General features: G+C 38.7%; 2 protein-coding genes across 2 annotated transcripts; one reads left to right on the forward strand and one right to left on the reverse strand.

Moving 5' to 3' along the window:
* Positions 1 to 221: 221 nt before the first annotated feature.
* On the forward strand, positions 222 to 52936 carry LOC120533980 (ADP-ribosylation factor-like protein 8B-A). The gene is made up of 7 exons (XM_039761156.1): positions 222 to 504; positions 19165 to 19245; positions 24961 to 25034; positions 25587 to 25680; positions 40227 to 40294; positions 40637 to 40707; positions 50521 to 52936. Exons 1-7 carry the CDS (start codon positions 283 to 285, stop codon positions 50568 to 50570), a joined length of 660 nt encoding a protein of 219 aa, XP_039617090.1. The 5' UTR covers positions 222 to 282; the 3' UTR covers positions 50571 to 52936.
* Positions 52937 to 55423: 2487 nt separating this feature from the next.
* Positions 55424 to 60956, reverse strand: LOC120533981 (transmembrane protein 229A). The gene has a single exon (XM_039761157.1). It carries the CDS (start codon positions 59781 to 59783, stop codon positions 58746 to 58748), a length of 1038 nt encoding a protein of 345 aa, XP_039617091.1. The 5' UTR covers positions 59784 to 60956; the 3' UTR covers positions 55424 to 58745.
* Between the last annotated feature and the right edge of the window lie 11133 nt (positions 60957 to 72089).

Below are 72089 nucleotides of genomic sequence, written 5' to 3' on the forward strand. Positions count from 1 at the left end.
TTCGTTTGCTTCTCGGTCTCTCTTGTGGATTTTATTTTTGCCCACTAGACTAACTTTGGGTACTCCTTCTCCAGGCGCTAGCAAAAATAAATGATCGTTTACTCATGCTGTTAGAAAAAATGCACTGCGTCATTGCATAAAGCATCATCAGATCGTATGTAATAAGGTTTTCTGCCCCGATTCGCTAAGAAACAGAGTGAGCGAGAGAGTGAGAGAGAGACGGAGAGAGAGGGAGGGAGAGGAGTCAGCCGTGACGTTTGTCTTGTCATATGATTGTGGTTCATGTTAGGATCACGCCGCCGCTTTCATCCACGCTCAGTCGGGAATACAGGAAGAAACAGATTGAGAGCAACATCTACACTCAAAGGAAATCGCCGCATCATGCTAGCGCTCATCAACAAACTGCTAGAATGGTTCAAGTCCTTGTTTTGGAAAGAAGAAATGGAGCTGACTTTGGTCGGGCTACAATATTCAGGGAAGACGACCTTTGTAAATGTCATAGCGGTAGTGTATCGAACCTTCCTATATTATTTTAAAGTGTACTTGACATTTACATATTTATTGTATTTTCCAGCAAATAAGTAAGCTAGGTAAATATAATCGTAGCAACGAGAAAGAGGCCTATCTATTAGAATGGCAGTAACCAGCAAGAGCTGGAGGCTTTAGGATGCTACAGTGCGCGTCCACGAGAGCAGGGCGACTGACTGGGTAGCTGCAGGGTTTATCTAAAGCGCGTGCTCGCCGGGAAGGGCTCGTGGTTTGATGTTGCGCAAGTTCTGGCAATAACACCGGCTAGTCTCGTGTGATGACCGAAACTGCGCCACATGCTGTGTGCTGTAGAAACAAATTCTGTGACATGGGTTAGACGAAAAAAAGGAAGCCGCCTGCGTCTCGCGAAAACGAGTAAGGTTCGGTAGCTTCCGTGGTACAGGATTTCTAGGTTATTGTATTTTAAACATCTGCATAAATCCCAGGATAAAGCATACATAGGAAAAGTAATTTTGGTCGCACGCCGACACCTGTTACTGTTACGGCCGCCAGCTAAAACAATCAGGAAACTGTAAATAGCAAAATGAAGTGTTTGTTGATTTGTTTTCCTTCCTTGACACATTTTTGAAGCAACTTCTTAGAACGCCAGCTTTGGAAAACAATATGTAATTTGTTCGAACCGTGTTCGTGTCTGTAGAAAGCTTAGTAGAGCTTCTGCTTCCCGCTCTAAGGTGTCTTAGGTTGAGCAGAGAACAATAGCACCGATGCAGGGAGATCAGAAGAGGCTTCAGAATGGTGTTAGAATGACCACTCTTCCACCAACTCGGGGGCTAACTAATACTAAAACTGAAATAGTCAAACACTTGAGGGAAACATACTTTGTATAGGGGTTTCGGAGCTTTTGTAGACTTCCTCGGTTAGTATTGATCATGTATTTGGTTTGCACCGACTAGGTTAATCCAAAGCACGCCTCTCTATTTTAACATCAGGAAAGCTACCCTGTAAAAAATGCTTTAAATATTATGATTTAGTTATTTGGCTGAAGTCTTTATCCTAGGCTACTTAAATGTGATACATTTGGCTACATTTGTTTTTTCAGTTGGGGCACAGGTAGGTGAAGTGGCTTAAGGTGTCATTGAGGTTTGAACCCATAGTGTTTGAAGTCCAAAGCCATATTTAGAAGTATGGATATTTGAAGTAAGCAGGTATAGAACAGATGAAATAGATGAAAAAATGAATACAACTTTTATCTTTGATGTATATTGTAACACCAACACTTTTTATTTGATGACTTTTTGATTTTGTATATAATGTAGAACAAGCAGCATTGTAGCTGGATAGCATTCAGCTGGTATTTCATACCCAAAACACTTACACTCAGCAGCACTTTCAAATAGTTGTGCTTTATACTGCTGACAAAGAATCCCTTGAGGATCTGTAAGTAAAGTGTCAGTTACCTTTTTGTATGATGTCTAGACGATGTCATTATAATTTGATGTCATTAATGTATATATTAGCTAGACTCCATATTTAGTAGAACCATTTACTAAAGTAATTAGTTTTGTTTTATTTTTTTAGGTCAGTTTTTTGTATTGTGTTCTGAGTACAGGCTCAACACTTGGTCATATTTACTGCCTTATAGTGTTAACAGTAAATTACAAAATATACAACATACTTTTTATTAATAAATTACATTATACATACATTAAACAGAGCAATTTCAGTAATTAAAATAAACAATGGAATTTGGTGTGCTGAGTGTGTGCAATTATCTCAAATATTTAATATTTAGTTCAACTTGCTTTTATGAATTAATAAATTCTATTAAAAGAAATTCTGCTTAGTTTATTTTTAACTTGCTTTGATGTAAGATCAATGTATAAGTGGCATTTCTGTAAAACAAAAAAGAATTTTAAGAATGTGTTTTTACTTTTTGCAGTGTAGTAACAAAGCAGTACATCTATAATGTCACAGATTGTTGTGAGATAATATTTCATTTTAAGCACTGAACAATTTTATTTCAAAATGCAGAACTTAAATGATGTTTTCTGTTCAGCCTGAATTATTAATTATTACTTTGTTTGTTTCCATCCATTTATCCATCCATTCTTCTTCTAAACATGCTTATTCTGGGCAAGGTTGTGGGGCAGCCAAAGCCCATGGCTATGAATTTAAGAAGTAATAAAGAAAACAGTTGAAATGAATTAGGTGACACGCTCAATTGATCAATCAGTGACATTATTTAAAAACCGTTTCATTTGTGTTCAAAATCATATAAACCTTTAATGTCTCAAATTATTTTAATTCACTGCCCTTACTATGTGTTAATTGGTTAGTAAATTTATAAATAAATTTAGTTTCATGTACAAAATACTGTTCCACAGTAAATATACTATATTCAGATGTTTTAAGTATATTGAAGAACTTGATGAGTAGATTTGCCATATGTTGTCTTAAAATACTATCTTTAATAGGAAAAAAATGTGTCTGACAACTTCACTAGTAAATACATATGCTGGACAAAGTGGGAGTGTTGTTCTTGGTTTATAGAATAAGATGTGTCTAGCATTATAAAAAGGTTGTTGCTGCAGATGTTTCTGCATTGATCTGTAAGAGCAGACACATGACAGCCGCAAGGCAGGTTCAGGCCTGTGTATCATAGCCGTCTGCGGCCTCATAAACATGTCAGAAGTAGGATGTTTTATTTTACTTAGTCCAGAAGAACAGGAGTAGCCATACAGTTTTACCAATTTTATTAGTGGCATAATTTCACAGAGCTGTCATAGACTGTACCCTTCCTAAAATTAGTGTCATTCAGTTATAATTAGTCAAATTAATTTCTCACTTAACTTCTTCAAAAATGTTAACTTGTCTATACATATATACTCTATACTATATATATCTAAGTTTTTTTTTTTAGGATATAATGCAGCATTGACATGGGAAACACAACACAAGAGATGACTTAAATAACCCATGGTAACATAACCATATTAAGAGTCATTTTGCCACTCTAGAACCCTTACAGTTTGAAACTGGATGCTGAGCTTTTTCAATTTAAAAAACTGAGCTGGTGCAGCAACCCTATAAAAATTGCACTTTAAACTGAAAAAATGTGCCAGATGAGCCATTTTGTATTTAGTTTAAGATATACTGTAGTGACTAATCAGTTCCCAGAATATTGTTACTGTAAGATGTTTCATAATGTTTCCTTGTATTATTCTCTTTTATAAAAATTAACAGCTGTAATTTATTTCTGCAGAGTATGCATTGTTAACATGCATGGAGTGTAGTGAGAAGGCATTAAATCTACTAAAAGTGTCAACTCACTTTACTTGTATATTTTAAATAAGAGTTACTGGTAATTTTACTCAGAAGTTAGCAGAAACGATTTGTAAATAGACATAGATGGGCAGCAATGTACAAACAATACAATATTACTTTTTATACATCATCATGTTACACATTGTCATATTACGCGCCCACCTGTAATCCATCTATCCCTCCATCCATCCACTATATAAATTGCTAAATTCAGTTCAAGGTTGTGGAGCATATATAAAAAGGAAGACATAAATCACATAAACATTCAATAATTGCATACATAAAAATATATAAATAGTTAAATGTTTTTGATAACAAGTTGCGTAAAAACATGAAATCAATATTCTACAGTTCGATAGGGCAAATGTGGAATCTATAATTGTTCTTTAATGTGTAACCAGTACTGTATCTGTAATGTGATGTGTAAAGTTACCAGTTAGACAGACATCACTTTCCATTGTCACAAAAAAACTGTATTTTGTTGTTATATGAACAATCAAATTAGCAGTTTTTAAAAGAATAATAGTAATGAGCTCTCAGTCTGGATTTTAATACAGTAATATGGTATCCCTTTCACTTGCATTTAGATTATTCTTTAGTTTGTTTGAAGGCTGTGCTTCCAATAATTTTTTTTTTTTTAGGAAAGGGGATGAGATTAATTTAAAGTTTTATACATTTGAAGGAGGATGTTGCAAGTGATTCTAAAGATAACTACTAGACAATTTAGAGATTATAGTTTAGAAAGCTATACATTTATACCTTAGGAATGATTCCTATACCAGAGTTTTGAATAAACTGCAGACTTGTGGAAGAATGATTTGACCAAGGCTGTGAAAAAGCATTGTATTTAACTCACATTAAAGTCAATGAATGAATTAACTTTCTTGTATCCTGCATTGTGAGAAAGGCCTTTCCTTTATTGTTTGCTGTAAAAAGTAGGTCTTGTGGCATCCCCATAATGAGATTACTAAATTATACTTTACAGTCAGGCATAACACCATAGTTGCTTAGTGATTCAGCAAAACTATAGTGACTTTTCATCAGGCAGTGAGTTACACTGAGACAGTATATTGTTTTTGTCTGCAGTATTTCTCCCATCAAGGGAAATTTAAAATGCACATTTGTGTTACACATCTAATGTTTTAACATAATCTAGTTATGGATTCAAGAAATAATAGGTTTGATTAATAAACATAGCTCAGTGTATATAGTGTCTGAGTGAAACTAAATACATTGAATAGAATATATATATATATATATATATATATATATATATATATATATATATATATATATATATATATATATATATATACACACACACACACACAGTTAGGTCCATAAATATTTGGACAGAGACAACTTTTTTTCTAATTTTGGTTCTGTATATTACCATAATGAATTTTAAATGAAACAACTCAGATGCAGTTGAAGTGCAGACTTTCAGCTTTGATTCAGTGGGTTGAACAAAAAGATTGCATAAAAATGTGAGGGAACTAAAGTATTTTTTTAACACAATCCCTTTATTTCAGGGGATTAAACATTAAACATGTGAACATTACTTAAATTGGAATTCTGCTATAGTAAGAAAAAAATGCTGTGTTTGTATACAAAATAAAAGCAGATAATAAAATCTTAAATTATATTAATGTAAGTTTAAGAAGTTAATGTAAACACAACCTGATAGCTCTGTTGTATATGTACATATGTATGTAAACACATTAAATGTAACAGAGTAAATATATGGCAAATATATTTAGCCACCTCAAGAAGTATTTAGATAGTAACAAATTGTTTACAGACACATATCAGTCATAGTTGTATAGAGTGTTGCTTGTTTCAGATCCATTTTAATGGATGTCAAAATTTGGAATAAGTAAAGGCAGTGTAACTTCAGAAGAAAATTGCTGGAGAGAATAACTTACCTTACCCTGAGTGTTGATTATTTTTTAAGTCTTCATTCTGCACAGTCTTATCTGGAGCCTTGTCTTTTGATAAATAAAACCTGATGAATACTGTTATCTGATAGCCTGCTGCATATGGATATGTGTTACAGCATAATGGTTTTCTGTTTTATGGACCTAACATTACCGGGACTTAGTGCTGGTTGCTTAGCTTCCATGTGTTTTTCATACTAAACTACCTGGTTAAATTTTAAATGGCTTTATAAACGCTTACATGCAATGGTTAAACAGTTTGCATAGTACACTTCTGAAAACAAAATATTTACAAATTATGGACCATTCTGTTCATTTTGATACCTAAAAACCTAAAGTGGGTTAATTCAACATTAATACAGTGGGACCTCGGGTCACACACATCTCTGAACACATACAAAACTTTTGCATCTGTTCACGACCACACACTCAGGTGACATACAAGCCAGTTTCCCTTCCGGTTCATGAGCACAAAGATTTCTGCACGTCTTCAGTCGCTCCCTGTGCATTCGCTGTGAACTCTTTGTGCTCTATTTCGTTTCCCTTCCGGTTTGTATGCACCGGAGATTTACGCACGTGTTCAGTCTCTCCCTTGGTCAGACATGCATCGCGCAGAGGAACTTTACCTCAAAACTGTAATCTCCTCTCCACCCAGTTCCTCCTCACTTCCTTCATGCCAGAAATCGACTCATGCAAGGTTAGTTTTCTTGGTTGTTTATGGTTAGTTTATGTATAAATTAGAGATTTTTCAAATGTTCATTTTTTTCCCTGTGCTTAAAACTCTTTAAAAAAAGTGTTTACAGCGAGCGGTTCGTAAGGCTATAGCGTGAACTCTTGCAATGTTAGTTTTCTCTGTTCATGGTTTTCTCAGTGTTATTCATTGTTTTTTTACATTTAGTTTATTATTACACTGTGCATTCTATGGTATAATTAACTATTTTTGTGCTTAAAAATCTTTAAAAAAAATATATTTAAATACAGCTCGTACGGTCCGGAATGGATTAATTGTATTTACATACAATCCTATGAAGGGAAATTACTTCGGATCCACTGTAATTCTTTTTAATTTTTCTAGAAGCTACTGTAAACAGAAAAGAAATATGTTCACACTTTAAGAAAAGATTTTGTTTGGGATCAGACTCCTAAAAATGCATTCAACAGGTAGTTAGTGCTACGATATAAGTACCTCTGATTCTCTGATTTTCTGAATGTGTCTGTGCTTGATTACAAAATCCATTTGATGTGTAGAGCATTCTGTAACTGGGAAAGCTCTATCTTCGAGAGAACACAAGTACTGGAATACAGTAATCATCACTTTCCACAATTAGAATGTCAAGGCAGACATGACATCATTATAATTGCAATTTATATACTATTAATTGTCCGGCCCTATTATCAGTCCATGCTATTTTTAAGACCAATCATTTAGCTGTTACTTCATTTTTGTTTAAAGAGTGCATGTGCTGCTGACATACTAATCTAAGATAGTGTGTGGTAGTGTGTGATAGTGTGGTGTGTGTTAAACCACACCATTTGCTACTTTTTTTCTGAGAGGAACTAATATATCTAAAACCCCTTGCAGACAGAAACTTTAAGTCAATGTTAGTCATTTGAACTTTATTGTTTTAGGAACAAGTTTAAAACTCCTCACTGTAACAATGCATGTTGATAGTATATAGTAATCTAGATGTCACTGTCCTCTGCTATAATTTATTGCCAAGGCCAGTAGCCGATTAAATATAAAGGAAGATTATTTTAACCTAAAAAGCTTGTTTCATCCAATTCAGGGTTCTAATTGAAGATAGCACCTATCATAACAACCTTGAGCAAATGGCAGAATTCATCCTCACACAGGGTAAAAATCAATTGTTTTGCACACTTAACCAATTTACAATCATCAGTTAACACTAAAATCCCTGAAGCACCTCTCCATTAGCGTCTTTTAATTTATAAATGTGTCGATCAGCACAAGTCGCAAGCAGACTGCTATCCCATCTCCCCCCACTGCTGCTCGGACAAAAATACACTAGTGTTTAGATCTGGCAGCTCCATGCTGACACTTCACTATGCTAGTAATAGTACCAGGGCACATAAACCGTCAGATCTAAACACTAGTAAATAAAAAAAGTAAATAAATATAGGTAAACAACATTAGATGTGGTTTATATATATCTCTCTATTATAAAAAGAATCTTGGAAGGAGACGATACGTGATTTTCTCTGAGACACTTTAACATTCAATGAGACAAGGCAGTGACACAAAAGGACAGCTGCTGTACAGGCTTTTAAATGATCGACACACAGCGCGACAAGCAGAAAATGCAGCTCGGCAGCAACAGTAACAAGCCAGCAGCTGATCCACCACATCTCCTTAGCTTGTGTTCAAGTCCCCCCCCCCCCAACAACACAAGTTTGTATTGCAGCCGTTATGGGCAAGCAAAGCCCCCTAGTAAGTAACATATACATTTTTTTCATATAAAGACCATCAAGAAACATAATCACAAACAGAACTTTGCATGATACCTTGGCGAGCTCTGTAAGCCCTGCTGTTTCATTGAAGGACATGCGTGTGGCAGAATCACTTGCAGGATGATTCCACAACTGTTGCTGAATCCAAAAGGTGCCATCTTTCACCTTTGAACCTAGTGCAGCTGCATTGTTCGTATGTATGACTGGATGTTTCTCTGTGCGGAGGGCTTCTGTTCTCTTTCTCATTGTAGAACCCTCATCCTAATCTGAGTTCACCTCTGTTATAGCACATCTTTATTTGAAAACAGCAGTGTCAGATATGGAGGAGTGTGAACGTGACAGAGAGAATAAAACTGAATAAAAAAAAATGCTAACCTTTACATGTACCATAAATTTACACTGGCTGTTACACAATTAAATCAAAAGTATGTTTTTATTCTATAATAGTAACAAAAAGAGCAGGCACTACTCAAAACGGTAAATGTAGGAAGTGCCCGGAATTGACTCCACAACCTCTTGATTATGAGTCAGCAGTTCTTACTTCTGCACCAATGAAGCATTCATGTCAGTGTTGTACCCTAATCCGGTTTCTTTTTCTTTGGTTATATTCTTGAATAAAAGCATATTTGTTTTGTTATACTTGTACCTTTAGTGAAAGTGTTTATTTGATATTTGGACTTCAGTCTTCACACATTATACACTTCATGTAAAAATTTTGTCATTGGTACTATAATATAAAGTTTCTGTTTAAGATATGTGTTCAACATTTCTTGTCATCCTACATTTACCCAGATCATTGTAGACATGGAACACACATGAAATGCATGTGTTTCAAATAACAATATATTATTTACAATATACAACTCCAGGCAGCTCACACCCAGATAAAGATAATTGAGCTGGGAGAACTTTTTGTCCGAGTTGAGTTGCAGCGATGGGTAGATGGGATACATGCATACAGTGGGATGCAAAAGTTTGGGCAACCTTGTTAATAGTCATTATTTTCCTGTATAAATCGTTGGTTGTTACGATAAAAAATGTCAGTTAAATATATCATATAGGAGACACACACAGTGATATTTGAGAAGTGAAATGAAGTTTATTGGATTTACAGAAAGTGTGCAATAATTGTTCAAACAAAATCAGGCAGGTGCATAAATTTGGGCACCACAAAAAAGAAATGAAATCAATATTTAGTAGATCCGCCTTTTGCAGAAATTACAGCCTCTAAACGCTTCCTGTAGGTTCCAATGAGAGTGTGGATTGTGGTTGAAGGTATTTTGGACCATTCCTCTTTACAAAACATCTCTAGTTCATTCAGGTTTGATGGCTTCCGAGCATGGACAGCTCTGTTTAACTCACACCACAGATTTTCAATTATATTCAGGTCTGGGGACTGAGATGGCCATTCCAGAACGTTGTACTTGTTCCTCTGCATGAATGCCTTAGTGGATTTTGAGCAGTGTTTCGGTCGTTGTCTTGTTGAAAGATCCAGCCCCGGTGCAGCTTCAGCTTTGTCACTGATTCCTGGACATTGGTCTCCAGAATCTGCTGATACTGAGTGGAATCCATGCGTCCCTCAACTTTGACAAGATTCCCAGTCCCTGCACTGGCCACACAGCCCCACAGCATGATGGAACCACCACCATATTTTACTGTAGGTAGCAGGTGTTTTTCTTGGAATGCTGTGTTCTTTTTCCTCCATGCATAATGCCCCTTGTTAGGCCCAAATAACTCAATTTTAGTTTCATCAGTCCACAGCACCTTATTCCAAATGAAGCTGGCTTGTCCAAATGTGCTTGAGCATACCTCAAGCGGCTCTGTTTGTGCTGTGGGTGGAGAAAAGGCTTCCTCTGCATCACTCTTGCATACAGCATCTCCTTGTGTAAAGTGCGCCGAATGGTTGAACGATGCACAGTGACTCCATCTGCTGCAAGATGATGTTGTAGGTCTTTGGTGCTGGTCTGTGGGTTGACTCTGACTGTTCTCACCATTCGTCGCTTCTGTCTATCCGAAATCTTTCTTGGTCTGCCACTTCGAGCCTTAACTTGAACTGAGCCTGTGGTCTTCCATTTCCTCAATATGTTCCTAACTGTGGAAAAAGCTTAAATCTCTGGGACAGCTTTCTGTATCCTTCCCCTAAACCATGATGGTGAACAATCTTTGTCTTCAGGTCGTTTGAGAGTTGTTTTGTGACCCCCATGTTGCTACTCTTCAGAGAAAATTAAAGGAGGAGGGAAAATTACAATTGACCCCCTTAAATACTCTTTCTCATTATAGGATTCACCTGTGTATGTAGGTCAGGGGTCACTGAGCTTACCAAGCCAATTTGAGTTCCAATAATTAGTTCTAAAAGTTTTAGAATCAATAAAATGACAATGGTGCCCAAATTTATGCACCTGCCTGATTTTGTTTGAACAATTATTGCACACTTTCTGTAAATCCAATAAACTTCATTTCACTTCTCAAATATCACTGTGTGTGTCTCCTATATGATATATTTAACTGACATTTTTTATCGTAACAACCAACGATTGTTACAGGAAAATAATGACTATTAACAAGGTTGCCCAAACTTTTGCATCCCATTGTATATATATTTCTATATATATCTCTATCATAATAAAAAATCTTGGGAAGAGAGACCAGACGTGACTTTCTCAGACAGAGACTTTCACATCCTGCGAGACAAGACTTTGTGCAAAGAGATTTAACCACGCCCGGGGCCGGAAATAAAAAACAAAGAGTACATGACAAAGTAGAATGTAAGGAATTCAAAAACGTTGGCGTGATACACATGCAGAGCAGGTTAGAGATAATGGAAGTAAGAAAATTCAAAAGTCTCAAAAAAATTATAGTAAAGATCACATTTGCTCAAACAAACGGAAATTATTACTCGGTGAAATAACGAAACAGTGAAAATAGATTGAATATATTGTTCAGATTTAAATTTTATGTCGGAGACTTGCAGATTGTCTAATTTGTATTGCCATCAAGGAAAAGTACTGTTTCTTTCCAATGAGAGGCCTATCCGCAAAAAGTTTTGTTGTTTGGTGAAAGTGAAATCCACATATGCGAGTGGCAGAGACATGAAGTTCCTGGTGCGTAGTGCAGGCAGGGGGGTTGGCGAGCAGGGAGCAAAGCCCCCTAGTGTGTGTGTGTGTATATATATATATATATATATATATATATATATATATATGTACACTGGTACCTCGGTATACGTCCTTAATCCTTGGACTTATACCAAACAGGTTATTTTTCCCATAAGAAGTAAAGGGAAAATGATTACAGTGAACCCTTGTTTATCACGGTTAATCCGTTCCAGACTCAACCGTGATAATTGAATTTTCACGAAGTAGGATTCTTTATTTATAAATCGAATATTTTTGCAGGGGTGGCATGGTGGTGCAGTGGTAGCGCTGCTGCCTCACAGTTAGGAGACCTGGGTTCGCTTCCCGGGTCCTCCCTGCGTGGAGTTTGCATGTTCTCCCCGTGTCTGTGTGGGTTTCCTCCCACAGTCCAAAGCCATGCAGGTTAGGTGGATTGGTGATTCTAAATTGGCCGTGGTGGGTGTGTTTGTGTGTGTCCTACGGTGGGTTGGCGCCCTGCCCAGGATTGGTTCCTGCCTTGTGCCCTGGGATTGGCTCCAGCAGACCCCTGTGTTTGGATTCAGCGGGTTGGATAATGGATGGATATTTTTGCAGTTAGAGTATAGAAAACCTGTTTACGACCTTCTAAATACGTTTTTTTAACATTATTAGAGCCCTCTAGACATGAAATAACACCCTTTAGTCACCATTACACTCGTATTACCCAATATATTAGACAAAATAAGAGAAAATAAGACATATTAGACGTTACAAATATCATATTACTAGGTGCACTCACCTTTTAAGGCGACCGACTTTTATCCTCAATTTTTGTGCGCTCCATGTGTACATCAGGCATGTAAGTGTAGGGAATAAGAACATCAAAGTGCCCATTCATAACATCTCCGAAAACCTAAGTTTTTATCCCCTCAAGTGCCTGTCCAAAGTCGTACAATGTCAGCCCAAATCTGTACCGCTAAAGACGGAGTTTCATGCACTAAATAAGCTATAGATGAGAATAAGCAAGCACCATCTCCCCTGATATTTACTACGCGGTGAGGCATTTGTACTCCATCAACATTAATTATTTCCAGAGACATAATTTTGTCTATTTTTCCAGTGCATCGTGCACAAAAGCAAGGGAACGGTGACAGCACCAGAACTCTGCTCACATCGCGTCGCTTCGCACCTCAAGCCACAAGTAGTAAGTCTGTAATAAGCGGAATACCGCTACGCTTTGCACTCACGGGACGGAAGGACAATCCCGAACGCTTTTATCTAGTAGATTATTGTACTGTACATTTAATTGCACACAACCACTAACCTATGAAGGCACGACCTCAGTAGGAGAGTCTTCAGAGGTGGTGAAGTATCTTCAGCAGGTGCGTTGTTGTCTTCAGTGAAGAAGTACTAGGAGTAGGCAGTGTGTGTGTGGGTGCGCGGCTGAAGAACATCTTGATAGGCAGTTGCTGGCGCTGTCTTTTCAAATGCGTGAGGAGGCTTTTGTATGGTATTGCCATCTTTAATCATATCCAAGAGTTTCACCTTCTCCTGGATAGTAAGCATCTTCCTCCGGCGCTTAGTTTTATTGTCAGAAGGCTTAGAAAAAGCAGCACGTTTAGGAGCCATCGTAGGGCTTAGATAAAAGTTCTCAGAAAGCGCATGCGTAGTGACGTAAGCGTGTATGAGAAAAAAATCGCGATAGAGTGAAGCCGCGAAAGTCGCGTGATATAGCGAGGGATCACTGTAATCCGTTCCCATGAAAAAAAATCTTATTGTTATTGGCGTATTATACATTGATGGGGTTGTATAAAATAATTTAAACACTGCTTAATACTAACATACATAGATACAAAAGCAATTAGATGAAATAAATGAAAATTTAACCTCACTGTGCCTTTTAATAATGTTTTTGTTTTTCACAATCATAGATACCGTCATTCTCAGCATATGGTACACAGCAGCCAAGTCCCAGAAATGCATGCCACCTTCATACTTTTAAACAATCAATTCAAATTTACATGAAAAAACACAAAATCACGTGAAAATTCACAGAGAGTTATAGCGTGGGTTGTTCACTGAATGCTAGCAACTGGCATACTGACGCTCGTGGGCAGTCATGGCTTGTTCTTGAGAGAGGTAAACAAGGATAGGGCGCAGGTTGTTCACTGAATGCTAGCAACTGGCGTACTGACGCCCGTGGGCAGTCATGGCTTTGTCTCGAGAGAGGTAAACAAGGGTAGCGCGTGGGTTGTTCACTGAATGCTAACAACTGGTGTACTGATGCTATTGGGCAGACATGGCTTTTGTCTGAAGAGAGATAAACAAGTGTAGTGCGTGGTGTTCTAGCACGCGAGTCTGGTGTGTGTGTGTGTCTCTCTTGCGCCGGTGTGTGTATGTCTCTCTCTGTCGCGCGCCTGTGTGTCGCGCTTTCTCTGCACAGGGGATGCACAGGGAGAGACTGAACATGTACAAACCAAAAGGGAAACTGGCTTGTTCGTATACCGAGTGTGTGGTCTTGAACAGATGCAAAAGTTTGGCAAACTTTTTGGTCGTAAACCAATTTATATGTGTTCCGAGACGTTTGTGAACTGAGGTTCCACTGTGTATATATATATATATATATATACACACAGTACTGGTCTGAAGTAGTACAAATAAACAATGGCAAATAAAAAACATAAGTCAAGGAATCGTTAGGTGTACAAAATTTTTTTTTTTGATTTATCAAAGTAGCCACCTGTTGCTGATATAACAATCAAACTGTGGTAACCCTTTCAATTCAAAATGCCAGTCACTCTGTCCAAGTCACTAACTCTGCCTCCAACAAAAGAACCCCAGGTCATCACACTTCCGCCTCCATGTTTGACTCTTGGTGTCACACACTGAGGTACTATGCATTCACCAACTTTATGGTGTACAAACACCCTGTATGATGACCTGAAGGCGAATTGAAGATTTTAAATTTTGATTCATCAATCCATAAGACTTTCGTACTGTCTGCAATAGTCCACAGCCAGTATTTCAAGGCAGTATTTTTTCGTTTAACACTAGAATTACCAGAGCCTACGAAAAAACTTGTAAATCTGTCCCACCATAAATCGCTTCTTAAAATCGTTCACAGCTCTCCACCAGCATCTTTTGTCATCTAAATGTGCTGATAAAATCAGGCTGCAAGCAGCCGGCTATTCCATCCCCCCACTGACTTAGAATGTGCACAAACTTCTCTCAGCTCATGCTTTGATTGATTTGGGAGTGACGTGGAGTTTTAGAGTGGAAATAATAGATTGTTGTTTGGAACTCACGCATTTCATGTCTGTTCCATTTCTACGGTAATCTGTGTAAACACATTGTTAAAACAAACGTTTTTTATATTCTAGTAGTAGATGACAAAATGTAGGCATGAACTAAATAATGTATGAAGCCTGAAGTCCAAGTATCAAAGAAATACTTTCACAAAAGCTACAACTCTAACACAACAATTGTGCTTTTATTCAAAAATATAACTGTAGAAACAAAAAGCCGCCTTAACATGCAACATTGACATCTGTTTATTATGACTGCCTCTGTGGTGCAATAGACTCAGCTCCCGACTGGGAATCAAAAGTTCGAGCCTGCACCTCTCCGTTTTGAGAAGTAAACTGCTCTTAGTCTTACTATTTTAGAATAAAAACAAACATTTGATTTCAGTCTAATTGGTGTAATTTATGATACTTGTAAAGGTTAGGTTTTTTTTTTTTTTTACTCAGTTATATTATCTCAGCTGCGTTCACGAGCCCAAATACACCACCGCATCTGAATCATTTTATGACACGATTTACCTTTATTTATTTAGTTACTTCCTAAAGCCTAAAGTCACAAGTAGTGTGCAGAGGGCATGCTCAAAAATGTGTGTAATGCCATGAAAAGTGCCTGCTGACACTTTAGTATGCAAGCAATGGTATGTGCATTGTTGCTCCGATGTAGAAGGGAGCTGAGTTTACCTCTGTTATAGTCTATGTGAAAACAGCAGTGTCAGATGCGGGGGTGGGGTGTGTTTGGGCTCGTGAACGCGGCTGAGATAATAAAACTGACTAAAAAAAAAAAGCTAACCTTTACAAGTATCATAAATTACACCGGCTGTTACAGACTGAAATCAAATGTATGTTTTTATTCTAAAGTAGTAAGACTCTCAAAATGGAGAGGTGCAGGATCGAACTTGCGACCTTTTGATACCCAGTCAGCAGCTGATTCTATCGCGCCACAGAGGCAGTCATAGTAAACAGGTGTCAATGTCATGTTAAGGGCTTTTGTTTCTGCAGTTATATTTTTGAATAAAAGCGCAATTGTTGTGTTAGAGTTGTAGCTTTTGTGAAAGTATTTCTTTGATACTTGGACTTCAGGCTTCATACATTATTTAGTTTATGACTACATTTTGTCATCTACTAGCAGAATATAAAAACGTTTCTGTTTTAACAATGTGTTTACACAGATTACTGTAGAAACGGGACAGACATGAAATGCGTGTGTTCCAAACAACGATCTTTTATTTCCACTCTAAAACTCCACTTCACTCCCAGAAAATCAATCAAAGCATGAGCTGAGAGAAGTTTGTGCACGTTCTAAATCAGTGGGGGGATGGAATAGCCGGCTGCGTGCAGCCTGATTTTATCAGCACATTTAGATGCTTTCTTGCTTTCTTCAACCATTGCTAAGCTGTGCTTGAAGCTGTTGTGCTGGTGACTCTCTGAAACTTGTCTTCTGATTGGGTTATGACTTTGGGTCGATCAGATTTCTTCCTATCAAAGTTTCTTCCAGTTTCCAATTGCCTTTCGATTGTGTAGAACATCATACTCAGTGATTCTTTGATTTTGTTTGCAGTTTCTCTAAATGAAAGTCTTACACTTCTAAGGGTGACAACACTGTGCCTCATTTAATTTATTAATTGCTTTTCTTGCTATTATCATTGGAATTTACAACTTTCTACAGCGTAATTGCACTTTTTACAAGTACTGGTTCAGAGGGTGTGGTAGCACAGTCTGTTCCAACTATGAAAAACATAACAGTAATAGCTTTTTTACAGATCATTAAGACCGAATGAAAGTTGGTACCACATTCGTGTATGACTAGTAAATTAATTACTTTCAAAGGCACACTAATATGTGAGAAAAATATGAGGAAAAAAGTATATACGAAAATGTCTCACAGCAGTGTTACTACAGCGCAGCATTAACACATGTCAAAAGCAGAAAACATGTCTGGAAATCCATTGTGTTTGAGACAGTGCACAATTACAGGAACTGTGTTTATTATTTAAAAATAAATAAATAAAGCCAAAACACAGAAAGATGGACTTTTTTTATTGCCACTATTATTTCATTATGGAGTTCACAAAAAGATTTGTGCATTGTTTGAGAGTGTGGTCCAGAGGCGAGTTGTAATTGTCTGACTTGTAGTGTCAGTTTCTAAGAACAGATGAATGATACCGATATTAATCACACAGTACCAATAAGGAAATGGTAATGTCCTATTAAATGTCCTTATTGTAATGAGAACATCAATGGATGACCATCCAAGTATAGCCATCATTTTCTAATTGGTTTATACAGTTAAGGGTCATGGGGAACACATGGCATGCATCCACAGTTGCACATATGGGACTGTGTGTTGTGGGAGGAAACCGGGCACTGACATTACTAACAGTGACAATTGAGGGATGTTTCAGTCAGAGTAGTTATTTGGTTCGTTTACACCAATGAAATATGTTGCTCATTTTATTAATACCAAAGTAAAATTCATTTAGTGTTTCCATGAAGAACAAACCATATACCCTTATTAACACAGCAAAACAACATACATCATTTCTGAATAAAAACATGCAAATGCTAAATTTCAGTCATTTCTTTGATTTTTCTTGTGTTTCACACATTAAGCTTTAAAGTTTTAAAAAAAATGTAAAAAGCAAAATCAGAGGACATTTAAAGTATCAGGAGTATGTGACTTTAAAAATTTGACTCAGTTTGACTCATCCATTAAATATTACTCTTTAGTAAGTTTTTGAGGTTTTTTCTAGTTAAAAGTTTTCCATTACTAATTTTCATATGTGTCTTTTTATATTTTTAGCATAAAGACATAACTTTTAAAATATGTTTAATGTCTTACCATCTCTAATTATAATAATAAAAAATATACTACTCTTATAATTAAAAATGGCAGAATTTCCACACTGTTTAGATCCTTGTTTGTGTGGAGTTTGCAGGTTTCCTAGGTTCTTATGTTTCACTTCACTTCTCAAAGATATACAGGTAGTCCCCAGGTTACGGACATTCGACCTACGACATATGAATGGGGCCGCAGCTGCGATGCATGCGCTTCAGTAACTGCCGCTCCATCTTCAGCCTGGGGAAGCTGCAAGTGGTGGCTGGACGGAGGCTGGAGTGGGGCAATTTCACTGCTTGTGCAGTGTAGCGTCCCTCGGGCGACTCCCGGCAGCAAGTGGTTTCACTGCCTGCCCACCAAACACGGCTGTCTGTTCATTCTCGGTGGGCGGCTGGTAATGCTGTAAGCGGTGACCCGGTTGTGGCTGAATGGAGGCCATTAAGGGTGAACGTGGCGGTGGGGGGTAGCATTGTAGTGTGCCTCGGATGGCTGCATGTTGAATGCAGTGCAGGCAGCATACTGTAGTGGAGGTGACTGTGAGGTGGGCTGGTCATGAACCAGCCCTCGCTGCCCCCATTCATTCTCAATAGCAAGTCTGCTTGTACTGTTACGCACATAGCAGAAAGTTGTCTCTTGTCAGTACAGGGTGGTCTAGATCTAATTATGCAGATCCAGATCGTCTGGATGACTTTGAGTTATGCGGGGACGATTCCAGTTTGGCGCAAAGATGATTCTTCATGTTGTCAGTTCGCACACTCCTCGATGGTCCAGGATTTTTCGGGTTATTTTCTATGTAATAAACTGAATAAGTTATAGTGTAATGAAAATTGCATGATTAGATTTGGTCCACCCTATACATCAGACGTGTTGATGTCTGGTGCCTTCCTGCTGTGATAACGTGTACAGTGCTGTGCAGAAGAGCACATCTTAACCTTTTGTCTTCACCTTTAAAGAATGTCTCTGAAACACAAATCTGATGCAAGTGCTGGTGATATAGTAAAGAAGAGAAAAGCCATCACCATTGAAAATAAAGTAGAAATAATAAAAAGGTCAGAAAGAGGTGAAACTCCATCATTCATTTGCAGAGCACTTGTTTACAGTCGGTCAACAATAGCATTTATTAAAATAATGTACATGTTCCGACTTACATACAAATTCAACTTAAGTACAAGCCTACAGTCCCTATCTTGTACGTAACCCGGGGATAGTCTGTATATTCTATGTTATTTCAATTAGCTACTCCTAACTGGCCTGGTGTGGTTGTGTGCTTGAATGTGTCTTACAGTGGGCTGCTATCCTTTTACACATTAGACTTACCTAGCCAGTTGGCAAAATGGATAGATATGCAGATGTTTGTGGGGAAATAATATAATTAGCTGTGGTTGCCTGTGTGTCCTGAGTGAAATGTTGAGACACTGAATTTAAATATTCTACTTGTCGTGAAGAGTCCTTCAAGGAAGCAATTTCCAGCCTGGGCACCTATTTATTCAGTTAAGTGGAAAAATTTTTAAAGAGTAAGATACTTGTAATTACACATGCCTCTATGCTGAGAAAATATTTAGATAAACATGATAGCATTTAACATAATGAAAGCAAAAAAAGATTATTTAAAGTGTTTTGCTGTTGTATTTTAAAGTTTCTTTTCAGTGCTAGACTTATTCTATAGGCTGTTGTGTACCTCAATACTATTTCAATATTTTGTTTCTTGTTTTCAGTCTGGGCAGTTTACTGAAGACATGATTCCAACTGTGGGCTTTAATATGAGAAAAATTACAAAAGGGAATGTTACAATAAAAGTGAGTAAAGGTGTTTTTAATTTCTAGTAGTATGCTTTAATATATAAAAAAAAACACTTTATAATGTACTTCCTGTGTTATCCAGCATAACTGGAATATTATTTCAAAACTTCAATGTAAATTTTACTTCACACTTGTCTGATTAGATTAAACAAAACTGGAGTGCTCTGCACCGGATTAAAAGTATGTGTGGTTTTTCACTAAGTAATAGTCTGAAGTGGACAGGTCAATTTGGCTCATGTACTGTATTTCATCAGTAATGTGTCTGAAGTTTGGTCCAAAAATTTGAAGTTCAGATATTTACATTTTTGTAGCATAACACCTCAGTTGTATTGAATGTATATGAGATTTTAGTCAAAATCTGCAATTTTTGTCATTTTATACATATATAATTTGTCAGTATTTAGTTCTTTCAAAACCGGGCCCTTCACTGAATCTTAGTTTGTTACTCATATGAGAAAAGGACAACCCAGCTAATGTATGATACAGATAAGTAAAAAGAAAAAAGTGTATTAAACATTTTTAAGGTTAAATTATATAACTGTGCTGGTACCCTGATACCTAGTAAGAATTGATTGGGGTTTGTGTCCTTGGTGCTCCCTGTATAAAGTTTGCATGTTCTCCCCATGTTCATGTTGATTTCCTCTGGTTGCTGCAGTTTCCTCCCACAGTCCAAGGATATGCAGGTTACATGGATTGGCATTGCTAAATTGAGTGTGTTGACCCTGCGATGAACTGGCACCCTGTCAAGGGATTGTTCCTGCTTTGCACCTGATGCTTGTTGGGTTAGACTACAGCTTCACTGTGACCCTGCTCAGGATAAGCAGGTTAGGAAAGTGACTTAATGAACGAATTAATGAATTATATATTAAATTTATGACCCAAAATGCCTAACATAAATACTATGGCGTTTCATGATTGTATTCAAATGAATACATTAGAAAATGTTATAAGGATGTAGTCATTATAATGCTTTTAAATTTGACATAGGTATAAATAAACTAATTCCTGCTGCTGACCCTTTAGCAAGCCACACACACTTACCCATTAGAGTAAAGCATTTTGACCAGATATCTGTGCTTTCTAATCACAGAATCTGACCCTGTGCCTTTTTTTATTAACATAGCAAAATAAAGAGTCACAGGGATCTGCAGCTGTTTGAAAAGGAATCTGTAGTTTTAATCTTTAGATATATTTCCCTTTTTAGTGTTTGATGTTTACTTTTTTTTTTAACTTTCTATGGAGAAACACATTTTGATATTTTAAGAGCATATTTTGAGCATTTTTTGGAAAGATATTTGCCCATATGTGAGTCTGTTGTAATGTATTTGTGAACCCTGTAACCAATGTTCCCTTTAAGGTGTATACATAGCTTTTTATGCTTCAACATGCAACATTTTCTAGTAATGATGTCTGGAGATCCAATAGGAGAATTCTTGGAAAACTCGAAATTGTGCCCAGAAATTGTGCCCAGTTAAGTGAATGAATACAGTAGATCCAGGCCGTTACTTCAGAATGAGTTAGGAATATGGAGACACAATTGGAAACTTGTTAGCACTAGAATCCCTGAAACATATGAAAAAACTCGTAACCCCAGGCCTCCTTAAATTCCTTTGTAACTCTCCTCATCACAGGCGTCTTTTGTTTTGCAAATGTGTCCGTCAGCACAAGCAGCAAGCTGCCTGTTATCCCATCCCCCTGCAGACAGACAGAGCTGAAGACAGTCACAAACTGCTCCCAGCTCAAGTCTCTTTATCGTGGTGTGAGGTGCCTGGAGTTGTATATATGTAAATAATACATCGTTATTTGGAATAGATTCATTTCATGTGTGTTTCTTGTCTATAAAAATCTGTGTAATTGTAGGATGAAAGGAAATGCAAGACAAGAAATGCTAAACACATACCTAAAGCAGAAACTTTTTCCATGTTATACTAATGATGACGTGAAGTGTATAATGTGTAAAGACTTTAGTCCAAATATCTAATAAACGTGCGCTTTTATTCAAGAATATAACCAAAGTAAAAATAAAAATCATTCAATTTACATGTTGCTATTGAGTTACAAACCCAAGCTTAAATTCAATCGACAGAAAGTTGATATGTATTCTTGGATGGTGCAGAGGTAAGAACTGCTGCCTTATAACCAAAAGGTTTCCGGGTTTCAGTCCGGGCACTCCGCATTTTGAGCTGCTATTGTTATTACTATAATGCAATAAAAACATACATTTAATTTGAGTCTGTAACACCCTGCTTGGTGCCAAGCAGAGTTGTGTTATGGTGCTACAGTCTATTAGCACTGTAAAACCACTGTGAAGAAGCTTTCTGTTGTTAGGGTTCTGCCTTTGTGCAGTCTGATAGCAGTCACGGGACATCTTATCTTTGATTGCCTGTACAACAAATAGTTCTGAGTAGTCATCATCCAGAAAAGAATGGAGATAAACATCATCAACTCAGAGAGGGAGAGGAAAGGGTGTTGTACCACGTGAATGACACTGACAGAATAAAACTTAATATTAAAAAAATATGGTAACTTTTACAAGTAGGCAAAATTTACACCGGGTGTTGCAGACTCAAATCAAATGTATGTTTTTAATATATTATAGTAATAACAATAGTAGCTCACTACTCAAAACATGGAGCACCCGGAACCTTTTGGTTATAAGGCAGCAGTTCTTACCTCTGCACCAACTAAGAATACATATCAACTTTCTGTCGATTGACATTTGAGCTTGGGTTTGTAACTCATTGACAACAATATGTAAATTGAATGATTTTTTTTTTACTTTGGTTATATTCTTGATTTAAATTGCACATGTTTATTTGATATTTGGACCAAATTCTTCACACATAATACACTTAATACAAATGATACGTCATTATTAGTATAACATGGAAAAAGTTTCTGCTTTAGGTATGTGTTCAGCATTTCTTGCCTTGCATCTCCTTTAATCTTACACTTACACAGATCGTTGCAGACACAGAACACACATTCAATGCATGTGTTCCAAATAACAATATATTACTTACCCTATACAAGTCCAAGCATCTCATACTATGATAAAGAGACTTGAGCTGGGAGAAGTTTGCAACTGACTTCAGCTCTGTCTGGTTAGGTGTTGTGGGGATGGGATAACAGGCAGCTTGCTGCTTGTGCTGATTGAAACATTTACAAAACAAAAGATGCTGATGAGGAGAGGGGCGAAGGAATTTAAGGTGGTCTGGGATTAGTTTTTTCGTAGGCTTCAGGGAATCTAGTTTTAAGAATAACTTTTGCACAAATGTTACAGAATTTTTCTTCACATAGAGAACCATGAACGCATGTTATTTTTGGGAAATTAGGTGGATAAGACTGGCAAGCTTTGTTGGGCTGAATGGATTTTTCTTGTAAAAAACATCTTTTTTCTAAATAGTTTATCTTATAACCACTCCTTATGAACATTATTCACTCAGAAGTAAGGCTATCAAATTCGTCAAAACTACTCATATTACTCATATAAAATAAGTACAGTATTTATTCAAATATATTCAAACATAAGGTAAATGTTCTGGTTGATATTCATGTGTTTGTTCTGTATATGCTTAATTAATCTATCTCTCCATCCATCCATTCATTTTTTAAATCCTCTTATCCAGAGCAGGGTCATGAGGAAGTTAGAGCCTATCCCAACAAGCATTGGGTGCAATGCAGGAACAACCCGTGGACAGGATGCCAGTCAATCGCTTGGTGAATTCTTTCACACACAAACACACAATTGGGCCAATTTAGCATTGACAATACACCTAACCTGCCTGTCTTCGTACTGGAGTGTCTGGAGGAAATCCATCAGATACAGAGAGAACATTCAAAATCCAAACAGGGAGCAACCAAAACTTGGACCCTAGTCTCCTTGGTGTGAGGCAGCAGCACTTACCACTATGCCACCAATTTCTTATCTCATATTTTTTATTATTATTGTTAATATTTTTACTTTATTTTTTCATGGCTTGTCCGCAAAGCATGAAGTGTGTATGACTTGTGCACAGCTGCATTAAAAAAGCAAGTGAAAACTCAACTGCACTCTTCACAAGAATATAACACTTGAAAACACAGCCCTTCATGGAAACATTCCCTGGGACGTGATCAAAAAAGGGGGTACAGTTCAGACTGAGTCCCTGAAATGCATTTGAAAATTCCAGATTAAATTGATGATTCCATAAAACTGTTCAATGCAGTCATTAATCCTTTCTTCTTATTATTTATACCTAGTTAAAAAAATAGAAGTATTTGTTTTGCTATAATGGGCTCTCAGTCACAGATATACTGCTATTTGTCAGCAAGTCACAACTTTGACCAAACTTTAAGGAAAAGGCTTTTAAAGCCATGCTTCCCAGAAAAGTAGAGGGACAGAGAATCTGTCAAATAGCTCAAGTTAATCTTCAGTGTAGCGTTTCCATCAGCTACAGCCACATTTAACAAAAATAAAAATGCATTTTCTCCCTACATGGAACAATCAAGTTGATGGAGAAGACAAAAGCATCATGTAGAGCAGTGGCTACAGAAGGATGGTAGGAGTGACAATTCTAAATTACCCCCAAGATAATGTAATTATAGATGTGTAGATGAGTGGGCCCTGTGATAGACTGGCACTCTGTTCTGGAAGAGTTGCTCCCTTATAGCCAAAGTTTCAAAGATAGCTCTTGCTTCCTGCAACAAAGAATTGAATTAACTTTCTTGGTGTTAATCCCATGTGGGATTTGGGCTTAGACTTCTGTGTAATTATGTTTAAGCGTGAGTCAAACTCTGGATGACGTGTAATGATCTGCTTTACAGTGTTACGCCAGAATAACTCTGAGGACTTTATTCTGCTGCTGTCCGGTGGATAAAATAAAATTTTGCTGCAAAAAATATTTTTTTTTGCCACCCTATGATAACTCATTAGTATTTATGAGTGAGTTGAAGTCTTCAAACAAAACACAATGGCATGTAAACAAGAAGCTGCAAAGTCAGTTTTAGAATAAACTGAAACTGAACCAGATGCGTGGCAAAAAAGCAAAATGATTGCAATTAAGTTGAAAGACAAGAATCATATTAGCTCCCTAGGCACTGTTCACAGTGCAGTAACTGTCTTTTGTGTCAGGGGAAATGTGTAAGCCATTAAGCCATGCGCTGTGGTAGTCTACAATAACATAAGAGGTGCGTCAATTGTGTGGTTGTGGCACTCATTCTACCCTATCAAGCTCAAGCAAAAGAAAAAATATTTTATAGCCATTTCCTACCTTGTGACAAATGTTCCCCCACAAGTCTGCAGGTTTTAGAAGCGTTTTAACATTTCATTTTGTTATGTTATGTTATTTCATGGCTTATGAAAAGTGCACATTGAAGCAGACTTGTACATTGGTCAGTAGTAATATCATTAGCAGTAACATCTGGGGTGGGACTCTTGATCTTGGGAAGAACTCTTCTAGGTGCTACTGACAGTAAAATGAGGAATTACACATTATCAGAAATCAAAAATAATGTAATACACTGTGAAACAACAATACAGGAAGTCCAGCAAAGTAAAGCTTTTTGCAACGGTACATAGATAAAGCAAAGGCAGTGTAAGGATAGAAAGTTTCTGGATATTCTTGAAAAATAAAGTTGATATAGGCTTATAAAAAAGAAGCAATTTAAGAGAATGGCTGTTGTAGACAGTGTTGGTTTCATGTCACAGTTACATTTTTTTTTAATTTACAGATATGGGACATTGGAGGACAGCCACGATTTCGTAGTATGTGGGAAAGATACTGCAGAGGGGTAAATGCAATAGTGTAAGTGACTGGATTCATAATAAAAGTTATTCTTTTGCAGTACATTTTAAAACAAACCATTATTATTGTAGATACATGTAACAAGCCAGTTGCTACACCAGTTCCAGTGTGATCAGTGTAATGCCATCCATTCATCTATTTTTGAATACTACTTTTTCAAAATTATGAGCTTGTCCTAAAACAATTATTCATAAAAGATGGACAAACCCTAAATGGAACATTAGTTAATTTTATAACATATTTCCATGTTTTGAGCCATTTTAAACTGTCACCTATTAACATTTCATGTTGGTCTTTGGATGATGATGATGGTGGAAACTTAATTCCTACACAAAGTCTATACAACTGGGGACAGCATGTAAACTCTATCCACATAGTGTATAGGAATTAAGCGTGGTTTCTTAGAGGTTTTAGTAAGCAGCAGCAAACAATATGCTAACAAGTATATAGTATAATAGGTTATGGTAGCAATTTTATGTCAACTTGCATAATCTGGCTGTGTAGTTAATTAAATGACTATTTGATTTACCACCTTAATTTTTTGGTTTCCAGATATATGGTTGATGCAGCAGACTTAGAAAAAGTTGAAGCTTCAAAAAATGAATTGCATAATTTGTTAGATAAACCTCAATTACATGGAATACCAGTAAGTATTTGTCAATATGGTTACAATATTATTAGCTTCCAACACTTTAATCTTTTATTACAAATCCATGTGCAAAAGTTGATTGCATACTTTTCCATTCCATTTTTCAATTAAGGTGCTTGTCTTTTATATTTATGCTTTTAGATGTGTCTTTCGAGTATAAGTTAACTGCAAAATATGCTTTAATGCTTTCAGGTAAAAGCAATTCTTGCAGTAACATTAGTATTTTGTTGTACTCATTTATTCTTTGACTATGTTTAATATTCTGTACTAACATCTTTAGGCACTCCTAACCTTCTTATAGTGTTAAGAATTCTTTATACATAAAATATAATCTTTTGTTTTATTGAAATAATTTTTTATTCATTCACTTCTTTTTAACTGAAGGAAAAAACAGATGCAACATTTGTCAGCTGCATTACTGTATAATATTGAAGGATATCATTCTTCAGTTGGCAGAATTACAGTCATAAAGCTTTTGGAACATAATGCTAAAAGGCATTCTTCATATTGCCAGACCTGTCATATCATGGATGTGTGAGTGCTTTTGTACTCTTTAGAGTCAAGAGCATTTACTTATACTTGAAACTAAAATGTACCATCAGTAAATTATTAAACCATACATAAACACACAGTGATAGAAAATGGATATCAATGATTAATGTAGATAAATCATAAGAAAATAAAGTTCTATTAACATTACTGTTAATACCGTGGTTCTACAGTTATTAATGCTGAACAAAAGTCACATATTTAATACCACAATACAATTATATACTCACACCCACCTGAACATTCTACACATCATAAACAAATGCCAAAAAGTACAATCAAAAACAGACTGAATCCTGTTGAATCCTAAGGCACCCAATAGCTCTAGTATGTTTTAAAGGCTGATATTTTGCCTTGAAAAGGTTTCTGCCAAGCACTGAATACTGGCAGTGGTGCTAAGAAAAACAGTAAAATGTTATAAAAAGTCAGTATCCCTATGCAGGAATGCTATATTTTATGGATCTGTTTTTGTACATCATTTCCACAATTAGCCTTAAACAGGTTATTTCACAATGCATTTTAGGACAGATTTTTATTAGAAGTTTTTTTTTTATCTTATTGCTCTGTTCTTAAATTTATAATTATATTAACAACAACCCTTGAACCTGAGATTCTTGACTTAATGCTGCTTTATGATAGTTCTGTTAAGCATCCACTACAATAACCAGAAGATGGTTTCCTGTGTCATTAATGACAACTGAAAAGTATTTCTTTTATTTTATTATCATAACAGCATCATCTTCTGACCTCCAGGAGCAAATAGAAGGACAACTGACAAAAACCAATGTGTTCGAACAGTCACAAACAATTTCATTTTGTTTTTTTATATGGATTAGAAGCAGTGCAGTGGTCTACAGTTCAGGTTTTCTTTGGTCGTGTCATTTTCTGCACACTAAGAACCCTTATATATATATTGTAAAAGAAGCCTGGACACAGACTGAGAGATGTCCAGAATGCACACTCAATTTATTTCATTTCTCACTGCACAGTTCTTTGCACCTCACACACAGTACACAACCCACTAGCACTAATTCTCACAGACCTTTCTTCTCTCTCTATTGCTGCTAGTCCTTCTTCTTCCTCCCGACTCTGGCTCCCTGAATGGAGTGAGGCGGCCCCTTTTATAGTGCACCCAGAAGTGCTCCAGGTGCTTCCTGATTAACCTCCTTCAGCACTTCTGGGTGTGGTGGAAGTGCTGCTTTTGAATCCAGAGCTGTCCAGGCACCCCCGGCGGTGGCCACAGAGCACAATAGGTTGGAGCTTCTAAGCCCCAAGCCCGTGGCCCCTATGCAACCCAGGGGGGGGCTGCCGTCTCATGTTCCGGGGTATAAATTGCCCTCCTCCAGGTCTCCCGGTATGGCATGATCCCCGGCCATCCATCACAATAAATACTGTATATATATATATATGTATATATATATCTTGTAATAACTGGAGACCAGAGGCGTGAAAAGGTTTGGGGCAGCCACCCGTTTAATGCGGTTTCCCGGCTGCAATAGAATTTGAGACATATCAAAACAGTTGTTTACACAACAGAGTCCAAGACAGAACTGCCTGCCTAAGCAAGGCAGTGAGCTTTATAGCTCAGAGGGCGGAAATGATGTCGTCCTCTGGGCCGGAACTGGAAGTGACATCACCCTTGGGGCGGAACCGAAGTGACCTCATTCTTGGGGCGGAACCGGAGGTGGTGTGTCCTTCCTGGAAATGGCGGCTCCTGGTTGGATTTCCCGGGTAAGACCTGCAGAGAACTCAGAAAGAGCGTCAGCGTACCCGCCCTGGGCAGATGTATAAACAGTATTGTCTAAGCCCTTCAGCTGCTTCCCATGCACACGTGTGTGACAAGCCTCCCCTCAGCCCCGACCCGTCGGGTCGGTCGACCTGCACCGAGAGGTCGTGGGCCCGGGAGAGGGCATCGGCGTTGGCATGAAGGGACCCCTGTCATGAGCGAGCGTATATTTGTACTGCTGCAGGTCAAGAAACCACCTCGTGACCCGCGGATTCGACTCCCTGTGAAGGGCCATCCACTTTAAAGGCGCATGATCCGTCACCAGAGTGAACACGCGACCCAAGAGGTAGTACCGCAGCTGCGTCACCGCCCATTTGATCGCCAAAGCCTCCTTCTCCACCGCCGCGTACCTGGTCTCGGGTCCAACAGTTTCCGCTCAGGTACATAACGGGTGTTCAACACCGTCGGCGCTTTGGCTCAACACGGCTCCCAAGCCTGTGTCCGAAGCGTCCGTCTGGAGGACAAAGGGAGAGAAGTTAGGGGAGATTAAGATAGGTGCTGAAGTCAGAGCCCTTTTAAGTCACTGAATGCAGCCCCGCTTTATCAGACCATACCACCGTATTAGGAGCTCTTTTCTTTGTCAAGTCGGTCAAGGCGCGCTCTCTCGAGAAGCGAGGCACAAACCGGCGGTAGTACCCGCCAAACCGAGAAAGGATTGGACTTGCCGCTTGGTTTGGGACGGGCCAGGCCATTATGGCTTGCAACTTGGAACACTGTGGCCTCACAGTACCCCGCCCACTAGGTAGCCCAAATATTTGGCTTCTCTCAACCCAAGTAACATTTCTTGGGGTTGATGCGAGCCCGCCTCCCAATGTCCGTAATACTGCTGTGACCTGCTGTATGTGCTCCTTCCAGGTGCTGGAATAGATGACAACGTCATCCAGATAGGCAGCACAGAGCGAGTTATGGGGCGGAGCACTTTGTCCACCAGGCGCTGAAAAGTCGCAGGCCCGTGTAACCCTAATGGAAGGACACGATACTGCCAGTGTCCGCTAGGAGTGCTAAACGCGTTTTTCCTTGCGGACTCCGTTAAAGGAACCTGCCAGTACCCCTTTGTCATGTCAAGTGTAGTCAAGAATTTGGCTGGTCCCAGTCTCGAGGAGGTCGCCCACGCGAGGCATGGGATAAGCATCAAATCGGAAACTTGGTTGAGCCGACGGAAGTCATTGCAAAACCTCCAACTGCCGTCAGGCTTAGCAATCAAGGCGATGGGGCTGGACCAGGGACTACTACTTTCCTCGATCACTCCTAGTGCCAGCATTCGCTTGATTTCCAGTTCCACTTCTACTTTCTTTGCCTCCGGGAGTCTGTAGGGTCGCTCACGGACGATCACCCCGGGTCAGTCACTATGTCATGCGCAATCAGAGAGGTCCGACCTGGCTGTTCACTTACCACCTCTGGGACCGGCGGATAGCTGCTTGAGCTCCTGTCTCTGTCTGGGAGATAGCTGTTCGCGAAATTAAGGGCACTTACTTCGCGAAGAGAGCAGGGCTGTCGGAGGAGGGATCGGGATCCCTCTCCTTCCACGGTTTCAGCAGGTTTACATGATATATTCGCTCAGCTGGTCGGCGATTGGGCTGTTTCACCAAATAGTCGACCAATCCCTTCCTCTCCTTAATTTCGTAGGGGCCTAGCCAATGTGCGAGCAGTTTAGAGTGTGAAGTAGGAACCAATACCATGACGCGATCCCCCGGTTGGAACTCCCGGAGAGTCGTACACGGTCATACAGGCGGGCCTGTGCTGATTGTGCCTCCTCGATATGACTTTTAGTATAGGTCTTATTACATCAAATCTATCGCGCAACTGGGCGATATACTCCAAAATGTTAGTGGAGGGCTGTGCCTCCCCTTCCCAGCCCTCTTTTAAAATATCTAATAAGCCCCGGGCTGTCTTCCGTATAGTAATTCAAAGGGAGAGAACCCGTAGAGGCTTGAGGACTTCCGTAGGCAAAGAGGACAAGGGGGAGGAGTTGGTCCCAATTCCTCCCATCCTTGCTGACTACCTTACGTAGCATTTGCTTGAGAGTTTGATTGAATCTCTCCACTAGCCCATCGGTTTGAGGATGATACACGAGGTTTTAAATGCTTTATTTTCAGTAACTTGGCAGTCTCCTTGAGCGTTTCCGAGGTGAAAGGCGTTCCTTGGTCCGTCAGGACTTCTCTAGGAATGCCCACGCGTGAAAAGACTCCTACTAGTTCCGTGCAATATTTTTAGTGGTAGCCGCGCAATGGAACGGCTTCAGGGAATCGGGTTGCATAATCCACGAGGACGAGTATATATTTATATCCTCGGGCTGAGGGCTCCAGGGTCCTACTATATCCACCCCAATCCTGTCAAAGGAACGTCAATAAGGGGAAGGGGAATCAGAGGAGCACGGTCCTTCCTAGGAATTTGCCGCAGTTGACACTCCGGCAGGAAATGCAAAAGCGCGAACCTCCTCATTAATCCCGGCCAAAAAACGGAGCTTAATGCGCTCTAATGTTTTATCGGAGCCGAGATGGCCTCCAAGAAGGTGAGAGTGGGCTAACTTCGCAAACCTGCCGCCGGTAGGTCCGCGGGACTAGCAACAACTTCCGGACCTTCCCTCATGTTCAGCAACCCGATACAATAATTCATTATCCATGACAAAGTGAGGTCCCTGTGGCATGGGCAAATGCGTCGTTGGCGTTAACGAGAACCACTGCATTCTTTATGTGCTTCAGAGAGTCGTCATTCCACTGTTCTCTCTTGAAAGAAGCCGGAGTCGCTCTAAACTGAAAGTGCAACTCAGAGAGCGGGTCGGTCTGACCTCAAGGGGCGGAGAATCCTCCTCGCTGCCGGGGCGCTAGTGGATGACGTAGTAGCCCGCGACGGTCCGGGAGTATCTTCGTCACTCTCTTGGCCTACCGCCCCACTCCCTGTCGGCTGATTACACGGTGTGGAAGCAGCTTGAGATGAGTCTTTATCATCTATAACGAGGCCAAAAGCTTTTCGGGGAATGCTTTCTAAACTACGCGTTACTGTCAGACCAGTCCCGCCCGAGGATTACGGAAGCGGAGGATCCGGTGTACCGCTCGTAAGCCGAAGGGTTCCTCCGAGACATACGTAACACCGGGCGGTATTGTACGGCGGATATCTCCGTGTATACATTTTAGACTGGTCTTTTTAATCCATTGTTGCGGTAGAACAAAACGGCGAGCAACGACAGACACGCTACTGCCGGAATCAAACAGCGCTGTTACCATATGTCCATTAATAATAAGCTCTCCCGTATGTTCATCCGCCAGGGGATTGCTAAGGGCACACAAACAACCCCGCCATTGTCCCCTACGGTCCGCCTTGTTCCCCGACAGGTCGCAAGCCAGACGGCCCGGCGACTTCGGAACAGGCTCTGGATTGCGTGGAAGGGACTGCTTTGTAGGACATAACTCCGGGTAGTCCACAGAGCGGCTGGTCTGCCCTCCCGGTTTCACAGCCGGCCTCTGGGTTGCAGGAGCTGTAGCAGCTCGTCCAGAATGGAATTCTCCCCAGGCCGGCTGGGCAAATTCCTGGGGTATTCGCTGTAGCAGCAAAAAACAGGCCACTTGCTGCACTATTTGCAAGGGGGTCAAATCAAATGGCCGTAGCCACTCACCCACCTGTTGCCAGAGAGCCATAGCCTGCTCTGACAGCCCTTTCGTTGGGTTAAACTCCCAGTCTATTATATTCTTTACCTGCCGGCCTGGGGACAGCCCATCGTTAACAGGGACCTTGGTCCCGATGGGCGGCTCGGCTTTCCTACCCAGAAGAGCATACTGAGCCACTCGTGTGTTTTCCCAGAAGCCAGCCCACGCCTGTGGGTCCCCTCTACCTTCTCCACGAGATGGGTTGGTAGCCCCGGGTTATGCTCGTGGAGCAGAGCCTGCACCGCGTCCTTCCTGACCCTCCGGCGCACTCCCTGCCCCGAAACTCGGCCCCGGTACTCACCCACCTGGTTCCTTGAAGGTCCGTGTCCCGGTTCTTCGGGGACACCATCCTGCCGACTACGCCACTGTAATAACTGGAGACCAGAGGCGTGAAAAGGTTTGGGGCAGCCACCCGTTTAATGCGGTTTCCCGGCTGCAATAGAATTTGAGGCATATCAAAACAGTTGTTTACACAACAGAGTCCAAGACAGAACTGCCTGCCTAAGCAAGGCAGTGAGCTTTATAGCTCAGAGGGCGGAAATGATGTCGTCCTCTGGGCCGGAACTGGAAGTGACATCACCCTTGGGGCCGGAACCGGAAGTGACCTCATTCTTGGGGCCGGAACCGGAGGTGGTGTGTCCTTCCTGGAAATGGCGGCTCCTGGTGGGATTTCCCGGGTAAGACCTGCAGAGAACTCAGAAAGAGCGTCAGCGTACCCCGCCCCCCCCGGGCAGATGTATAAACAGTATTGTCTAAGCCCTTCAGCTGCTTCCCATGCACACGTGTGTGACAATATATATATATATATATTTCATGTATTAAGCTTACACGTATCATACTGTTACTGTATTTGTAAAGAAGGGTTAAAAGGGAAAGAGATTTGTGCCACCCTATAAAATTCAGCTGGTGTCCTATGTCAAGAAGTATAAAGTTGGGTCTGGTCCAGCACATCTAATCAGTTAACCAATTTCAGCATTTTGTTTTTATTTTTTGATTGCATTTCACAAGTGATTTGATCTGCATTTTTTGTGTGCAAACTAAGGTTTATTTTTGAGCATGTAACTTTGCACTCACTGACAGTCCCATCTATGTTTTCAAGTGTCACATGTGTCTGAAGGTTGCAGTTCTCCCTACGTATTTTAAACAACTTTTCATCGGTAAGAAGGATTGAATCAAAAAACCATCAGAATTCTATTAAACCAGCAATTTAATAAATATACTATATAAGGAAAACTTAGTTTACCCAACCTCTATTACACAAGTAGTTTAAATACAAACATTTTTTAACTTTATAACTTGAACAGGCAAGCTTCTAACTTTATATTTGAGCACAAGGCTCCCAACATGTTAAACATATTTGTAAAAATATAACAGGTCAGGTAAACAACCCTTAATTATAAGTATTACAGTCCAGAAGTTCAGCAAAGCAATAGTACCCAAGATTTTAAATTCTGACAGTGAATATTCAGATCATTGACCATCAGGCCGACGTGTTTTGGAACTGTACCCCTTCATCAGACCCGGACAAACTAGAAACTAAAAATAAAACATTTTCACATCTAAAGACAATATATAAATCTCTATTGCGAAAGGGTTATTCACAAAAAAATCTACCAGAAGCAAAAGATATTGGAACACATCTCAGGCAAGGCATCTACAATTTAAAATGATGGACATCACTATTTAAAGAACACTAACTAGTTAATAGACTCTGCACATCAATGGCCCAGTACATTCATTAATTTCACTTTGGAGCTTGCTTAAGACCACATAGCCTGAGGAGCATAATACAAAGTAATAAATTGAAACAACCCCCAAAATTACACAACAGAGCATATACAGTATAATGTATACTAAAAGCTTATAGTGCAAAATCAACAGACTTTTATTTCTTTTCCTTTGGGGAAATATCTTCCCTGTTCCCCACAAGTACAACACAGTCCCACAATACTGATCAAACCCTTTTTTCTTTTTCTTTCTTTAATTCTCTTTCTCTCTCTTTTTCTCCTCTGTCGCCTCCACTCATCTCCACACAAGCTTTGTCATCCAACTCTCGACTCTGGCTCCTTGAACGGAGTGAGGCCATAGACATATATAGGTAGACGCCGCATTCACTGTGTTGCCCAGTCGACATGATACATCAGCGCATCCACCATATTGCAAAAGTGCCATTTAAACTAATACAGGTAGATGTGGAAATTCGGTTTTCTGATAGAAAAACAATAACGATTAAAACAGTATCATTTACATACAACAGATTTTGGCGAATAGTTTAAATGCAATTATTTATATCCATTTATACACTAAGGATGAGAATTATTGAGACGAAGACTTGATCAATGTCTGAAAGTCAAAATAGTAAGACTGCAACTGGCAGTCTGGTCTTTCTTTTAACAGTGAAATGATACACTCAATAACAAAAATAAACAATTTTATTGTATACAAATTGGCTTAATAATTTCTGAAAACTTTTCACTCATTCTGCTCTCAATCTCTCTCTCTCCCTCTCTCTCACACACACACAATGTGGTTACTTAAATATACATAGGATAGGGTCTAAAATCCTTGAAACAGAACTGTCTTACATAGCTTTTTCCATTTGTTGCCACTCTGTAACTTGAGAGTATTCAGTCTGGCAATATGGTGCAGCCTTAGTTTGTGGAAGACAGACACAACTAAAGACATGAGCATAAAATAATGGTTGTCAATTTCAAACTGTGTTTCCTCAATGTGCTCCTTGAAAAAAGACGCATCATCTGAACCAATCTCAGCCCGAACAAACTGATTGATCAAAGATACACTTGCAGCTTGCCCTAATGTCGACTGTCGGATAACACACTCAGCTACTTTGACCACCTTAACTGTACCCTCAGAAGTAATCATCAAACCTCCTTTGTTTTTTAAAGTGAGAAAGCGGTAGCTTTGATCATATGATGCTGGTACAGCATCTGTTACCAAACTAGCATCACAGGACAGCTTTCTCAAAATCTGTCGAATGACAAACCCTGAGATGTAAACAAGGGCATTTTCCACAAGGCCACCAAAGTGGGTTGGTAAATAGCTATGGTCACACAGTTGCAGGGATACACAGTTGCTGCTGCTGGTGTAGAGGACATCTGAACAGCAGACAGGGAGACAGTCTTATCCTGTGCTGCCACGTTTCCACATGTGCTTGGAGAGGCACCATGAGACGACGAAAAATGGCCTGAAATTGACAAGCTGAAGGGTTGTTGTTCCAGCCCCCTAAAACACACATGCACCACTTTTACAGATCTTTACACTTTTTCAGTTGAATTTCTTGGAAAAAAAAAAACTGCACTGCTAGAAACAGTTTGGCTTCATAAATTGTACAAAGTGATAGATTTACATGCTTGTCTGTCTGTCCCCACAAAGTCAATCAATCACAGCTGTTGCCATGGTAACCTAGCACATGAATGCATAGCTTTGCTAGCTTAGTCTGGCATAGCTAAAGTTAAGATTATAAAACAGGATTTTCTAATGGCCAAATATAACCAAAACAATTTTGTAGCCTTACCTATGAAATGTAATCCCCCCGGGATCTGGTTTGATGCGTGAGGCATCTTTATCCACTGCTTCACTCCACAGCAGTGCCACTCACAATATGACGCCAACGTTGATGTGCGATGCTGCTGGTCATGCGGCGTCTACCTATACATGTCTATCAGTGAGGCAGTCTCCTTTAAAGTGCACCTGGAAGTGCTGCAGGTGCTCCTGGATCCTCTTCTGGCAGCACTTCCGGGTAAGGCGGATGCAATCCAGGGGGGTTGACCTAAGAAAATAGGCTGCAAACCTCTGACCCAGAGTCGGCTGTAGTTAAGGATTTGCTTTGATTAACTGGTCTACTATTATATAAAATCATGCAGTGTCACTACATTAACCAAGATCCATGATTATTTTGTTTTTCATCATGTTGGGTTTATATTAGTGGAAACCCTGACCAGATGTTACCAGATGCCATTTTGGGGGACCTTGACTTAAAGTTTGGTAACCTCTGATCTCAGCTATTCTGATTACAATGACTGAGATTACAATGGCTTTTGATTTAAAACCCTCCCAGATGGTTCAAAGGACAAAACTGTCAATAAACGTATTGCGAGAAAACTGAAGTACAACATCCTTGGCTTATCCCTTAGGAGCAAAACATGCATGATGCTGCTGTTAAAAACTCAATGTTAGGCAACAAAATTCATGATTGTACAACCGGATTGCATCAGGCCGCAGACTTCTAAATATAGTTGAAGATACAGAGTTGGTAGACATCATTCAGCAAGGTTGGACAGTTCTTACAACTTTCCTTTAACTCCGAACAATTTTGTCACGTATTAAAGATTAATGCGAACGGCTTGGAAGTCTGAGCAGCTAATTAGCTGTACAGCAGTCAAATACTGCAGATTTGCTGATGTGCTATGTTGTATTGCTGTTCAGCTGCTGTCTGATGGTCAGTTACAGATGTCAATAGGTAGACACGAGGGAGATACCGTCTATCACCCAGTAGCTAGCTGTCCACCACTAAACTCATTGCGTCTTACCTTTTGACCCACTGTTGAATTGGCTCATGGAAAACACTGTGGGTACTCCCATGGCATCTTGCCACAAAATCTGTAAAAAGTCCATAGTGATTGCAAAATTACCAGTGCATTCAATGCAGAGAACCTTTATTGCAAGGCTGGGTGTATGAATGAGTATAAGCTGTAGCCAACTGGTTTAATTTAAATAATGTGTGTTGGGTTAGTGGTCTAGTGGTTAAAGACACAAAATGTAATCTATGTTTTTTTGGGTTTCTTTTTTATTGCAGTCATACTATCTCTATCTAGATGTATCAATTATCAGTTCCTGTCCCTCCCTTTTCTGTTTTCACTCTTTTCCACATAATTAATCACAGCACAGAGGATGCCACCATAAAACTAAAGCTATGTGCAAACTTAGAACACTGATTGCTCAAGACTTTTAAAGAGTATAGAAATATTAACTTATAAATGTGTAATTATTAATTGTCTAAATTATTTAAACAAATTTAACAATTTATAAAATGCCATACTTCTTCCTTTTCTTCTTACATAGATTCTTTATTGTAATTCATCACAAAATATTATAATCTCATTATAAATCTTAGTATTCCGAAAGTTCAAAGAGCTGTCATAACATGTAGCTTGCGGCTATGGTTGGTACATGAGAAAGCCAGTTATCTAGTCTTAGCTCTGGGTGAATCCTTATGAAATAAGCATTTATGTTTGTTAGGAAGTTGTCATACTAATTGAGATTATGTTTATATTTGAAATATGTTTTGGATATAAACTGCTCAAAAAAATTAAAGGAGCACTTTGAAAACACATCAGATCTCAATGGGAAACAAAATCATGTTGGATATCTACAGTGGTGTGAAAAACTATTTGCCCCCTTCCTGATTTCTTATTCTTTTGCATGCTTGTCACACAAAATGTTTCTGATCATCAAACACATTTAACCATTAGTCAAATATAACACAAGTAAACACAAAATGCAGTTTTTAAATGATGGTTTTTATTATTTAGGGAGAAAAAAATCCAAACCTACATGGCCCTATGTGAAAAAGTAATTGCCCCTTGTTAAAAATCACCTAACTGTGGTGTATCACACCTGAGTTCAATTTCCGTAGCCACCCCCAGGCCTGATTACTGCCACACCTGTTTCAATCAAGAAATCACTTAAATAGGAGCTGCCTGACACAGAGAAGTAGACCAAAAGCACCTCAAAAGCTAGACATCATGCCAAGATCCAAAGAAATTCAGGAACAAATGAGAACAGAAGTAGTTGAGATCTATCAGTCTGGTAAAGGTTATAAAGCCATTTCTAAAGCTTTGGGACTCCAGCGAACTACAGTGAGAGCCATTATCCACAAATAGCAAAAACATGGAACAGTGGTGAACCTTCCCAGGAGTGGCCAGCCGACCAAAATTACCCCAAGAGCGCAGAGACAACTCATCCGAGAGGTCACAAAAGACCCCAGGACAACGTCTAAAGAACTGCAGGCCTCACTTGCCTCAATTAAGGTCAGTGTTCACGACTCCACCATAAGAAAGAGACTGGGCAAAAACGGCCTGCATGGCAGATTTCCAAGACGCAAACCACTGTTAAGCAAAAAGAACATAGGGCTTGTCTCAATTTTGCTAAGAAACATCTCAATGATTGCCAAGACTTTTGGGAAAATACCTTGTGGACTGATGAGACAAAAATCGAACTTTTAGGAAGGCAAATGTCCCGTTACATCTGGCATAAAAGGAACACAGCATTTCAGAAAAAGAACATCATGCCAACAGTAAAATATGGTGGTGGTAGTGTGATGGTCTGGGGTTGTTTTGCTGCTTCAGGACCTGGAAGGCTTGCTGTGATAGATGGAACCATGAATTCTACTGTCTACCAAAAAATCCTGAAGGAGAATGTCCGCCATCTGTTCGTCAACTCAAGCTGAAGCGATCTTGGGTGCTGCAACAGGACAACGACCCAAAACACACCAGCAAATCCACCTCTGAATGGCTGAAGAAAAACAAAATGAAGACTTTGGAGTGGCCTAGTCAAAGTCCTGACCTGAATCCAATTGAGGTGCTATGGCATGACCTTAAAAAGGCGGTTCATGCTAGAAAACCCTCAAATAAAGCTGAATTACAACAATTCTGCAAAGTTGAGTGGGCCAAAATTCCTCCAGCGCTGTAAAAGACTCATTGCAAGTTATCGCAAACGCTTGATTGCAGTTATTGCTGCTAAGGGTGGCCCAACCAGTTATTAGGTTCAAGGGGCAATTACTTTTTCACACAGGGCCATGTAGGTTTGGATTTTTTTTTCTCCCTAAATAATAAAAACCACCATTTACAAACTGCATTTTGTGTTTACTTGTGTTATATTTGACTAATGGTTAAATGTGTTAAATGATCAGAAACATTTTGTGTGACAAACATGCAAAAGAATAAGAAATCAGGAAGGGGGCAAATAGTTTTTCACACCACTGTATATTGATATGGACAGTTTAATGTGTTAGGAACGAAAGGATGCCACATCATTGGTTGGAAATGAAAATTATCAATCTACAGAGGGCTGAATTCAAAGACACTCCAAAAATCAAAGTGAAAAAATGTTGCAGACTAGTCTATTTTGCTGAAATTTTATTCCAGCAACTCAAAATCGTACTCAATACTTGTATTGTCTCCACGTGCTTGTATGCATGCCTGACAACGTCAGGGCATGCTCCTAATAAGACGACGGATGTTGGCCTGGGCAGTCAAGGTGCTGTTGTCTAGCCTTTAGAGGTCTGTACATCCCTCCATGGATATGCCTCCCCAGATCATCACTGACCCACCACCAAACCGGTCATGCTGAATGATGTTACAGGCAGCATAACATTCTCCACGGCATCTCCAGACCCTTTCATGTCTGTCATTTGTGCTAAGGGTGAACCTGCTCTCATCTGTGAAAAGCATATGGCGGCAGTGGTGTACCTGCCACTTCTGCTATTCTATTCTATTCTTGGTGGAAGTGAGCACAGGACCCACTAGAGGTCGTCGGGCCCTCAGGCCACCCTCATGAAGTCTGTTTGATTAACAACCCCCTCTGCTACTTAACTGAACAGATCAATATCCCAGACATTTCTTTGACTTGTTGCTATATTCAGATTAAAAAGTGTTCCTTTAATTTTTTGAGCAGTTTATAAGTGTATGTTTCAAATTCTTGGGGCTACATGAAATCATTACATACACCAATCATTAACATGCTTTTTTCATAATATATCTTTAAACTTTAATATCGAGCAAAACATGTCAGACATCACTGAATTCCCAAATAATGATGAAGCAGTTATTTATCTCCTCTGTTGTTTCGCATCTCCACCCCATTCGCCCTTCTTTTCTTTAGCGCACAGAGTTCTATTTGCCAGCTAGTCCAGATTTACATTTCATGAAGAGATTAACTTTGGACCATCAAAAACAGAGTAAACATCTTGTCAGAAGGAGTGTGTTACAACTCCAGACAAATGAGAAAGACAACATCAGCCAAGATTTTTACTTATGCTTGTCCTTTGATTATTTTCCCAAATATGAATCACCATAAACAATACCACAGCTGCATATATTCCAATAACTATACATGCCATAAAAATGCAAAAAAGGAAACAAAAAAAAAAAAACAACTTGTTTTCTGTGTATCTACAATGCATTGTAACAAACATATGGCAATACGCACAGTATTTCACCAACCTCTAGCGAGCAACATTGCCAAGTACATTAAAGGTACATTATAATTTCAGATACATTGTTTACTTGTTTCTACATGTTGAGGCCTGGTAGTTTGAGCAACTTACCCGTCTCACACAGTGATTTACTAGTGGATATTAAATAAGAAGCTACAAGCATTATATTCAGTAGACTTGATAAATAATAAGTTAATTTTAAGTTTCCTCAAAAGCTTCTGAAAGTTGAATCTTTTGATATTTACATTATTAAGTGCTATTGTGTGTGATGTAATCTGTTCATGTGTTGCTTTAAATGTTATGTAATAATGAACTATTCAATTTTCAGGTTTTAGTCTTAGGCAACAAAAGGGACATTAATGGTGCTTTGGATGAAAAAGAACTTATAGAAAAACTGTAAGTAGCCCAAACACCGAAGAAGGCATTTTGAACTGAAAGCATCTTATAATTTAGATTTCATAATGTATCTTGCACTGGCATGTAAAATTCTGTCTTCCGTTCTCACACTATTCTCTCTGTCTCTCTCTCTCACTTTTTGTCTAATCTCAGTATACTTAGATTACCACTTCTATCAAACAGCTTAGAGTATATTTTGACACTGAACATATTGCCAGATGTATTATAAATCTTCCTAATATTTGCACTGTCACCTACAGCAATGCACAGAAATTGTGGGTACTTCCACAGCATGTTTTTCTTGTTAAGTGTAATTGCAAATATTCTTGTGACATTTTTCAGGAACTTGGTAGCAATTCAAGATAGAGAAATCTGCTGCTATTCAATATCTTGTAAAGAGAAAGACAACATAGGTAAATAAAATGTTTCAAATCTTGAAACGCATTTAATATGTGTCATTTTTACTAAATTCATATGATTTGTTTGGCAATTTAGCTATTTTTTGACATTACTGTTTATTGGCTCATTTTCAGCATTGCATTTCTCATGTCAGTCCCTGCTGCTATTCAATATCTTGTAAAGAGAAAGACAACATATGTAACTAATTTAAATGGTTCAAATCTTGAAATGCATTTAACATGTGTAATTTAGTTTTTACTGAATTTATATGATTTGTGTGGCAATTTAGTTATTTTTTACAGTTGTATCACTGTTTATTGGCTCATTTTTCATTTTTTTTTGTATTTCTTATTCCAGTCCCTCTAATGGTTGGTTCTTACTTTGCTGACAATCCAATCATAATAAGCTCCAGTATCTATTAACCTGTACTGAAATAAGCAGGTTTATAAAGTGGATAGATGGATATAATATCTGTCTTTTAAAATTCCTAAAACATTTACAAAATTAATCATGCATATTTGTACTGATCAACAGGATAATATATTTTTCTTTGTGAGCAAAAATTTTCAGTTACATTACCCTCTGACTACTTAATATTATGCAATATGTAATATTTTTTGCATTACAGAACACACCTGAAAATGTACTTATTAAGTGGAATGTTTATTTAATTTAATTAAATACCTTCATTTTTAAAGGTGAATAGATTTACTGTGTGTTGCTCATGACTGGAAATTTTAAAAAATTGCATGGGGAGTTTCACCTTCTTCTTTTGGCTGCTCCCATTAGAGGTCAACACTGCAAATCATCTTTTTCCATATCCTTCTGTCTTCTGCATCTTGCTCTGTTACACCCACCACCTGCATGTCTTCTCTCACCACATCCATAAACCTCCTCTTAGGCCTCCTCTTTTTCTGTTACCTGGCAGCTCCATTCTTAGCATCCTTTCCCAATATATCCAGCATCTTTCCTCTGTAGATATTCAAACCAATGCAATCTCATCTCTCTGACTTTGTCTCCAAACCGTCCAACCTGAGCTGACCCTCTAATGTCAGCTAATCCATCCTCGTCACACCCAGTGCAAATCTTAACATCTTTAACTCTACCACTTCCAGCTCTGTCTCCTGCTTTCTGGTCAGTGCCACCATCTCCAACCCATATTACATAGCTGGTCTCAGTGCTTTCCTGCACACCATCCCTTTCACTGTTACTGATACCTGTCTGCCATTATTCTCCACCCTGTCTGCACTCTCTTCTTCACCTCTCTTCCACATTCCTCCCAGGTATTTAAACTTGTCCACCATTACCAAATCTGCTCCTTGCATCGTAACCACTCCTCTGACATCCCTCTTATTTACACACATGTATTCTGTCTTGTTCCTACTGACCTTCATTCCTTTCCTCTCTAGAGCATATTTCCACCTCTCCAGGTTCTCCTCTACTTGCTTCGTACTCTCGCTACAGATCACAATGTCATCAGCAAACATCATAGTCCAGAGAGACTCCTGTCTAATCTAATCTTTCAACCTGTCCATTACCATTGCAAATAAGAAAGGGCTCAGAGCCAATCCCTGATGTAATCCCTTGAATGCATCCGTCACTCCTACAGCAGACCTTACCATAGTCACACTTCCCTCGTACATATCCTGTATAACTCTTACATACTTCTCTTCCACTGCCGACTTCCTCATATAATACCACAACTCCTCTCTGGGCACCCTGTCATATGTCTTTTCTCTTTCTGGCCTTCTTTATACTTCTCCTTCAATACCCTCAGAGCAAACATTACATCTGTGGTGCTCTTTCTTGTCATGAAACCATACTGCTACTCACTAATCGTCACTTCCCTTCATAACCTAGCTTCCTCTACTCTTTCCCATAACTACATGCTGTGGCTCATCAATTTTATCCCTCTGTGGTTACTACAGCTCTGCATATCCCCTTTATTCTTAAAAATGGGTACCAGTACACTTCTTCTCCACTCCTTAGTTATCCTCTTACTTTCCATGATTGCATTAAACAATCTGGTTAAAAACTCCACTGCCAGCTGTCCTAAACACCTCCATGCTTCCACAGGTATGTCATCTGGACCAATGGCCTTTCCATTCTTCATCCTCTTAATAGCAGTCCTTACTTCTCTCTTGCTAATCTGTTGTACTTCTTGATTCACTATCCACATCATCCAACCTTCTCTCTCTCGTTCACTTAATTTATCAGCCTCTCAAAGTACTCTTTCCATCTGCTCGACACACACTCCTCACATGTGAGTATATTTCCATCTTTATCCTTTATCACCCTAACCTGCTACACATCCCTTCCAGCTCAGTCCATCTATCTAGCCAATCGGTACAGGTTTCCCTCCTTAATGTCCATCCTCTCATACAGCTCATCATATGTCTTTTCTTTAGCCTTCGCCACCTCTCTCTTCACCTTGCGTCTTATATCCTTGTACCCCTGTCTGCATTTCACTGACTATCCCACTTCTTCTTTGCCAGCTTCTTCAACTGTATACTCTCCTGTACTTCCCATTCCACCACCAGGTTTCCTTTTCCTCCCTCCTCTGTGTAGATGTCATGCCAAGCACCCTTCTTGCAGTGTCACCCTTACTACTTCTGCTGTAGTTGTCCAGCTGTCTGGTAACTCTTCACTGCCACCCAGTGTCTGTCTTACCTCCTCCCTAAACTCAACCTTGCAGTCTTCCTTTTTCAGCTTCCATCATTTGATCAATGGCTCTAGCCACACTCTCCTCCTGTTCTTGATCTCCAATGTCATCCTACTGACCACCATCCTATGCTGCCTAACTACACTTTTCCCTGCCACCACTTTGCAGCCTACAATCTCCTTTAGACTGACCCTCCTGCATAGGATATAATCTACCTGTGTGCATCTTCCTCCACTTTTGTACATCACCTTGTGTTCCTCCTACTTCTTAAAATACATACTCTCCACAGCCATGCCCATCCTTTTCACAAAATCCACAACCATCTGACCTTCTGCATTCCTCTTCTTGACACCATACCTACCAATCATCTCTTCATCTCCTCTGTTCCCTTCATCATCATGTCCGTTGAAATCTGATACAATCACCACTTGCTTTCCCTTGGGTACACTCTCCACGATTTTATCCATCTCCAGGAATCTTTCTTATCCATTGCACACCCAACTTGGAGAGCATATGCACTAACAACATTCATCATCACACCTTTGATTTCCAGCTTTATAATCATCACTCTGTCTAACACTGTTTTCATCTCCAAAACACTCAATGACATACTGTTCTTTCAGGATAAACCCTACCTCATTTCTACTCCCATCCACACCATGATAAAAAACAATCTGAGCTCACTCCCGATCCGTCTGGTCTTCATTTCCATTTAGTCTCTTAAGTAAATAAGTGAACTTTATTGTCATTCATACCATACAACAATACAACAACGGATGCATAGCTGAACGAAATTGCGTTTCTCCAGGCTCAATGTGCAGACATATAAGACGTGTATAAAAGACAAGTGCACGTAAGTCAACATGCAGACATTACAAACATTTCACTTCTTACACGGAAAATAGGTAAGACAGCGTAAGACAGCACAAGTCAGCACAGTACAAATAATAAATACAAAAGATATATATATAAATGTAAGCCAGTCAGTGGGTGAAATATAATATGAAAGAAAATATTGCACATCGTTTCACAGTGATTATGTTATTGCACTATATGGATACAATATTTATACATAATATATACAATATATACAATGTAATATTGTACAATATTACAATACAATATAATATAAACTTAAGACCTATTTGTGGTAATAAAGTGTACAGTCAGAGAGCAAACGGTCAAAGATTATTTAACAGAGTTTAGTATTCTGATAGCCTGAGGGAAGAAGCTCCTGTTATATCTGGTCATTCTGCAGTGCATACTGCGGTAATGTTTTCCAGAGGGCAGAAGTTCAAACAGCCCATGTGCCAGGTGTGTGGGATCTTTTATGATCTTAATGGATCTGCTCTGGCAACATGAGTAGTGTAATTCTTGAACATATGGGAGTGAGGACCCGATGATCTTCTCCACTATCCTCACCACTCTTCAAAGTATCTTCTTTTCAGCGACAGTGCAGCTACCATACCAAACTGAGATGCTGCTGGTCAATATACTTTCTATAGTGCCTCTGTAGAAAGTTGTGAGGACAGGAGAGGGAAGGTTTGCTCTATTCAGCCTTCAGAGAAAATGAAGTCACTGTTGTTCCCTCTTGACAAGAGAAGTGGTATTTGTGGTCCATGTCAGGTCATCTGTAATGTGCACTCCCAGAAACTTGGTGCTTCTCACTGACTCCACACTGTTCCCATGGATTGTAAGTGGCTGGTGTGGCATGTGCTTTTTCCTGAAGTCAACAATGATCTCTTTTGTTTTGTTGACATTCAGAACCAGGTTGTTTTTTCCACACCAGGCAGTGAGTTGATTGACTTCCTCTCTGTATGTGGAGTCATCGTCATTACTGATGAGACCCACTACTGTTGTGTTGTTTGTGAATTTTATGATGTGATTCGAGTTGTAATTGGCACAGCAGTTGTGAGTCAACAAGGTGAACAGTAGGGGGCTTAGAACACAGCCCTGGGGAACTCCAGTGTTCATGATGGTAGTCTCAGAGGTGTTTTTTCCAAGACGTACTGTCTGGGGTCTGTCTGTGAGGAAGTCTAATAACCAGTTACACAGAGGGGTGCTGATGCCTAGTGGCTCCAGTTTCTTTACCAGGTGTTGTGGGATGACAGTATTGAAGGCAGAGCTGAAGTCAATTAAAAGCATCCTCACATGACTGTTCTTATTTTCCAGATGAGCCAGTGTCAGATGGAGTGTAGTTGCTATGGCATCATCAGTGGAGCGATTTGGGCGGTATGCAAATTGAAGTTGATCAAATGTAGCAGGCAGTCTGGATGTGATTTGATTTTTGATCAACCCTTCGAAGCACTTCACCATGATGGGTGTGAGTGCCATAGGGCGATAGTTGTTCAGTGATGATGTTGGTGATTTCTTTGGCAGTGGAATAATGGTAGTGGCTTTGAAGCACTGAGGAACAATGGCTTGTCTTAGGGAGGTGTTGCAGATGTCTGTGAGAACAACTGTAAATTGGTCAGCACAGTCTCTGAGTACACATCCTGGTATGTTGTCGGGACCTGCAGCTTTCCGTGGGTTGACCCTGCGCTGGACTCTCCAAACATCACCCACACAATATATCAACCTTCCTTCTCTCCATCACATAGCTAATTCTCTTCCCTTACCTGTCATACTGGCAAAGTTCCTACCCTCAATTCCACTCTTTACCTTCCTCCTCTCCTCTTGCCTCTGGACACGCCTTCCCCCTCTTCTTCTCCTTCTTCAGCCAACAGTAGCCCATTTAGCTCAGTTTCTGGCAGCACCCTGTTGGCTTACAGTGCTGGTGGGCGGTCATTGTTAACCCAGGCCTCAACTGATCTGGTATGGAGATCTGTATTGTTGTCTGCATATTGATCTGGTAAACTTTTACACTGGATGCCCTTCTTGATGTCAGTTGTGCTTGAAAGTTTGTGAACCCTTTAGAATTTTCTATATTTCTGCATAAATATGTTCTAAAACATCATCAGATTTTCACTCAAGTCCTAAAAGTAGATAAAGAGAAACCAGTTAAACAAATGAGACAAAAATATTATAATTGGTCATTTATTTATTGAGGAAAATGATCGAATATTACATATTTGTGACTGGCAAAAGTATGTGAACCTCTAGGATTACAGTTAGTTTGAAGGTGAAATTAGAGTCAGGTGTTTTCAATCAATTGGATGACAATCAGGTGTGAGTGGGCACCCTGTGTTATTTAAAGAACAGTGATCTGTCAAAGTCTGCTCTTCACAACACATGTTTGTGGAAGTGTATCATGCCTTCATTGATGGAACAATGAATTCTGAATTATATCAGGGAATTCTAAAGGAAAATGTCAGGACATCTGTCCATGAACTGAATCTCAAGAGAAGGTAGGTCATGCAGCAAGACAACGACCCTAAGCACACAAGTTGTTCTACCAAAGAGTGGTTAAAGAAGTATAAAGTTAATGTTTTGGAATGGCCAAGTCAAAGTCCTGACCTTAATCCAATTGAAATGTTGTGCAAGCACCTGAAGCGAGCAGTTAATGTGAGGAAGCCCACCAATATCCCAGAGTTGAAGCTGTTCTGTATGAAGGAATGGGCTAAACATCTTCCAAGGCAGTGTGCAGGAATGATCAAAAGTTACCAGAAACGTTTAGTTGCAGTTATTGCTGCAAAGGTGGGTTACACCAGATACTGAAAGCAAAGGTTCACATACTTTTGCCACTCACAAATATGTAATATTCAATCATTTCCCTTAATAAATAAATGACCAAGTATAATATTTTTGTCTCATTTGTTTAACTGGTTTCTCTTTATCTACTTTTAGGACTTGAGTGGAAATCTGATGATGTTTTAGGTCAAATTTATGAAGAAATATAGAAAATTCTAAAGGGTTCACAAACTTTCAAGCACAACTGTAATCCTCCTCATTTATTTGGGCTTGGCACTGACAGGAAGAAATACACTGGTTTGTGCATCCCATTTGGATGGTGTTGCATGGGAAACTTGAACGCTTCCTTCTTTAAATAGTGCGGTATGTAAAACTATGTCACTCTCTATAGGCCTGTTTTGGCATCAGAGGTAAAGTCATTTGTTTCATCACATTCTGGACTTGCAAATGTTACTACCAAAAGGAAATGGATTTAATTTTTTTAGCAAATGATGTTTTCCATTCATTACTGAATCTGTCTGATCCATCAGAACCTAACCTGACAGCATCAGGCACAATGCAAAAATTAAATCCAGAAACAAAAAAGTTAGTTCTCAAGCAGGACAAGAACATCAGTGAGAACAGAAAAGAACAGACTCCTCTGCTAATGAAATGTACTTAGTCACCTTCAAAAAATACTAGCTTCAAAACACATGTGCACTTCATGCTTTGCCTACACAGAAAAGGTATATGTTGTACACAGAGTATTTAATCTACATTTAAATATATTTGAATATACTGTATAATTATTAATATGAATATTTCTCTCTATTATAATAAAAAAATCTTGGGACGAGATGAGACTAATCCTGAGTCAAGACGTGACTTTTTGAAGAGACTTTTTGGAAGGAAGTCCCGCGAGACAGAGAATTTTACCATGAGATTCTTTCTAGTCGCTCCATACTTGACAACCTTTGGAAGCAAGTCACGTGAAGACGGAGACTTTTGCCATGAGATTCTTTCAAGTCACGCCTTACTTACAACTATTTTCAAACAAGACCACGATCATCAGGTGCATTCTGGCACTTAACCTGGACACCACCAGTCCATTAAAGGGCTTGCTTATGAACACACACACACACTTAAGAAGATCCAGTTTAGAATTACCCATTCATCTAAATATGGCAGTGAGAAACAATGAAGTCAAACACATTAACGCGAAAATTGTCACTTGGTTACATGTCAAATTGATTAAATGCATAGAAATAGACTATGCTGAAGCAGTTGGTGGTGATTGTGTGGAAGATGAAAACATCAATTTACAATATCCCATGGAATATCTTTAACCATTAACACCGTCCGCTCTTCAGCCTGCCGAATTACAGTTGAAAGAAGGATGTATTGCAATGTTACTACATAATTTATGTATGAGTGATAGACTAATGGAACAAGACTAGTTTATTAAAAATTGGTCGACCAATTCTAACATGTAAAATTTTAACAGGTGACAAGAAAGGTAATGTAGTATATATTCCGCGAATAATATGAGACACAAATGGAGATCTTGATATGCCATTTGTATTAAAACGTTTACAGTTTCCCATGAGAATAGCTTTTGCTTTGACAATTAACAAATCACAGAGACAAACATTTGAAATAGTCGGTTTATTTATTAGAGCATGGGTGTCGAACTCCAGGCCCAGAGGTCTGCAGTGGCTGCAGGTTTTCATTCTAACCCTTTTCCTAATCAGTGACCAGTTTTCACAGCTAATTAACTCCTTTTCCCTTCATTTTAATAGTCTTGTTTTTAATTATTCAGTCCTCTGAATTGATTCTTTTCTTCATGAAATGACAGCCAAACAGAAATGAGACATGAAACGAGCTGACAGATGACCAACTAAACTGGGGCTTCAAACTCCAACCAATTTCACTCCAACCAGTTCCTTAATGAGAAGCCAGTTCTTGCTGTTAATTAAACCTGTCATTTAATTCCACGGCTTGTTGCTGCTCTCCTTCAGCCACAGCAGACATTTTCAAAACTATTGATTTTCTGTTTTTTCTAAGAACACCATCAAAATGTTCTTGGTGACCTTGGAGATCAACGTTACTGAAACCCTTTATGTTCAAATAATGTGGTTAGCTGGTGATGTGGCAGCTTGTTTTGTGTCTCATTATTGTTTGGCTGCTAATTAAGGAAAAAGAAACAACTAAGGTCAAGTTAATTAAAACAAAGGCAAAAGAAGTTAATTAGCAGCAAAAACTGGTCACTAATGAAGAAGATGTTTAGAATGAAAACCTGCAGCCATTGTGGCCCTCCAGGACTGGAGTTTGACACCCCGGTATTAGAGAGAAAGAAACAACACAGAATCAAAATTCAATGCAATCTTGAAAAAAAGTTAATTCCAAATATTGTTTTAACTGAAGTTTTAAAGTAAAAGTGAAAATAATGCATATGTAACAATTCCCATGAAAATAACAATCTCTTTAAACTGTATATCCGGTTATCCAATCCCGGGGGTAGGTGAGCGAAACGAGCAGGGGGCGGTGCCCCCTAGTTTGTTTAATTTGAAATCTTACTTCTAGCAAATGAAACAAACTAACTGGATGAATTTAATTTCAGTTTTCAAAGGATTCACCTATGGGCTTTACATCCATCCGTACATCTTCTTTACCTGCTTATTCCAGGCAGGGTCACACAGAAGTTGGAGCCAGAAAGGACATACCAAACTTTACTAATTGAATTCTGGGAGGAGGATTTCTGTCTGTTGTAAAGCATTTGGTGGATCACAAGTGGGATGGATATCTTAACTATTTTTTTGTATGTACTAATGTAAAAATGTTGTGTTCTGAAGCATGTAAAAATACTTTAGAGGGAACATTGTTCAGAACACTGATAGGAAGGAAGCAGAATTACATTTATGTGATAACATAAGAACTAATTCTTTACCCAGACAGTCATGAGAGACTGAAAGAAACTGCCCAATAAAGTTAGTCTCCTTATTTTGCATCTTAAAGTTTCTTAGTATTTACATTTTTATCTGTGAGTGTTTGTTTCATTGTTGATCTGAAAGAAATTTACCTTAAATGCTCTGGAAGATTTTGAAAACCTGAAAAACTAGTAATATAAACTTGGTTACAGTAATGGTTGAATTCCTACCAACTTTTCAGGGTCATGCACTTTAATTCAGTTGTGCACCTGTCAGTTTTTTTACAAATTTTAGTACAGCTTTATATTTTCTGGTTTGATGATCTTATCAACATGCAGTCCTCTAAATTCACTTTAATGCTTTGAAAAGATTTCTCATAACCTCTTAATACTTTACAATATTGCCAAATATTTTAGTGGCCGGGGTAACTTATTCTTCAAATATATTCAACTGCATGTATGCTTTATCTTCCATAATCAACAATAAAACATATTACTTGTTAGCAAAAATCAGTGTTGCATTTATAATATGGAACTCCATGATTTGTTTATGCTTACTCATCAATTTATTTTATTAAATTTATAGGAAGATGAGTATTTTACTTATGTATTGTAAACTTGTGTTTTCAGATATTACACTACAGTGGCTTATTCAGCACTCAAAATCAAGACGTTGCTGAAGCATGTTTGTTGATGAAGTCAGCCTGTTGAGCCTTTCTTAGACACCGAAGACTTGGAACTTTCTGAGAAAAATTGTTATTCATGTCCCTGGAATTATATTTTAAAAAGCTTTAAGGAATGATTACTTGATGGCAGTTACTTAAGTAATTTAATGACTGCCAGAAAAAAAATAAGATAACTTAAAGAGACATGCTGCCTTTCAAAAAGGAACAAAGGTATTTAAGTACAGTCTGGGGTCAGTTTTTGCATGTGCTTTGTCATATGTGTTCTAGTGCTGTGCTTTATTGTTTTAATTATTTTTTAAAACAATTACAAAATGCACAAAATGCACAGGGAATTGATTAGTTTGTAGGATTTGTTTACAAAACATGCATTGCAGTATGATTTTATTTTTTGAAATCTAATTAGTATTCTTATGCTTCATTGCCTTAATAATTTTAAAGGTGTATGTAAAGGTTTTTAAAATACAATGCAGCATGGGGTTTTATTTAAATCTTTTTAGCTAGGTTAGTATTTTAAATACAACGTACAGCAGAATGTATAACACATTCCAGCCTTTATATGCTTTATTATTTATTTACTTTGAAATACTATGTTGTTTTTTCTCCTTTACAGCTACTATAAAATCTGTCTACTATCTAATCTAAAACCTAGCTAAATGACATAACTGTTTCCAGATAATCACATAAGTGACCAGTAGTTTGAAACAATAACCAAGGGAATTCATAGCCATCTTAAAATGGAGATATGCATCATTAGTACAGTTGTGACTTTTTTTTTTCTTTAAGTGCAATTAATACATTTGCTTAATATTCCCAGCAGTGATTTACTGTATGTTTTATTAAAGTAAAAAATTATCTTTATACAATTGCTGGTCTATATATATATAATTATAATTATATATATATATATATATATATATATATATGTATAATACTGCTACAATCACTGTAACCCATGTATGTACAGTATATTATTATTCAGTATGTCTTGATTGTAAATATTGCAGCAATTTGTTCATGCTAAAAGGATATTTTAATGTGTAGCTTTAAATATGCAGCAAGTAAATCACTGAAGCTTAACTTTTATCCTGTCATAGTATCAGTGATTTGTGTTTGTACACTTTTTCATACCAGTAAGCGATTCCTGGGGACAGACCCAAAGGGAGAGCTTTACAAGTGAGTGTAACCCATACTGTCACTACACATATCTACTCCTTTGGTGACAGACAGGAATTACTAGGGAGTGTTATGCCATATCATTGTGAGTGGTATCCAATAATTAACAGAAGGCAAACTGAAAGAAAGGTGGTTACAGGAGTCAATATGAGTCCTTCATTTCACTAGGTGGCAGCACATGATTTCTAACAATAACACACCTGCCTCCTCTTTAAGAAAGCAGGCATCCCAGAAGCAGTTCTTCAAGGCACGTTCATGACTGTATGCCCTGTGCCATCTTGTTAGTGTCTTTGTTCCAGGCAACACCTTACCAGCAAGGTAATTCTCTGCCTTGTTTGGTTCCCAAACACAGTCCTCAGTGCTTACAGAATCAGGAGGTTATTATTATTTAAGTGGATACTAATCAAAGAATGTTTTTAAATGTAACATCTTATTTTCCATAGATTTTGAGCTTATTTGCAGTTGCATCCAGGCTGTAGATTTAAGTATTCTGTAGTATGTGTGTTCCTTTATTTACGCAAATTTGGATTCTTTTGAATAATATTCATCTCAAAATTATACCATCTTTCCATTTTTAGTATATACGTTTATTCTTAGTAAGTAGATCTTAAAAGCCTATTTTTAAGAAGAGTGCAAATTGCACAAAATAACTGATTTTCTTTTACATATGGTTAAACTCAGATTTGTTAATTTGTTTAAGGGACAGTAGTTCTGTATTCAGAAATAAGATGAATTTTAATAATCCTAGAGTGAGTAACAAATTCTGTGCATATCATACTTTAAATGGTTATATGGGGAAAAGTATTTACTTAGTGTAATGATGGCCTGTGGTTGGAGTGAAAACCACAAAAACTGTGGCACCTGGGAACTGCACTTGGGAACTCTTACCTTAGAGTGTTACTTTTTCACCTAATACTCATGTCAAATGTTTGCACAGACATCAAGGTTTTGCAACTTACAGGTAAAGCTTATCCTGTACATTTCTTAGCATGCCTTTGGTGCAAACAGTATGTGTTGTATGTTCCTTTAAGGAAAAAAGATAATGAAACTGTGGCCTTAGTTTGGCATGTTTACAGTGATGATATAGTGTCTGTATTGTATATTTTCAAATAATGTAATCAATTGTAGGATTTCTAAGTGTAATAAACCTTACTTCATTAGCCCAATAAATGTTTTGTTATATATTATAAGCTGCATTAGTTATTAATAAACATGAAATAAAAATGATTGTGATTGTTAGTACAGTAATTCGTTTAGTAGCTCAAGTATATTTTACTGTTTAGTTGAATGGGGGTGCATATAATAGATAGTGCTTCTTTTTCAATTTCAGTCAAGACACTGTCTGTGTCAAGTTTTGTTCCGTGTCTGTTTTCTTTCTTTTTAGGTTCAGTGATGTCTCCATATTGGAGTAGCACAAGTGTCCACATGATGGATTACCATCCAATGTAGGTCTTGTTCCTGCATTGCACAGGATATTGCCACTGAAGATTCCAACTTCTTTAACCATGCAATTGGAATAACTGATTTAGAAATTGGATGAGTGGATACATGTACTTATTTTTAATGGTTATACAGTATATGGGTTCTTATTTGGATTCCTGCATTTTGTTTTCTTTTCCTCATCTTCTCCCATTCCATCCAGCAATAAACTGAAGCAAACAAGAAGGAGTTGTCTAAAATGCAGCCCTTGGTCCACTATAGACTAATCGATATTTTTAATTTTTATTTACTGTTCCTAAGTAGCATATCTCTTTAGGTGTTGTTGTAGCCCTTATTTTTCGCTTTACAAACAAATCTCTCAGCAGACTTTTATGTCTTCTCAGCTGAGCATGCAGAGAGTGATCAGACAGCTTGCTAGTAGACTATAAATCTTTCCACTTTTTGGAATGAAAGTCTTAAATTTTGTTTTCAGAGATGTGTTTTGTCCATTAAAGGAAAACATAAAAGCTGCCACTGAACTTTACAGTTTTAGGCCCTTTATATGGGGATACCTTAAAATGCAATACCTTCGATCAGGTTTGTTTAATAATTACCTGCTCTGGAAATTTAGTTTATATATTCTGTCAAATCTAACATTTTCACTTGTATTAGTTTATAGGGTCATGAGTGCTGGCTCAGTAATACTGAGTATAAGGCAGGAAACAGGACTGAACCGGTTACTGTGTGTTCCCAGTTTTTGGTTTATATACATATTAGATTTCTTTGAAATCTTTTAATTCTTTTATTAGAAATATATTTGGAATTAAGTTGTATAGCATCCAACTCAGCTTCCTTACATGATTTTACTTCTTCAGCAGACCTTCTTTTAGGCAGAGCTTATATTTTTACACCACAGTGTGTGAATGTCTGTTCTATCACCATCTTCCCATTTTCTATGACATTTCTTCATATACAGTGGGTACGGAAAGTATTCAGACCCCCTTCAATTTTTCACTCTTTGTTATATTGCAGCCATTTGCTAAAATCATTTACATTAATTTTTTTCCTCATTAATGTACACACAGCACCCCATATTGACAGAGAAAAAAAAGAATTTTTGAAATTGTTGCAGATTTGTTAAAAAATGAAAAACGGAAATATCACATGGTCCTAAGTATTCAGACCCTTTGCTCAGTATTTAGTAGAAGCACCCTTTTGAGCTAATAAAGCCATGAGTCTTCTTGGGAAAGATGCAACAAGTTTTTCACACCTGGATTTGGGGATCCTCTGCCATTCCTCCTTGCAGATCCTCTCTAGTTCTGTCAGGTTGGATGGTAAACTTTGGTGGACAGCCATTTTTAGGTCTCTCCAGAGATGCTCAATTCGGTTTGTCAGGGCTCTGGCTGGGCCATTCAAGAGCAGTCACAGAGTTGTTGTGAAGCCACTCCGTTATTTTAGCTGTGTGCCTAGGGTCATTGTCTTGTTGGAAGGTAAACCTTCGGCCCAGTCTGAGGTTCTTAGCACTCTGGAGAAGGTTTTTGTCCAGGATATCCCTGTACTTGGCCGCATTCACCCCATGATTGGGGTCGGATGTTAGCCGACCTGCTGACCAACCACAAACGTTACCTGGTAGGTAACCACCCATACAATCAGATTGCGATTCAGACTACGAATGCCTTGAATGTAAGGCTAAAGGGAGCATGCGGGGAGAGAATGCAGTAACCATGTGGTCTGATCCCACTTAAAAGCTATTGTTGCAGAAATTGCTAAAAAACTTAATGCTGACCATGAGAGAAATGTATCAGAACACACAGTGCCTTGCAGCTTGTTGTGTATGGGGCTGCGTCTGTTTAGAGTTCCCATGTTGACTGTCCACCACCAAAAGTGGCTAAATGGGCACATGAGCGTCAGAACTGAACCATGGAGCAATGGAAGAAAGTGGCCTGGTCTAATGAATCACATTTTTCTTCTAAATCATGTAGATAGCTGGTTGCGTGTGTGTCTTTTACCTGTGGAAGAGATGGCAGCAGGTTGCACTAGGAGAAGAAGGGAAATTCTGCTGGAAAACCTTAGGTCCTGGCATTCATGTCGATGTTACTTTGACATGTACCCCCTACCTGAAATTTGTAGCATATCATGTACATTCCTTCATGGCAACAATATTCCGTGATGGCAGTGACTTCTTTCAGCAGGATAATGCACCTTGCCACACTGCAAAAATTATTCCAGAATGTTTTGATGAACATGACAAAGAGTTGAAAGTAATGACTTGGCCACCAAATTCCCCAGATCTCAATCACGTGTAGGAAACGTGTTAGTGACTGTGTGTGTTTATGTGTATGTGTTTAGAAAGCTCCAGAGGAGATAAATCAACTATTAGAAGTTATCCACATTACTATTTATGAAAATTACTTGCTGAGTATTTGTTTCAGCAGTTTCATGAGTTTTCGAAGTTATCTCTAAATTATTGCAGTTTAATGAAAAATTGATAGGGCAACATTTTAAAACATTTAATCATTGTCAAGTTAATTAATGTGATTGAGTACTTTTCATTTATAATGCTTCTGGAAAATTAAGTAATTTTAAATATATTTATTGTGTGTGTGTATATTTTGCCTTATACAGTTTCTTAGATTAGGAATTTGTTAGTTTTTGCACACCCCTTGGCGTCAGAGCACAGGGGTCAGCCATTTTACAGCACCCCTGGAGCAATTGGAGGTTATGGGCCTTGCTCAAGGGCTCATCAGAGTAGGATCTCTTTTGGCAGTAACAGGGATTCAAACCAGCAACCATCTAGATACCAGCGCAGACCCTTAGCCTAATGATGACAGCATTTAAAATAAAACTATTGAATGTTGCAGATGTGACCACAAAAAAAAAAAAGACACAAAGCACACATTTCCTATTTGATTTAAATGCTGATATATTTTATTTTCAAAAAGGTATGGAGAAGTAGTAAAACTTCTATTGTAAATTGAAATTCAGTCAGTAATGTGAAAAGGTAATAAATATGGCTAGATAAATTCATCAAAAAGTCAGTGCCATAAAAAGTATTGCTTAGTTGAATAGTGTAATATTTGGAAGTGTAGTATTTTCTGGCAAAGCCTTTCAAGTCAACATGCGCCAAAATCCATTTTTTGTATTGATACTAATCATTCTGTTGTTTTATCATTTTAATAAGACAACTTTGTGATTCAACAACATAAAACAAATATTAAACTGTATATTGTCAAGTCATATACATTTACTTTATGAACGCATTTATGCTTAAATAAGTTATTCTGCAGGAATGTAAATGAGTAAAATCCATATTTGTGCAAGAGACCCATTTACTATTCTTAAAAGTTAAAAGCCTACTGCCTAGTACAAACATAGATTCTCAATAAACAAATGTAAAAAATATTTATGAAACAATACAATCAGTGTTGTCATGTTATGTATATAGCACAGTAAAAATGATTGCATACAAACTGCGTTAACTGTATATACTGTATGTATGGAGTTGCATATCGGCAGTGGCATTCATAACAAATGCGCTACAATTTTGAGTGTGATATGGCTACATTTTTAATGAACTCTCCAGCCCACACTGCACAATTTGAGAAAATTCTACTGTTATTAAATCTACTTCAAGAATATTCATTTAAACAGTGCTCTGTTTTGAAACTATACATCCTGCATTAGTGTAGGTGCACACTTGTGTCAATGATCTACTGTATTATGGAATGGAAATGTAAGAGTTAGTCTGCTGTGCAAAATCAGTTTGATCATGTTACATAGTGCACAAAAATTATAATATCACAGTAAAATATAAACCTTGTATACTATATTTATTTATAAGACAGTAGATGTATTGATTCTTCATTAGACTTGAACTAAACACCTATTAGAATTTAGTGAAATTCACCTAGTGAAGCTTTTGAATCACAATATTTTGTTGTTTTAATTTTCTATATAGATTATTTAACATCTCGTATAAGGCTGAAATTTCAAAACAGTCTAAAACTGAGAATGTTTCTGGTTTTCCCTACTCATTAATTACTAATTATGAAAGAGTACATTTGATAATGAAAACATTAGTAAATATTAAAGTTGCTTTATTTACTAAGCTGTTTTGCAATAAAACGTCTTTCAAAAGTGCTGTTTCCTGAATGTATAATAAAACATTTTACAGTGCTACGTCATCTTACATTCAGACTGTAGGCAAGTTAAGCAGCCTGCCTGGGCTCGCAAAGTGAGCAAGGAATGTGATCCTGACTTGAGCGCTCTTTAAGTCAAAGTTGGGCCTCACCATCAGCACAGAAGAGGAGGAGAGCTTTACAAAAACAGATCACCATGAGGAAGACAAACTAAAGTAGGATGATTAACATGTAATGTATCCTAGTGCTAATATGTTGTACTAATTAGTACTCTATGGTTATTACTAAAGGAATTGATGATGTTTTCCATCCATCCACCCATCTATTTTCTAAACCTCAGTGTGTTCATTACACAGTTACAAGTGTGATGTATTTTAAGGCTTTATAGCTTAGTCTAAAAATATATTTAGAATTTTTTTAATGAAAATATTTTACACATTTTGCCATGTCCAGGCTTGCTTCTTTTCTTGCACTTTGGGCTGCATCTAGCTTCTACGACCATAGATATTGGGTTAAAAAATAAATTAACTTTAATACTTTTTTAATTTCTGGAAGCACTGAATCAATCCTGAAAGGGGTGGTTTAAAATTATATGTTTTACAAGTCAACTATACATATTAATTTTTAGAGCTACTGCTCTCCTAGCAGCCTTGGGCATACAAAGGCATTTACCCTCAAGAATCACTGTCTCTCACTAACACTGGTCCAGTTTATTTTTTCCAGTTAACTTAATTTTTTTTTTTTCGTTTTTGGTGGGTGGTTGTGTATGGAAAATCCTGCACAAACATGGGGAGATCATACCAGCTCCACACAGGGTTCTAAACCCAGGAGTATGGATTTATGATGTAGCAACACTAATCACTGTGCCACCATGCTGCCCCCAAATTAAATGCAATTAGTTCAGTCTTGAATGTGGTTTGTTGAGATGCATTGTTAAAACTTATACTTTGGCATCAAATAAAAACTAATTATGACATTTCATAGGTAAAATTATTGTCTGTTATTGTAATAGTTTGTCATCAATTGTATATTCATAGGTAACTTCACGTTCTAACACTTGTTTATAACTCCAAGTAAGAATGTCATTTGCCCAGACTTCTTGCAAAAAATAACATTAGAAAATTTCTAAATTTCTTCCATTAAAAAAATATTAACGTTCCAGATCACATGAAAAAAGGACACGTCGTAACTGTGTGCAAAAAGGAGAAGAATGGTCATTAAATCTGTTAAGAAAGGCGATTTCTACTGCTGGCCGAATCATGTGCTCGGTTTAAAATGGTATCGGAGTTAAGGAAGCGATAACACGGAAATACAGACGATGGCTGGTAATACAAACAATGACTATTTGGCTCTTACGATAAACACTCTTTTTAAAGCAGCGGCAACTGTGTTCCCCATGTTTGTCACAGTCTTCCTCAGGCCTTCGTCTTCTCCCCCTTCACCACCGGCCATTTGCGGTACCCACCGAGCTTTTGCCTTTGGACCATTCGACGCGAAGCAGGACATTAGAAAGCATATCCTGGTACAAACTGAGGCAAATCCAGCCGGGGAGATACATTAACGTGATGAGTCCTTTAAAATTCAAAGGATAGTGCGAGTAATCCCAGGAACAAGCGTTGTACTGCCGGAGTCCTAATCCCCAGGAAAATTCCCAGGCGTAAACAAAAATGATATAAATAGGCAGCCTTTTCCAGGCTCCCCAGCCTCGCCTGTAATGAAGGTACAGATAGAGCTTTTCCACCACGAAACTGCAGCTCCCGTACATTAAAAATGACCACAGGGACGAGTGGCCGATCAGAGATCGGTCAGCTTTCTCCACCAGGTTAAAAAAAGAAGTGAAAAAGACTTCGTCCATAAAGCCGTGCATGCCGAAGAAGGCGAAGCGCACGATGTCCGGCAGTCCTTGGGAAGCCCTTTGGAGCAGCGCGGCCGGACTTTCCTTGGCCGCGCCGTGATACTGCAGTCGCAGGAACCTCTTGAGGAACACTTCTGAATAGTAGAGCGCCATGAGGTACTGGACGGCGAGGTGAGCCGCGGACGCGCTCTTAACGTCATTTGTGGAGCCGGTGGCTTTCCCCACCAAGATCTGCATGCCGACGTACACCGACGGGTAAAAAATAAAATGAAAAACAACGGGACGACCGTGGAAGATTTTCTTCTGTAAATAGATCTTCTCCAGCGCGAAGTGAGTCACGCAGTGGACAAGACAAAGATAAGGCGAGGAAAACCCCAGCATTTTGAAATCTGTGGTGCTCAAAAACCTCTGCATGGAAGAAATGACAATGTCCAGTGTAATCCCGTGCATTCCGTAGAAGTAGAGGCGCATCCATGCTGGTAGCGATTGCATTGATTTACCTGCGTTTTCAGTACTGGACAGCTCCTTCGGCCCAAGTCCCTTTGACAGCTGCTTACTGGTGCGCTCAATTGAGCAGAGCCTCTGGCTGTCACGCCGTCTGCTGCCCATGATCAGTCTCATTTGGAGCTTTCACTTTAATTCCTACCAGCAAATTAGATTGCCGATTGAGTAGGTTTGCTCCAAATCGAGCATTTGCTTGTGCTTGGATTAGTTGTGTCTACCCATGAACTCCGGCCCCTGGCAGCGCCGCTAATCTGCACGAGTGAAACTGAGGCCAGAGGCAGACGTGTAGTCTAGCGAACTGAGACGACTCCCGAGTGACGCTCACCGGCTCTAAGGCGCCCCTCACAATTCGACTTGGCACAGAGAGGGCGGGGATCCCCAACACACACTCGGCCGTGTTCATCTAGTAGATTGTACCAAGTGGAAAACAGGGGTGAAAGTTAAAAGACGGATTCTGTAATCTAAAAAAAAACCAAACAAACAGGATTCATCTATCTAGGTAGGAATGGGGGGCGGGGCAATATTGCTGTAATAAGGTGAACTAAAATAGGTAAAAATGGAATGAGTCTATGCCAATGTTGGTACATTTTATATAGTGCCGTCAAGAACATGCACAATATAGGGCGTTTAACAGTGAAAACTGGAGAATAATGCGGGATCAAAAATGCAAACTGATCAGTGCAATGAAGGGGACACCTGGGGATTTATCTGGGGCAATTTAAAAAGCAAGTTGAAAAACGCAAATTAAAATATGCCACTCACTACCCAATGAACCACATGCATATAAATAAGACTAATATTAATAGTACTGCAGCACTTTGTCTTGTTTTAAATGTCATTTTATGATTGGGTTACTGCATAAATGTTCTATATTTCAAAACAGATCTCAGGGTCTACACTGCATGTTACTCTATTAAAAAATCTTTAGATGTCAATTTAGGGCCATATTAGCACATATTATCTCATTTACTGAGCTCTTTTCATCATTCTGATCATCTGTTTCGAAAGCCTTTTCCCCCCACCTCATTTCTATTGTGCTTTAAAAGAGTTCAAAAGAATCCACTATGAGATCAAGATTCTTGGTACAAAATTTAAAAGGGCAACCATATTAACTTTTACACAAACCTGTGACCACAGCCAGGTTAATGGAAAAGGAGCAACATCATTAGGACTGAACCACACATGATTGTTTAAATATTGCATTCATTCAGGTATCTAATTGTTTTAAAAAAGTAGATTATATATCAAACCAAATTATTTATTGTCATTGTAGCAATCAGACATTGTACAACAAAATTTAGGTGCACTTTTACAATTCAAAAATAAAATAAAAAAACAAAACACAATTACATAAGTTAAAACTAAAAATTTCTATTCATACATATGTCTTATTATATCCAAGATATATAATAATATCCATTATCCAACCTGCTATATCCTAACTACAGGGTTACAGGGGTCTGCTGGAGCCAATCCCAGCCAACAAAGGGTGCAAGGCAGGAAACAAACCCCGGGCAGAGCGCCAGCTCACCACAGGGTATATAATACTATATATCTTATATCGAAATACAGCATACAAGGGATGATAACAATACTCTGACCCTAAACCTGAAAATGGAGCTGATTTTGTAAATGGTCAGAGATGATATTGCTTTGTGCTAAAATAAGTAAATTACAAGTTTTTAGCATTGATGGTTTATAGTGTATGTTTCTTGTCTGAGAACCAAGTCAATATGGAAGGCAATAAAAAAAAAAACAAAAAAACACAAAATCAAGTATCATGCTAATATTGACTGGGATGTATGAAGAGTACTGGTCCTGGTATACATTGATTAGGTGAAAATGAATCTGCAAAGACCTATTATTATTGAACATTGGAAATGCAGCCTTGTTCATGCAGCTTACTCAGCTCTCGCCTTACTTGATTTGCAAAGAAAGACAGTTCAGAAGTGGCCTGGAGGCCACAGTTGTGATGTCATTGTAGTAGAAGGTGCAGGATGCAGATGGCAGTGGATTCCGGAACCACATCAGCTTGTACACAGAGGCTAGCAGTGCTGGGGGAGGGTTAGACTGACAAGAATGAGTCCAACTTGCTGAAGAACTAGTTCATTTTATTAGCTCTGTTCTTGTTGTCTGTCTCTGCAGTTTTACTGCCTGCTTGTAGCCAGTGATACATAGATGAATTTCCCCTTGGGATTAATAAAGTATCTATCTATCTATCTATCTATCTATCTATCTATCTATCTATCTATCTATCTATCTATCTAATCTAATCTAATCTAATCTAATCTAATCTAATCTATCTAGTCTCATCCAGTTCCGCACTTCCTTCATATTTTTCTGCTGTAATTTGTGCTCAGGTTTGGCTCTGTAGTGGGCTTTCCACTCATGGAGGTATTTCCTCAGTTCTGACTGCACCCACTTGATTTCCTCCTTATCTCCAGATCTGAAGACTCTCTTTGTATTATTATATCCAATATGCTGTTTAAGGAGTTGAAGAGTAATAAAGAATAATTGGAGTGACAATCAAGCCACCCTGCTTAATGAGATCAAAAATAAGGACTTGGTGGTGCAAAAGACGCTTTTGCTGCCTTTTTAGCCAACTCAGTTTCTCTGTGAATTAAGATCTCTTGAGCAGGTCAGGGTCAGGAAGCCCTAAAATGTAACTGAGATGCCTTCTCCCAGGGATTTCTGATCTTATAGGGTTCCAATTGGAAGAGGTTGGACTTTACAGGATGATGTGGGAGGGACTCAGCTGCCATCATAATGTGTCTTCTAAGCAATTTAGAGGAAAACAGAGATGGTACCATTAGTGACATTGCCCCATCAGGCATATATATATATATATATATATATATATATATATATATATATATATATATATATATATATATATATATATATATATATATAGGTGTGCTTACTAGTTTACAATCTTGCTACCAATTTTCACCAAGTTACCTGTGCCACTGTAGCTCACACACCCCCAGAATATCAGAGATCCATCGCCATGCTTCACAGTAGGGATGGTGTACTTTTTGTCATGGGCCTTGTAAGATCCTCTCCTTACATAGTGTTTATGATTGTGATAATAAAGTACATTTTTGGTGTCATTACTCCAAAGGACTTTGTTCCAGAGGTTTTACGGCTTGTTTAGGTGCTGTTTGGCATATTACAAGTGGGCTGTTTTGTGGCAAAGTAAAGGCTTTTTTCTTGCAACTCGAACGTGAAACCCAAGTTTGTTCAAGTACCTCCTTATTGTGAATCTTGAAACAGCAACATCACTTGTTTGCAGAGAAGCCTGTATCTTAGCTGAAGTGGCTTGTGGGTTTTTCTTGGTAGCTCGAAAAATGATCCCAGCAGTTGTGGCTTATATCTTGGTTGGTGTACCTGACCGTGGCCTGGCAGCAACCGAACCTCTAACTTTCCACTTTTTTTTTATCAGAGTCTGAACACTACTGACGGGCATTTTCAGATCTCCTGATGTCTTTTTAAATTCCTTTTACGGATTTATACAAATCAACAACCTTTTCTCGCAGGTCCCTTGACAGTTCGTTTTGCTTTCCCCATGGCTTGGTATCCAGCAGTCAGTGCAGCTCTGCATGAATTTAAATTGACTATTTATACACAGACATGGATTACAATCAAATAGGTAACAGGTGTGGACACTCTTCCTTAATTACCCTTAATTTGAACCTGTGTGTGTCAACTTCTGTGTGTATTATCAGCTCCAACATTCAAGGGCATGTAAACTTTAGATCAGGCCCATTTGGGTGATTTCAGTTATCATTATGATTTAAAAAGGGCCCACACAATTATGTGATAATAAATTGCTTCATATAAGCACAACCCTAATTAGAAGGAAAGCTTTCTGCCTGGATTATTTGTATTTTCCAAGCAGTGGCCAATATTTCACAAATTCAGCCAGGGTATGTAAACTTATGAGCATGACTGTGTGTATATATGTACAGTATATATATATACTAGCAAAATACCCGCGCTTCGCAGTGAAGAAGTAGTGTGTTAAAGAAGTTATGAAAAAGAAAAGGAAACATTTTAAAAAATAACATAACATGATTGTCAATGTAATTGTTTTGTCACTGTTATGAGTGTTGCTGTCATATATATATATAGCCTACACACACACACATATAGACATATATACATATAAATATATACTGTACATATCTACATATACACATATTCACACATATCTATATATATATATACATATACACATCTACATATATATATACATATCAACATATATATACACACTAGCAAAATACCCGCGCTTCGCAGTGGCGAAGTACTGCATTAAAATTTTTATTAAGAAGAAAATTAAACCTGAGGGAAAATATGCCTATAATTATTTGTTAAGGATCTCTTTGTATACCACATTGTGAGTTCGGCCCTCCGGTTGTAATATGGCCAAGCTGTGCGCTGAGCTTACTCTTGAGCATGCAACTTACAGTTGGCCATGTGAACAGTAATCTTGTCTCAAATCTGTCAGCTTGGATTGCTGCTGTCATAATCGGTTTGAGTTTCATGGCTTGTTTCAATTACGACAGTATTTGGCTTACATTTCACTCTTATTTTGCTCATGTGTAGTATAATTATCTCCTGTACCGTCATCAGTCCACACCTTGAACCTGTCCCTGTCATTCAATACATAAGACACAATGTTTCACCGGATATCAAGAGTGAGCCTGATATGGCCGTGCAATATGTAACAAAGAGAATGAAAAAGGTAGGTGCTATCTCCGGGCATGGAAACCACTCGGTAAGTGACAGTTCTTTGATCGATGGTGATCACCTCGATAGACATGGTAATGCGGGTATGGTTGGAATGATAAAGGAAATGGGTACCTGAGCAATGTAAAGTAAGTCTAAAATACCTACACAATAACTATAATCGTAATAAACAAACAATAAAACAGCAGAGAAGCCGTGGATTAAATAAAAAGGCTGTAGATATCAGTAGGGAGACGTGATTCCCATGGCGAAGCAAGGAAGGGAATGTAGAGACCGGAGCAATGGACGGCCTTATATAGGCAGGCAGCCAACAACGTGGGAGGCGTTGGGATGGGCGACCCAACTCCGCCTCACACGGTGACCGAGCTGCAGGCTATGAATGTATATATGTACGTAAGTAAGGTTCAGTTAGCGTTGGGAACCCGTGTACGAAATTTCTTGAAGATGGGCCCACAAGTAACAAAGACTGTTGAAAAGTTCAATATGGCGACCAACAGTGGCATCATACCACCAAAATAAGTACGTACATTGGTTTTGGTTAGCGCAGGGAAGCCGCCTACCAAATTTCATGAAGATGGGGCCATAAATAAGAAAGTTCTACATGGCAGACATTGTCAACCGTTATGACCATTACGTGTAGAATTTCGAAATGAAACCTGCTCAACTTTTGTAAGTAAGCTGTAAGGAATGAGTCTGCCAAATTTCAGCCTTCTACCTACACGGGAAGTTGGAAAATTAGTGACGTTGGAAAGTTCAATATGGCGGCAGACAGTGGCGTCATACCATCGAAATAAGTACGTACATCGGTTTTGGTTAGCGCAGGGAAGCCGCCTACCAAATTTTGTGAAGATGGGGCTATAAATAAGAAATTTCAACTTGGCGGACGTTGTCGACCGTTATCGACCGTTATGACCGTTACGTGTAGAATTTCGAAATGAAACCTGCTTAACTTTTGTAAATAAGCTGTAAGGAATAAGCCTGCCAAATTTCAGCCTTCTACCTACACAGGAAGTTGGAGAATTAGTGATGAGTGAGTGAGTGAGTGAGTGAGTAAGTCAGTGAGGGCTTTGCCTTTTATTAGTATAGATACATACATACAGATAAATATACATATATATATATATATATACGCATACATACATACATATATATATACATATCTACATATATATATACTGTATATAGCAAAATTCTACTGCTTTTAAATTTTTATTAAGAAGAAAAGAAAACCTTTTTAAATTGAGGGAAAATATACCAACAACTATCTGTTAACTATCTCTTTGTATACCACATTGTCAGTTCAGCACTCCGGTTGCAATATGACCAAGCTGTGCACTGAGCATACTCTTGAGAATGCAACGTATAGTTGTCCAGGAGAAAAGCAATCTTGCCTGAAATCAATCGCAACCTTTTGTAGGGTCTGTCCCTGAGACTTATTACTTGTCATCGAGAGGCAGAGCCTTACTGGAAATTGGAGGTATCTGAATTGAAATGGGAGATCAGAGGGTATAACGGGGATGTGAGGAATACATTCAGAGTGTGAAGAAACTCTAGAGACAGTGTGTGTATTAACTTGTGGATTTTTCTGTGAGTATTTGGTGGCAGCGTAACTAAGTTGCTTCCGCAAAACCACGTTAGCAGTGGAGCTCAGCTCGGAGCATATTCTTTTCCTACCTTGTCAATTGTGTAATGCATTTTTTGAACAGGTTTGATGCATGGAAGTGATCACTCGTACTGCGTTCAGTCAGTTCACGTGAGCTGATCTCTTGTGTGATGCTGCGATGTCCATGGCTTTATTTAATGTTAGCTAAGACCCGGCAGTTAAAAGTTTCTCGTTACAGCAATTTTAACTCCGCTACAAAGTGATCCAAAGTCTCGTTTATACCTTGTGTCTTCTCATTAAACTTGTATCTCGCGAATAAAGTATTCGACAAAGGCATGACAAACGGCAGCGGGAATGTGTCCATAAACTTAATTTAAACTTACGGTTTACACCGTGCTTTGTTTCTGCAGTAGCTGCACTTATGAATAAGCTTGTATGCGTTTTTCTTCAGCGCTCTTTGGGAGCTCTTCCTTCTTTTCTAAGTAATGCGTTCACAGTCAGTTCACGGTATTACGTGAGAGGCGTGATGATGTGACACGTAGCTCCGCTCCCCATGACCAACGAGCTAAAGTCCATTACAGTATATGGAGAAAAATAGGTTCCAGTTATGACAATTACGCGTAGAATTTCGAAATGAAACCTGCCCAACTTTTGTAAGTAAGCTGTAAGGAATGAGCCTGCCAAATTTCAGCCTTCTACCTACACGGGAAGTTGGAGAATTAGTGAGTGAGTGAGTGAGTGAGTGAGTCAGTGAGGACTTTGCCTTTTATTAGTATAGATATATATATATATATGTATATATATTGTGATAAGACGCTATATAGCGCCTCACCCGACACAGATTGGACACGGGAGGCACATGTAAAAGAAAAAGTATTTTATTATTCTTCAGCTGGAGGGCACATCTTCCCTGTACCCCATCCCCAAAGCCACAACACAGTCCCAAACACCAGCACAGAACAAGCACTTTCTCTTCCTTGGCACCACCACTCCTCCCTCGTAATCTTGTCCTCCTCCACCCGACTCTGGCCGATGAGTGGTGGTTGCTGGCTCAATTTTATAGGTCACCTGGAAGTGCTCCAGGTGTTTGATCACCAAGATCTGGTGGCACTTCCAGGTGTGATGAAGCTGTTGCCCACACAGGCTCAGGAGTCCCAAACACAGCACCCCCTGGCGGTACCTGCGGGACCCAACAGGGCTGCCCCCAACTCCAATTCCCAGGGAGCCCTGTGGGAAACCGAGGCACTACACCAGCCCAGGGGGGCGGCCATCTAGCGTCCAGGGGGAGATATTGCACTGTCCAGAGCTGCTCCTCCTGAATACAGTGTGCAGGGTCATCACTCACCAACCCCCATGTTTGGTTTTCCGGATACACACTTTTAAGATTTTTTTTTCTTTGAATTGTTGCTATTTCTTTAGTTTCACTTTTATTTCAGAACTTCTGTAAAAACAATATTTGGAATCTTTCGTGTCCCAATATGCTGAATCTTTTAAATGAGGTCAGTGAGACACGTGTTTAATGACTTTGTACCATAATTTAGGATAGGTTTCTCTGTTTGGAATTTCAGCACAGACAAAATTATCCACAGCATCAACAGTTAATAATTTTTTTTTGCCAAGTAACCAATAAATGCTTGTGAGGTAAACTCGGTTTTTGAAATTCTCTGACTTAAACTTCAAAGCCTTACAATATTTACATATTTCTTCTCATATCACCTATGTCCATATATTCGATCTTTATTCACCTTTTCATTATTTCTCCGAGTAATAATTTCTCTTTTTTTGCGATAATGCGATGTTTACTTTCTTTGTTTTGATGCTGTTGTTTTTTTCTGCTTTCATATTCTGTATCTTGCTCTGCATGTGTTTCGCGGCTACATTTTTTTTTTAGTCTTTTGAATTCCAGTTTTCATTATCTCTAACCTGCTCTGCATGTGTTTGGCCCCATTGTTTTTTAACCTCTTTATGGCGTTTTACTTTGTTTTCTACTCTGTCTTTTATTTCTGACCTCGCTTTGTTCCGTTTTTTTTTAGTAACACCTGGTCCGTGGTGATTATTTTCCCTTTATCAAGTAATAATTTCTGCTACTGCAATCTTTACTTTCTTTTTTTTATACTTTCTAATTTTCCTACTTTCATATTCTTTAACTTTCTCCACATGTGTATCGTGGCAATGTTTTTTTTTTTGGAGCTTTTCGAATTCCACTGCTTTCATAATCTCTACCCTGCTCTGCATGTGTATAGCGCCAATGTTTGTGAATGTCTTTATGAAGTTTTGTCTTTTACTTTGTCTTTTAATTCTGAGCCCAATTGGACATGGTTTGTTTCAATTCCACTTATTACGGGCTGATAATTACTTTCCTTATTTTCTGAATTTGCACCTAAATTTATTTTTTCTTTTTTGCTCTTTTTCTCTGCAACGCTTTTGAGTCTCTTTTCTCTGCGCTGCTTTCTTCTTGGCTTAGTCGTCAACGTTTCATTTATAATGTATTGTCCTTTATGTGCACTGAGACCCTGGATCTGTGTATGCTCAAATCCTTCACACGACTGAATGTTTTGCTGCCCGTTGTCTTATTTGATATTGATTGTAAGTAGGGCGTGTCTTGCAAGAATCTCATATTCCACGTCATCGCGAGATGGTCCTGGGTAAATCTTTTGGCACAATGTCTCATGTTTGAGGTCCCTGCGAGACACTCCGTGGCCATTCTCTTTCTCCTCGCAGGTCTTTTAAGTGTCTTCCGTGTTCTTAAAGTGAAGATCACATCTCGATGCCCTAGTGTTTCTCTCCAGGATTTTTTTTATAAGATATATAAATAATCATTACTATCAATTAAAAAATATCTTGAACATGAAATGTAATTCAGGACACAATTAAATACTTTACATATTTGGTAAGTGATATTTGAATTTTACTGCTTCAAGGACTATTAATGTGAGTAGGGGTTCTAGTTACAGCTGTCAGTCTGTTTTTTCTTCAGTCACCATAGCTACAGTATATGGAACAGATAAATGTCTAGACCACTATTGCAAAGGGCTTACTTAATTTATTGTCAGGATAATACCATTTTGTGCTTTACCTTAAGAAGTCTAAATTTGGGCCATAAATATACATTGCTATAAGACAAACATGTTCTTCAGGCACGGAGGACAGAAGTTTCACGGTAAGGTAGTTCTGCTTGATAATTCTGTCACTGGAGAGTGGCGACATGTTACATGCTAAGCAGCAAATGTCAATAAGAATTTCACAGTACTCTGTACGGACTCTATATAAACCGAGAAGCCTATATATATTGTGGTCCCTGGCCGGGATGCCCAGGAGGACGAGAGGAGGGCTGGTGCATCCTCCAGACCGCAAGGGGGCGTCCGTCCTGGTTATGTTGGGGGCCTCGGGTAGAGGGCTTGGAAGCCCAGCCCTGTAGGGACCCGTGGCCACCGCCAGGTGGCGCCCCGATGCCGGTTTATCCCGTGTGGTCCCCGGTCGGGGCTGGAGCCCGGCCGGGACGCCTTGGAGGACTAGAGGTGGGCTGTGCCTCCTCCAGATGGAGAGGGGGCGTCCGTCCTGGTTATGCAGGAGGCCTCGGGTAGGGGGCTTGGAAGCCCAGCCCTGTAGGGACCCGAGGCCACCGCCAGGCGGCGCCCCAGTGCCTTATCATCCTGGGAGCCCGGCACTTCCGCCACACCAGGAAGTGCCGGGGAAGACGACAGGGGACACCCGGACGGCTTCCGGGTGCGCAGCCGGCACTTCTGCCACACAGGGGTGTGGCCAAGTCTAATTGCCGGGAAGCAGCTGGAGCCCATCCGGGTTCCCATAAGAGGGGCCGCCTCCCTCCAGTCATTGGTGGATGTCGGGAGGTAGTTGGCAGAGCTGGAGAGGACAGGAGGCGGCCAGAGGAAAGGCACAAGGACTGTGAGCCCTGGACTTTGGGGGAATCGGTGCAAGAGGCACTGGGGGTGCATGTGAGCAAATTGTAAATATTGTAAATAAACAGTGTGTGGTGATGAACAATATGTTGTCCGTCTGTGTGTGTCCGGGCTAGCTTTCACAATATATATATATATACAGTATATATAGTAATACATTATATACATATATTCACACACATAATATATATATATATATATACACTGCAGCTTTTTATATTAAATATTTTATACTGTCTTGTTTCTAGTCCAGCACTTTTTGAAAAAAAAGAAATTAAAACAATAATTTTTACTGGTGTTGTTTTATTTGGATTTAAAATTTTTAAATTATTGAATGTTTAATTTTTATCTGATTGTACAGTGACCTTGAGTTTTTTGAAAGGCGCTTCAAATAAAATGTATTATTATTATTATTATTATTATTATTAATTTATACAGTAAGTTTACTAAATGCAAACATAAGCCGTCCACCCTCTTCTTACCTACTATAGTAGAGTAACCATCCATTATAAACAGCTAATGAGAATATGCATGTTACAAAATACATTCTAAGCCTTTTTAACATGATCCAATTATGAAAAAACTTTATTTCAATAGTTTTATTATTTTCAGTGATAATGTTTTATTGTTAATAGAATAGTTACGAAAATCTTTATAGGCTGGATGCGTATATTTTGTCTGTGCAGTGTTTATACCCTGCCCCCACACACCACCTGTACCACCTCCATAGTAGTCTGCACTAACTCACATGCTTGGCAACCAAGGAAACTGAAGATAATAAAGAATAAAGGAAGAATAAAGAATAAATTTATTTATGACGAATCATATACTGTGAATAGCTGAAAAATATTACTTGGAGCCTTGAATCATTTCTTCATTCCATAGTATATTTTAACAGGAGTCAGTAATCTACTGACCACTTTTTCTTTGCCATGTTTTAATTGCTCAGTACTATAGATATTGCACTTCAGAATATTTATAATTTAAAAATATTTACATTCTTTTAGAGTGAATGCAAGTGTTCATTGATAAAAGTGCACTTTCATAAAAAAAAAAATACATACATCTCTTAGCTATTCAACCATCACAACATCTGTAAGGTTCTGCATTTTTTACTTTGCCCATAGTGGCATTCATTTGTGAGTGTGTAGCTTTTCTGTATAAGGAAAGGCAGCCAAGTGCACATTACTGATCTTGAAAGGGTCCATTAAGGTTACTTTCTAATATGCCCTGAAACCAAAGTGATTTATTCTGTGTTTCTGCCAAGGTTCTTTGAGTAGCACACGCCTACATACAATTTTCTGCTGTCATTGTGAAGAGACTATAAAGCCTGAAATGGTGTATCCAATGTATTACCCTTTTATTTTATAAATGTATTTATAATAAAAGTCACTCAATGTCAGCTGCAGGTTTAAACAAGCTTGACAGCAACTTCTCATTTTCATAACTAACAATATAATACTTTTACTGCTGTTTTTGTTGGTCTTTCTTAAATACAGTTAACTATTAATAGATGAATCCTCCCTAACCCTTTTTGCTCTCACAATCACCCAAATCCATTGGGGTATAGACTTAACTAAAGTCCAAAATTTGGCATGGGAATGGAGGACCATATTAAAGATGACAAGTCTGATCCTTATTGCAGGTAAGCAACAAAGTACACAGTTTAGTCCATCTCATTGCATAGATCATCAGTTTAGTTAGACTGATATATGGACAGGCTATTCTACAGTATGTATCTGCATTTATTGTCATGCTCCTTAAAACATTTTACTAGTTTTCTTGTATGGGCTACTACCCTATTGAAAAAGTCTATTTGAAGAGGGATACACCGCTAATGTATAGGATTAGTCTGATGATGATCTGATAGGTCTGGAGGATTTTAAATGCTATTGTATTCTAATTAAGGGTCTCGATATGCATCATATAGTCATATCATAAACTACTCCACTGCTAGAAGCATCCTACTTTTCTAGGCCCTAGGGTGTGATCCATGGATTTCTTTTGCTGAGAAATTTTGGTTTGCCCATCAGCATAAAAGAACTGGCACCAGATTTGACCACATTTTTATTGATCCTCCAATGTTTGTTTTCTTTATCCTACTATGATCTCATCTTCTTCTTTTTCTTCTTCATCATCTTCTGA

Source organism: Polypterus senegalus, chromosome 8 (assembly GCF_016835505.1).
Source record: "Polypterus senegalus isolate Bchr_013 chromosome 8, ASM1683550v1, whole genome shotgun sequence".
NCBI lineage: Eukaryota > Metazoa > Chordata > Cladistia > Polypteriformes > Polypteridae > Polypterus > Polypterus senegalus.

Excerpts from the sequence above, each read along its gene's own strand:
- LOC120533981 (XM_039761157.1), bottom strand. The coding sequence starts at position 59,783 with ATGAGACTGATCATGGGCAGCAGACGGCGTGACAGCCAGAGGCTCTGC.
- LOC120533980 (XM_039761156.1), top strand. The coding sequence starts at position 283 with ATGTTAGGATCACGCCGCCGCTTTCATCCACGCTCAGTCGGGAATACA. Across the intron at positions 19,246-24,960 it reads AAGGGAATGTTACAATAAAA|ATATGGGACATTGGAGGACA; the intron begins GTGAGTAAAGGT and ends TTTAATTTACAG. Across the intron at positions 40,295-40,636 it reads AAAGAACTTATAGAAAAACT|GAACTTGGTAGCAATTCAAG; the intron begins GTAAGTAGCCCA and ends GACATTTTTCAG.